Below are 68225 nucleotides of genomic sequence, written 5' to 3'. Positions count from 1 at the left end.
TATTTGGACCGGAATTTTTTGGTTCCAAAATACCCCTATAACCTACGTTTTAGTAGGGATAAATCTTGGTAAAAATGTTTCTTTAACTCCCATGTAAAACACTATCTACAAAATATGACCACTTACTCTTAAGTCTGACCCAAAACATTTCCTATAAAATAGGAATTCAAATTTGCTCTAATCACTCCTATCAAAACAAGGTACTTAGAAATTTTAAAAAGAGAGTTTCTTTCCTTAATCTACTTTTTAAAATTTTTTATTTTATTTTTATTTATAGCTGTCTAAATTCATGTCTTTATTTTTATTATTTTTTTTTTTATAGCCATCAAAATCCATGTCTTAATTTTTTACCTCAATCCCCTTATCCCACTTCCATTTTTTTCCACTGAATTACTTACAATTAGTTTCTTGTCCACGTTTTAATAGACAGTTACCACTCTTTTTTATAACAGTATTTTTTTTTTTAATTTCAATTTTTTTTTTTAAATAACTCCCAAAACATTATCCAACCAAGCTACCATTTTCTACCATAAAAGACGATTTCAGTGTATCAATCAAAATTCAAAACTAAAATTCTTTGCTTATTTGAAGACAGAAAAAGAGGTAAGTTTTCGGTGAATTATCTCTGTGCTAATTTGTTACATATTCTAAGTAATAGAAGTGAGAAAATTAAATTATCCACGTTTAGGTATTTACTTTATGATTTTGATGTGTTTCTTAGCCGGTTTTTATAGATATTTGCACTCCTCTTTCTTTGTGATAAAGTGTAGTTGAATTGCTTCTCTATCAAAAAACTTGATGTGAAAAATTTTCAAAACTGGGTTGTTTCTATCTGATTATTAGCGGGCATTTGTTGGGATTTACTTTTCATTGTTAACATCTTCTCTCTTTGTTACAATTTTTTAGTCCTTATGAAGCTCTAAAAAACAAACATGTTGAATTGAAAGTACTGTACTTTGGGAAAAAAATGGAAGAGCTCTAAAAATCAAATATGTTAACTGCATCTGCAAGTTTTTTTAAGATTTAAAAATTGAGGCTAGATATTAGTTCAAGTTTATTTAAGAATTAAGTAATAAGTTGGGTTTGAAAGATAAGGGTGATATGTTTGATCATTGATGTTCAGTGCACCAATCCTTTAAATGTATTCCCTATTCAAGATACTTATACTATCAAGAGTGGTATCAATCTAGATAAGGGAAGAAGAGCCCAAATCGCAACAAAGAAAGTGGAATACGTTTGGAATGATTTATGGTCAACCCAAGCACAAAAGAGTGTCTAGTAAACCTGCTCACATTGTTATTCTAAATTAGATTCTAAAAACTGAGTAATATAAAAATTCAAATGGCTTATGTCTTTGTAAAAAAAAAAAAAAAACATCAAAAAAATATATTTCTTATTAAATAGACTAATTTGCAGCCCTCTATTTGTGTCTTTGTACTTTACCCGTTGGATCTGTTACCTCTCTAAGAGTCTATCTTTGATATTTAGATTGCACACACTGAGAATTCTTCGGCTTCTGTAACCAGATTCCAGGTTAGAATATAGATATCTGCAGACTTCTGCTTTGTCCATTTCCTATTTTTAATACCATTTTTATTTTGGTAAGTATTCTTAACACCAGTGTTTCTTCTTTATTTTTATTTTTTTCGTTATATGTATAACTTTGGGAACGAAGATGTAACATTTGCTAATGTATATAAGGATTAAAATAAAATATTGGGTCTTATGAATAAGTTCCAAAATTCTTTGACATGTTGAGTTGACGTATGCACAAATTTATTGGATTGCATTGAGAAGGTATTGGAATGGAATATTAGATAAGTTCGGGTGAGATTCAAACCTCACATGAAGTGGTTGTTATCTAAGAAATTGTTGTAAAAAAATTTCTTTTGTAATAGAAACTATATTTATCATTTGTATAATTCTATGTGAAATTCAATTTATATTTTTTTATAATTATTAATTTACTACTCCATTAAAAATGTTACGTATTTGTAAGGGCGCGGTTTAGATCCTAAGCCCAAGAAGTAACGGGATTAGGGCCCAAAGAACCCAACACAATGAATTTTTAGAGTCAACTTGAAAACTAGGCTACAATAGATTGAACAACGTGCATAGTAGATTAAAAATGATAAAAAAGTTAAAAAAAAAAAACAAGCGTTAAGCAAAGAAAGGCCTTCCTCAACAAAGTTCGAGGAGAGTAGTCCTTAATTATATTTCTTTTAAACTTGGATACAATTTCAGTTCTTGTTACTACAGTGTCTTTCTTTTCTATCTATTCTCCGGTCCCCTTCTACTGGAGGATCTCTCACATTTTATAGCCTCTTTCAACCGAGCTTGGCTCTCCATTTGTTGATTATGCATGCCACTACTCGAGTGGTTGTCCCATCAAACGCCCTCCCCAGTCTTCTGTGATTTGCGGCAACCAAGATAGCACTGCTCAGAGGTCTTCTCCACATAAATGCGACTAGAGGGTTTGGTGGGGTGCAATTAATGTGGTGGCAGCTTTCATCCTCTCAGACACGACAGGCCTAGCCCCTTCTCTGAAGTCCTTCCCTACAGTGTGGCCTCCTCTAATGATGTGTAAGTGACGTGGCCATGGCTCGCCTCCCTGGCCTTACTGTCCGAGGGGATGGTCTCTTCGGAATTGCACTGGACTCCTTGGCCGTGTGTATGACACGTGACATTGCTATCTTATTAAATTGCTGTACCTCACAATAGCCCCTCAAAATTCCAGTTTTTCCCCTCTTGTCCAAGGAGAAAAATGGGGTTTTAACCTTGAGTAATTGCTTCCACACGCTTCTTTGAATTTCCCACGTGAGAGTGTCAATTCGCATGCCCTGTAACTGCTCCTGGCGCTTTGGAGTCTGCAACGTCTCATTCAATGCTCCAGGCTACACCTTGTCTCCCACGTCTTACGGTGAGATGGAGATCCTACGGCTAGGATTTCTCCTCAAAATTTGCGGTGGGATAACTCTTGCCCAACTCTGCCTCCTATATAAGGCGCTTGGGGAATTTATTTCTCCCACTTTCCAAATCTTCAAACTTCCAGACTCTCCAAATCTATAGACTTTCAAAAAGCTCCTGAAATGACTTCTGCCCTTATTTTCATAAGTTCCCTTATTCTTAGGTTTCTCTTCTCCTTGACCAGTCTCCTTGGCCCTCTGCCTTCCATTTCTTTTCTCACAAAAGTTTCTTTCCCTGCTCCTTAGTCTATTTAGATGGATAGGTTCACTCATTTAGTAGATACCCCCGCAGGCATGGAGGGGTTTAGGGCCCTATATTGCATTCCTTAGGGGGTTTCCATGCGGTATTGGCCTTTAAGTGATTGGCATACCCTCAGAAAGGAAGGGGAGGTCATCATTCCCATGATTGTCTTCATCGAATGGGGAATGAGGCTTCCCATGGGTAGAGTGGCTAGGGACTACCTGATTGCCCATAGGATATGCCCCCACCAATGCATGCCCAACCTATTCAGGGTCTTGGATAGCGTGGACGCTCTCAACGAGCACATGTGGTTGGGTCTCATCTGGCATGACGTGGCTTGGATGTATGAGTGCCATCTGCTTGCAAATGCAGACTATTACCTTAAGTCTAGATCTTTTGTAGTTAGGCTCGTCTCATGTCTCCCCAAGTCTAACAAGGGCATGAAGGATGACTTTTTAATTGTCTCGGGTGATTGGCATAATGGTCTTCACTACCCAACCTAAAAGGGAGCACTAGGTGGGGTACCCTAGGTTTAGGTCCTTTAGTACGAGAATCGACGTTGTAGTTTGTTTCTTCATTTCATTAGTAATTAGTTTTCTTTCGACTGATGACTTGCCTCTTTAACTGCAGCTTTGTTTCTCTGCTTTTTTGCAAATAAAAGATACATGGCCCCAATATAAACTTTGTTGAGATTCGAGGTGTTTGTAAGTGAGGACAGGCAACTGCGAGTTTTCCACCTCATCCTCGACTTCCAACCTCTGTCTGACAAGTTTCAAGATGCGGGCAACACGATCAGAGTAGGCGATCCTCAACTCGCTCAGATTGACATCTAGGGGCCCAAATTTCTAGCCTGAGAAGGCACCGTCCCAGTTGAACTATCCTCCCATCGCTCTCCCCTTGAAGCAGCTACTCCAAGAGAAGAGACAGCTTCCTCGCGCCTGTCACTCATGGTGGAGATAAACCAGTTCCAACTCGAGGAAAAGTGAGAGTAGCAAGGAGTGTTTCAAGTCTCGAATTCGGAGGACAAGCTTGACAGATCTTCAGGTGTCCGTACCTCCGGATTCGTTGTTGTGTGCGCAGTTATTAGCTCGGAGGAAGAATAAGAGGAAGAAATGTCACTGGATAGGAAGAAGGGTTTGCGTGAGCTTCTCGCAAATAGGGCTAAGAGGTCGGCGCCTAAGGATGCCTTGAGGTCTCAGCCTCCTCTTGCTCTTCCCCCTCCTCCTCCTTCTCCTCCTCCTCTAGTTAACCCATTTGCCCCTGCCAACCTAAAAAAGAGGAAGAAGGAGAAGGAGGTGGTTGAGGAGAGGGAGTTGGTCCCTCAAAAGAAGGGGGTTCCCCTCAAGCAGCAAAAGACAGCCAAGGCAAAGGGGGCCTTCTCGATCGAAAGCAAGGAGGATCAGAACGTGGCCGAGGTGTGCCTTCAGAATCCAGTATAGGGCCCTCGATTGGAGCTGGATGGGGCAGCCATACCATGGAACTCCACCATCAGGGAGTTCCAAGAAGGGCACGCCCACTACCTCGCCGAAACCCTAAAGCAGCCCCTCTTGTTGCCGAAGGATATGGTTGCATTGAGGAATGTGAGGCATCCAGACCTCTTTCTGTTTCTGAAGAAGGATCTGGCATTGGTAAGTTTCTCGGCATGCCTTACTGACATCATGTTAGGTCACCTTTCTCTTATTTAATAACGTATTCCTCTGTCGTTTTTGTACAGGTCATCCAGGAGGTATTTATGGCTAAGGAGTGGGTGAAAGATGCCTAAAATGAGGCCAGGGTCGAGGCCAACCTCCGCGCCGAGACCAGTAAGGCCTTAGGCACCACTGACCAAAAGAACCAAGAGCTCACTACAAAGCTGACCGCTGAGGAGAAGGGCGGAAAAGCGCGGAGACCGGCCTGAAGAACTCCCAGGACCAAGCTGAGGAGCAGCGCAAAAAGCTCCATTATGCTAAGATAGAGCTGGCCATAGTCAAACAACAGGTCCTGGATTTGAAGGCAGAATTTGAGAAGGCCAAGGAGGCTGCTCGGGCAGCTAAGGAAGCTGCGGAGGGCAAAAATCCTACACCCTCGAGGTGCAGTAGACTAAGGTCCATCTAGCGGAGGAGTTGGCCGAGGTTTGCAGGGATTACTGCCAAGAGGTGTGGACAAAGGCACTCAACCTGGCTAGGGTCCCTGCTGCTTTGGAGTAGAGGAAAGCCGAAAATATCTACTACCCCCAAGACATCTGTGAAGCTCCAGCAGCACTAATGGGCCCTAGAGCAAATGCTACCCCTACACCAACCGCCTTTGAGCAGCCCTCTACCACCCATGTCTTTCTTCCTCCTTTTGAGGTCTCCAAAGGGTCTGGCAAGGCTATTGACCAAGGCTAGGGGGTGGAGGTGGCCAAGGGTAAGGGGGCTAGCTAGGGTGGTTCTCGGCCAGAGAATAAGAGCAAAGGTAAGGAGGCTAAGCCCCTGCCAGAGGCCAACAGCCCATAGGCTGCTTCCAAGCCCACAGATGTTGCTCCCTAGGCCAAGGGTGTTGCTCCCAAGGCAAAAGAGGTTGATCCTAAATCCAAGGAAGTTGATCCTAAGGCCACTGACCCTTTTGTCCCTTAGTCAGGCAGCAAAGAAGACCCTCCTGCTCTAGCCAAGGCCTAACATGGGACCATTTTTTTTATTATAAATATCTTATGTACTTTCCTTTTGTCATGGCAGTTTGTCATAGGTTAAGATGTATCCTCACTTTTGATCAATGAAGAGATGTTGACTTTTGTTTTATAGCAAATGAACTTTGGTTTTTGTTTTTTTGGCAATGTTTGTCTCTGACTGGTTGTGGTAAATGTCCTACTTTTTGCTAAGAGATTAAATTAATGAAGCTTCTAAGGGTGAAAACCCATATCTTGACAAAAAGCTAACAGTAATGAACTGATGTTAAATCAAGTAAATTAAGCCCACGTAGATAGTGAGAAAAATAACTAAGTGTTGGTATTGAAATCTGTATAATCAAAAACTTAGTAAAGAAAGGCGTGTTTGAGGTCTCTCATGTTAAGAGTACTTTGTGAATGTACTTTTAGGATCTTTTAACCAAAGCCTAGAATGAGTCCTCATGTTCCCAGGATGATGAGTATGCCGAGGTCCCATCCTTGGTGAAATTGCAAGGTGTTAATTTACCCAAGGCATGGGTCTGAGGGACAAGCATGACTAAGACTCTATTTAACACACTGATACTTGCTCAAGAAATATTAATCTACCTAAGGCATGTGGTTCGAGGAACCATGAACGAACAAGGTTCTGTTCAATATTCAAACAAGTAACTAAGAATATTAATTTACCAAATGTATGTGGTCCGAGGAACCAGGCATGACCAATGTTCTGTTTAATATTCAAACAAGTAACTAAGAATATTAATTTACCCAAGGCATGTAGTTCGAGAAACCATGCATGACCAAGATTCTGTTTAATATTCAAACAAGTAACTAAGAATATTAATTTACCTAAGGCATGTGGTCCGAGAAACCAGGCATGACCAATGTTGTGTTTAATATTCAAACAACTAACTAAGAATATTAATTTACCCAAGGCATGTGGTCCGACGAGCCAGGCATGACCAATTTTCTGTTTAATATTCAAACAAGTAACAAAGAGGACACATAACTTTAACAAAAACATAGTAGATTTGTCTTTCATTAATAATAATACATTCACAAGTTATTTACATTCCAAGGGTATGGTACAACACTTTCATCTAGATCTTCTAGAAAGTATGCACCTATCCCAGCTACGGAGGTGATACGGTATGACCCTTCCCAATTGGGCCCTAATTTTCCCAATGATGGGTACCCACAACCTTTCTCAATACCAAGTCCCCAGGGGCTAACGGTCTTAACTTCACACTTGAGTCATATCCCTGTTTGAGCCTTTGTTGATAATATACTAATTGAACCATGGCATTTTCTCTTCGTTCTTCAATTAGATCTGGGCTCTTTTCCAGTAGGTGGTCGTTGCTGTCTAGAGTGAATAAGCTTGTCCTCAGCGTTGGGAATCCAATCTTAAGAGGAATCACAACTTCAACTCCATAGGTCATTGAAAAGGGTGTCTCCCCTATTGACCTACGAGGGGTAGTTCAATAAGTCCAAAGAACGTGTGATAGCTCTTCCACCCATTTACCCTTTGTATCATCCAGCCTCTTCTCGAGTCTACTTACTATGACCTTATTGACAACCTCGGTCTGTCCATTCCCCTGTGGATTAGCCGGGGTTGAGTACCTATTCTTAATGCCCAAATCACAACAGTACTTCCTGAAGGCTTTGTTATCAAACTGAAGACCATTGTCCAAGATGAGGGTGTGAAGGATCCCAAACTGAGTGATAATATTTTTCCACACAAATCTCTCGGCATCCATATCTCTAATATTTGACAGGAGTTTAGCTTCAACCCACTTGGTGAAGTAATCAGTACCAACTAACAGTCACCTCCTATTTCCTGCTACTTTAGGGAAGGGCCCCACAATGTCCAAGCCCCACTAGGCGAAAGGCTAGGAGCTAGACAAGGGATTGAGAACACCCCCAAGTTGATAAATATTTGGGGCATACCTCTGAAATTGGTCACACTTCTTCACGTGTTCCTATACTTTTCTTTGCATATTTGACCACCAATACCTTTGGATAAGGGCTCTGTGAGACAGTGACCTGCCCCCTATATGACTTTCACAAATCCATTCGTGTAGCTCCTTTAAGAGTGGGTCCACTACCTCAGGATGAATGCATTGCAAATACGGCCTAGAAAAAGAGCACTTGTATAACATTCGATCCTCGAACAACCAAAACCGAGGAGTTTTTCTTCGCACTTTATCAGCCTCCCTCTTCTCCTCGAGCAAAATGTCATTCCTAAGAAATAGAACAATAGGATCCATCCAACTAGGCCCTACCCTGATTTGGTGAATAAGGACCCTTTGCTTTCTCGTCTCATTAGGCTTGCACAGATTTTCAACTAGGATAACCCGAGGTAAACTTTACGTCGAGGAGGTTGCAAGGGTGGCAAGAGAGTCAACGTGCGTGTTTCTACTCCTTGGGATTTTTTGTAAGGAGAAAGATTTAAACCTTGATTGCAAGTGCCTAACTTAACTCAAATAATCCTGCATCCTCATGCCCCTAGCTTCCAGTTCTCCCTTTACTTGGCCTACAACCAACCTCGAATTTGAAAATATCTTCACTGTTCTTCCTCCCATTTTCTGAACCATAGCCATTCCCACCAACAAAGCCTCGTACTCAGCCTTATTATTCGTGGCCGAGAAGCCCAGCTTTAAGGATTTCTCAATGATGATCCTTTCAGGAGATACTACAACTAGTCCCACTCCTGATCCCCTTTAATTTGCTATGCCATCTACATACACCTTCCAAGATAGAGGTTCCTGCAAGGAGATTATCCCAACTAATTTTCCATCCATGTTCGACCTTTCACCATTTTCTTCTATGAGATGCTCGACAAACTCAGCCACCAAATCTACAAGGACCTGACCCTTTATAGAAGTGTGAGGCATATACTTGATATCGAAAGTTCCTAGGATCGTTCCCCATTTTGCAATCCTCCTTGTGTAATCAGCTTTTCGAAGCAGTGATCGAAGAGGGAGTTGGTTTAGAACAACAACAATGTGAGTCTAGAAGTAATGTGGGAGCTTCCGTATAGCATGTACTACTACCAAGATGACCTTTTCCAATTGTAAATAGCAAACCTCTACCTCATGTAGTGATTTACTCACATAATAAACTAGTCTCTGCACCCCATCATCAGCTTGTATTAGCACCAGACTCACCGCGTGTGAGGCCACAGTAATGTAGGCAAATAGAACCTCCTCCTCCTTGGGCTTGGACATAATAGGTGGCGGAGAAATATATTCCTTTAATCGCTGGAAGGTCGAGGAACATTCCTCTATCCATTCAAATCCCTTCCACTTATGCAACAATTGGAAGAAGGGTCTACACTTGTCTGCTGACCGAGAAATGAATCGGTTCAAAGCGGCAGTCATTCCTGTCAACTTTTGGACATCTTTGGGATTTTGAGAAGGCTGTAGGTTGTTAATTGCTTTGATCTGATTATGGTCAACTTTCTATAACCTACACTAAAAGAACACTTAGCGGCATTAAGGCGCAATTTGTGTTTCCTCAGTATCTCGAAGATATTCCCGAGGTCATCTATATGCTCAGACTCTGCTTTACACTTTATCACCATATCATCTATATATATCTCAATATTTTTTCCCAATTGAGGTTCAAACATCCTGATCATCATCTTCTAGGAGGTAGACCTTGTATTTTTCAATCCAAAGGACATCACTTTGTAGTGGTAATTCCCAGTGGGTGTTAGAAAAGTAGTCTTTTCCTGATCGTCCAAAGCCAACAGTATTTGATGATAGCCCTGAAAGGCGTCTAAGAAGCTCATCCGAGGATGGCCTATAGTTGTGTCCACTAATTGATTTATCCGAGGCAGGGGGAAGGGTCCTTTAGGCAAGCTTTATTTAAATCTGTAAAGTCTATACACACTCGCCACTTCCTAGTTTTCTTTTTCACCACCACTGTGTTGGCCAACCATTCGGGGTAAAATACCTCATTTATGGCCCCAGCTTGCTTGAGCTTGAGCACTTCCCCCTTAGCAGCGTCAGAATGTTCCTTAGATGAGCGCTAAGGTGGTTGCTTCTTAGGAATGGCAGATGGATTGACGTTTAAACGATGGCAAATGAAATTTGGATCCACCCCAGGGGCTTCGTAGGCACTCCACGCAAACACATCAATATTTTTTCTAAGAAACAATATCAGCTCTTGTCTCTCCCGCAGAGGCAGCTAAACTCTGACCTGAAAGAACTTCTCTTCATCATTGCCAATAACAACTCTTTCCAACTGCTCACACTTTGCCCCTTCTACCTCTACCTCCGGGGACAACACCGGCACCTTTGATTGTTATAAGTCCCACCCAACAGAGGCCAAGGACTCACCTCCAGTCTGGTGTCTAATCGCGGCCACCACACACTTCCTGGCTATAGATTGGCTTCCCACCAGCTCCTCTACCTGATCCCCAAACGGATACTTTACCTTCAAGTGCGGGGTGGAAGGTATGGCTCCCATGGCGTGAAGTTAAGGCCTTGCCACAATAGTAGTGTAGGGGGAGTAGGCATTTGCCACGATAAAGTTCACCTCCACGACCTCTGTCCCTGTCTAAACGGGTAGTCAGATTTGGCCTTTTTGAAAGACAATCTTCCCGTTAAACCCTATTAGAGGGGAATCATAGCAAGTCAGTTCCTCGGACCTCAGCTTCACCCCCTTAAATAGGTCAGGGTACACGATCTCTACACCGCTTAAATAGGTCAGATCGTCAAACCTTAACAGGATTAGGGCCCAAAAAGCCCAACACAATGAATTTGTAAAGAGTAAGCTTGAAAACTAGGTTTCAATTGATTAAACAACGCGCATAGTGGATTAAAGATGGTAAAAAAGCAAAGAAAAACAAGCTTTAAGCAAAGAATGGCCTTCCTTGGCAAAGTCCGAGGAGAGCAATCTTTAATTATATTTCTCTTAGACTTGGATACAATTTTAGTTCTTGTTGCTACATTGTTTTCTTTTGTATCTATTCTCTGATCCCCTTCTACTGGAGGATCTCTCACATTATATAGTCTCTTTCAACTGAGCTTGGCCCTCTATTTGTTGATTATGCAGGCCATTACTCAAGTGGTTGCCCCATTTAAAACCCTCCCCAGTCTTCTGTGAGTTGCGGTAACCAAGACAGCACAGTTCAGAGGTCTTCTCCACATAAATGCGGCCAGAGGGTTTGGTGGGGTGCAATTAATGTGGTGGCAGCTTCCATCCCTTTAGACGTGACAGGCCTAGCCCCCTCTCTGAAGTCCTTCCCCTACAATGTGGCCTCCTCTGATGATGTGTCAGTGACGTGGCCATGGCTTGCCTCTCTAGCCTCACTGTCCAAGGGGATGGTCTCCTCAGAATTGCACTGGACTCCTCGGCCATGGGTATGACATGTGGCATTGCTATCTTATTAAATTGTTGTACCCGACAGTACCTTTTTTTAGTTTTAAAGGTAGTTGATAAATTTTAAATTTAAGCTCTTTTAAACTTTTATTTTGGATGTGTAGTAAGTGGCTAACTTTTAGGGTAAAAAAACTAAAATTTTGAATTAAACAAAAATTGATAACTGTGAGCCTTTCCTTTAACCAAAAAAAAAAGAAAAAAGAAAAAGAAAAAGGTGGATGCACCATTGATCTAAATTTTAGGATTTAAGCTCTTTTTAAGCATCTTGGAGCCTCTCCTTTAACCAAAAATAAAACAACAAAAATGTGAGCTTTTACCGTAAAAGAAAAAAAAATGGTAGTTACTAAATTTTAAATTTAAGCACTTTTTAGCTTTTTGTTATGGATGTATAGTATATGGCTAAAATTTTGAATTAAACAAAAGTTGATAACTATGAGCCTTTCCTTTAACAAAAAAAATAAAAGAAAAGGAACAACACCTGAAAGAAAAAAATAATAATAATAAAGGTGGATGCAGCATTGATCTAAGTTTTAGGATTTAAGCTCTTTTTAAGCATCCTAGAGCCTTTCCTTTAACCAAAAAACTAAAACAACAAAAATGTGAGCTTTTACCGTAAAAGGAAAAAAATGGTAGTTACTAAATTTTAAATTTAAGCTCTTTTTAACTTTTTGTTATGGATGTGTAGTATATAGCTAAATTTTAGGATTAAAACACTACATTCTAGGATTAAACAAAACTTGATAATTGTCATAAATAATTTTTTTTTTTTAAACATAAACAAAAACAACAACAACAACAACAACAACAACACCCCAATAAAATTTTAAAATTTAAATTGAAGGTCTTCTTAACTTGTGTTATGGATGTGTAGTAAGTGACTAACTTTTAAGATTAAAAACTAAATTTTTGGATTAAACAAAAATTGATAACTGTGAGCCTTTCCTTTAAAAAAATAAAAAAAAAACAAAAAATTGTGAGCTTTTTGCCCTTTTTTTTTATATAAAAAAGTTATTTGAAATTTTTTAAATTTAAGGTGTTATTTACTTCTTTTATGGATGTGTAGTAAGTGGCTAAATTTTAGGATTAAAAAACTACATTTTAGGATTATAAATAAATTTATAAGGATGTGTGAGTGGTGGGAAAGAATAAATTGTTTTAATAGGATTTTTATTTTATTATATAGGAGTAATTGAGTAAGGGACGTGAGGTATTCTTTTTTTTTTTATGGGAATATTTTAAATTTTTTGACAATTTACAATTCCAACCTCATATCTTATATTTTTTTAGCAATAATGATAACATAATTAAATTATGGGTATTTTTTACGGTAAAAAAAACAATAACTGAACACATAAATGGTATTGGATTTGTTCATTTTTTGAAGTTAGCCTCATCACACTCCTAACAGTATTAGTAGTTCTAAATGCACAATATAACCGACAAATGTGTAAACTCAAATTGAGATAAATAAAAAATTATGACATTAAACCCTAAGTATGGGATAAGGCTGCATAGGTTTGGGCGTTTGGCCATGAAGTAAAGCCAGAATTTGGGTAGGATAAAGGAGTCAAATCCTTATCTATACTCATGTCTAATGACTAATGCCATTTGTTTTTAAAGTCTTCTGCACAAATTGGCCAGAGAAGTCTGATCCCCATGCTCTTGGTCAATTACTGTTCCTATATCTTTATTGACTTCTCAAAATGATGAGACTTTGTGCCTAATATTATATTCAAGATTTTGCACAAGGGTAATATTGATGCTTCCACAATTTATTCTTTTTTTTTTTTTTTGCGTGAGGTACATGGGTCCACGCTAAAGACCCTTATTTTCAGCCCAAAAAAAATCATTATTTGCCATTAAAAAAAGTTCATGAGAGGGTTTAATTTGACTGAGGAAGATGGGCCCATCAGTTTTCTCTGAATATCCCATCAAGCCAGGAACAACTTGTCTACTTGTTTGAATGGACTAGAGCTAGTGTGCAAAGACTTCAGTGGTCCTCTTCCATCCTTTTTTGAATTAAAGCTGAATTCGCAAGCTATAGTTTCCAAGTATTAAATGACAACGTGCTATTTAGTTCTGATATGTTCATGGAAGATTCTTCGCTCTTCACCACAAAACCCTACTCTAGATAGCTACCACAAAAGAACAAAGATTTAGAATATCAATGATTCTTCTTAGTCTTCCAATTTGTAACCCATGTGTTAACTGTTCTTTACCGTTAGAATTTAAAGATTTGAGGCCAAAACCCGATTAGAGGGCCCTATGCGGGCCAATAAGGCCCAGGCCTGGCCCAGCTTGCTCTCAAGATTACAATACTCGGGCAATCATTCAAGGGGAAATCTGTGCGCCCAATTTTTGTTACAATCTTGATGTGCAAGTAGTGAAGAGAAAATGGTAGATTTGTATGAAAGTGATAGAAAATTATTTACAATTTATCGCGAGAAAATTCCGGTATAAATTATAGCACAAAAATTATGGTCTTAGAAGAACTTAGAGTTTAGCACCACTGATCACCACATACATCTGCAAAAGAAAGGTTTGTTTTTGTACACCAAGAGAAAAAAAAAAAAAAAAAAAAAGGAAAAGAGAAAGTGAGAAGTTCTATTCAGCACTTTCTTATTCCAATGCCAATAATTTACTTTAATTTGACGTCAATTAGATTGGCAAGAGGTATTCAAAAATTTTGGTTGACGTCAATTGTCATAAAATTTATTTCCTCATTGACCTTTGAATAGTCACGTACCTTTGGCTGGTTCCGTATCCATGATGCTATCTAGACGTCGAAAATCGCACTTTAGGATGTTCACTTTTTTTTTTTTGTGTGTGCTGAATATGGGATGTTCACTTTTAAGTGCCAACTTTTATTTGGTTAATATTTATTATATTTTTTGGAACTGTGGTTAATATTTATGGGGAATTTTTCTAGTTATATTAATCAAACGTGATATAGAAGTTACGTGAGGGCATGATCCGGAAACATCATTCTTCTTAAATAGTATTTTATGAAAAAAATTTAGAAACTCTAGAGAAGAATAACTTTTGAGTCCTACATGAACGAGTATCTTATGCATTGCATCTGTATCTTCTTTCTCACAGTTTGTACGTGAACCAGACGGCATTCAATGATGTGCCAAGTTTAGTTTGGTTAAAATTGATTGAGACTTTGAATTTTATTCTAGTCATCTATATATATATATATAATAATATGTAAAGCTGAGAAAAAATTTAATTAAATTTCAAATTGAAATTTAATTAGAGTCTAATTTTGTGTCACGTGTTCCATCTAATCTAAGTTTTTAAATTTTTGTATCAAGTGAGTTAATTTAATATAAAAATTGGATTTCAATTAAAATTTGATTTTGCGACATGTGTCCCATCTAATCTAAGCTTTTTAATTTTTGAGTCAAATAAGTTAATTTAGTGTAAAAATGAAGAGTCCAATATAAGTAAACAATAAAAAAAACATAATTTTTGAATGATTTTATATTTAAAATAATTTAAATTTTTAAGTCGTCTATATATATATATATATATATGTCCCATCTAATCAAAATTTTTAATTTTTATACTAAATGAGTTAATTTAGTGTAGAAAACGAAAAGTCCAATATAAATAAATCATAAAAAAAACATAATCATATATCTAACACTATATATAAAATTAGAGGAAGAGAGAGTTTGAATGATTTTATATTTATGAGCCTTTTTTTTGTATAACTAAAAATAATTCAAATTTATAAGTCATCTATATATATATATAGAGGTAAAGTTTAGAGAAAATCGAATTAGATTCTACAATTGAAGTTCAATTTTGCGTCATGTGTCCTAAATTATTTATTTTTAGAGAGTGTTTTATTTCTTAATTTTGAAATCAAATATGAGACCATATCATAAATCTTCATTTAAGTAAGTTATTGTGTACAAAAACTAAAGAATCTAGAATTAATGAACATAAAAATATTTAAAAAATAGACAATTTACATTTTCTACCTAATAACATTCTTACAAGATTTTTTAAAGAGATAAAAAAAAAAATTAGAATGACTATCAATAATATTTAAATTATATATGTAAGAATTATACTATGTATTTTAATGTGTATTTTTTAAGTATATCCATGCATATGCATGGGGTTACAAGCTAGTGCATATTAATATATATGCAATCAAGTGTTTGTATTTCATTGAGAAACCTAATGTTAAGCAATTAAGGAACTATATTTAAGTTTTAGTGTTTTACCCTTAATCAAACATGATATGGAAATTTGACATAAGGTCTAATCCCAAATTTTTTTTTTATGAAAAAGAAAAGAAAATCTAGAAGTGCAACTTTGAGTCTTACATGAAAAAAATATCTTATGCATTAGATATATGCATATTCTTTCTCACAATGTGTGGGGTCCACATATTGTGAGAGACACACATAGTGAGAGAAGATGAATATATTATACATAACTCAATTAAGGTTAGGTTTCTTGAGCTTAATCGAGTGAATCCTTGAAGGTTTGAATTCTAGGATTAGGTGTTGAAGACCTCTTGGATTTTGGTTATGACTTAGGATTAGGGTTCTTTGAGATTTTTCATAGTTCTTCATGATTGAGACGCTAGAATTTGGTGTCTAAGCTCTTAGGGTTTGGATATGGGCTTAGGGTTAAGGTGGTTTGGTGTTTGATTTGGGTTCTTTTAAGTGGAAGAGATTAGAGTTTGTGGGAAAAAGGAGATTAGAGTTTCAATTTGGCAATAGACTCTAGCAAGTGCTGAGGTAGTGACTACTTTGAGAGAGTCACCACCTTAAGATTGAGACTACTTTGAGAGAGTTTTTGCCTCCAAATAAAGACGAGAGAAACAACAAGACATTTAACAACAGAAGGATTTTTATTATTATTATTATTAAAAGTGATGGTTACATTCATTTATTTATACAAATCATGCTTTATTTCAATTGACCGCACATGACTCCTTCCTATTGGTTAGCAAATTAAACACGTGCTTTAAAGAATGTTAGCCTCATCACACGCACGTCTTGCGTGCGACTAGGCTGTATTTTATTTTTTTATAAATAATTTATCATTCATTCATTTCTTTTAACAAAATGCAAAATTCATATTGACCATTGCTTGCAAAATAAAACACTGCTTCCACAATTCTACCCAAATTGTAAAGGTTTATATGTTAAGTTCTTGGAAAGGAAAAAAAATGAATACACCAAACCAAGTCAACATATACCGTAAATATAAACACAATCACATTGTGGTAATAATTCCTCTTCTACATTTTATTCTAGAACCGTAAATGTAAAAGAGAAATGTATACTTTCAAATTAAATCAAGTAATAAAATGAAATATAGTTTTATATATATATATATATATATAATTTGTTAATGTGTGCCCTAAAGACACATAATAATTATTTATTTTTGAAAAAAAAATTTTAAAAATTGAAAAAATATTAACAACTTTTTCAATTCTCAAAAAAATTGTATCATAACCGGACCCTATATATATATATATATATATATATATATATATATATATATATATATATAATAAACAAAATAAAAAGAAGATAACAGCCAACCCAAACATACCCCAAACTCTCAAAATCTCATCTTTACTCCTCGTATATCGTGTCGGACTTTAATGGCAATCCCTCTCACAATCTGTTCATAAAACGGAAGGAAAAAAAACTCATAGTTGTTAACACAGTAAACTAAATGCAACAACCACTATTGAAAGTTTGAAACCCAGTGAAATAATTAGCACAAAGAAAAATAAAAGAAAAGAAAAAAAGGACAGAATTTGATTCATTTTGTAGTACTAAACTACTGCCAAAATAAACTATTTATTCTTTCCATCTGTTAATTGTACTAAACTACTAATAATTTAATAAACCATGATCTTTGGTTTGGTTTCACAGTGACAGATCAATTCAACCAAAGAAGTTGGTAGAACACAATTTTGGCATAGAGAGAAATATGGGTGGGACCAAATGGAAAGACAGTATAAAAGTTTATGCAGAAAAACCGATAAAGAGATGTGTTAGATATTTTAAAAATTTAAGGGGCCGTTTAGTAATATTATTTTAATAACGTTGTTTGTATTTTTTTTAAAAACGTGTGAGTGAAAAAATATGTAAAAATACGTGTAATGTTGTTTAAAAACTAAAAACATATGTTTAAATACATGTACCAAACAGACCTTAAACATAGATAGTATGGACTAATTTTTAGAAATATGATGTGTCAAACTAATGTGATATATATATATATATATATATATATATATATATATATATATATATTATAGAAATTGTGTGAAATATATCTAAATTAGAAATTGCTCATGAATTCATTATCATATTTAAACTTGTCTAACCAAAAGTTAGACTTGAGCTTGATTCATTAACTAAATAAATTATTATAAATAATTTTTTTCTCAAGTCAAACCCAAACGATTCATAAAGTTAACCCTATACATAAAGAGATGTGTTAGATATTTTAAAAATTTAAGGGGCCGTTTAGTAATATTATTTTAATAACGTTGTTTGTATTTTTTAAAAATACGTGTGAGTGAAAAAATATGTAAAAATACGTGTAATGTTGTTTAAAAACTAAAAACATATGTTTAAATACATGTACCAAACAGACCTTTAAACATAGATAGTATGGACTAATTTTTAGAAAAATGATGTGTCAAACTAATGTGATATATATATATATATATATATATATATATATATATATATATATATTATAGAAATTGTGTGAAATATATCTAAATTAGAAATTGCTCATGAATTCATTATCATATTTAAACTTGTCAAACCAAAAGTTAGACTTGAGCTTGATTCGTTAACTAAATAAATTATTATAAATAATTGTTTTCTCAAGTCAAACCCAAACGATTCATAAAGTTAACCCTATACATGAGTAGCCATACAATTTGAAAATTTGAATGACTACAAGAAGGACTTTGAGAAGATTTCTTGGGATCAGGCGGCATAGACAATTTGAATGAACACACAAAGGATTTTCCTTCTGAACCTTGAACTCTAATAGGACAATAATGTTGTAGGTGAAAGAAGTTTGACTAGAGAATTTTCAAGAAAATTAGTGAAAAGTTTCTTCTTCTTATAATTAATATCATACAGAAACAGTTATAGACTTAAAGGACAAAGGAGTAAATTATGTTAAATTTGGTGATCATCATGACATAGCTGGATTGATACTTGGTCTTTGTTAATAGGTTTATTTGTTAATACTTTTTTCTTTGTCATACCGTTGTTGAAGGTGAAAAGCATAAAAAAAGTGACATAATTCATCTAAGTTTATATCAGACAAGAAAGATACTCTTTCACATGGAAAGCAAGACCTTGACTTATTTGTATGTTTATGAGTTAGTGACAGCCTGCTCATCCTTTGCTAAACTCTCTACAAGAGCTTTGGAAGCATTTATAGAGCATCTTCTCCGATGACCACATTTTCAACATCTTGACCGATCAAACTAAGATTTCTTTCTCTATTTTAATTTTTTAATGTTGATCTAGCTAATTGATGATGCTGATAAATATTATACTAGTTCAGTCACAATATTTTATAATATATGATCATTGGCGTGCCATTGATTTCTTTGGTTGAATAAAGATTACAAAGATCATCTTCTTTGAAATATGAACACTGCATTAACTGCTTAAGATAGCTGAGATACTGTCAGTTTATAAATGAATAAATTATCTAAGCGTATACGTTATAGAAATATTCCGTCAATGGTTGTGGTTGTAGTTGCAGATATGCTCTATGGTCTATATTATAAAGTTAAAATGTATTAATTTTACTCTCATTTCCTTTTCTTTCTTAAATAATCTGCATAAGTAAACTTCTGGTTATATTTCCAAGTCATTTTTCTTCTATAAATTTCTTTTGGGCATGAAGTTTAAACTTGGATGTCTTTCATCTCTGAAATCTGTTTGAAAGGGCTATCTTCTTTTCTAGTTTGTATAACTCATTCTGCGATAATTTCGGTGCTTCTAATTAGTGATTTGACTTGGTGACTCCAAATTATGGATTTATGATTAAGCGAACTATTGCAAATAGGCATGATATTGCTGACCAGAATTAAGGCTGACAAGACATATTTAAGCTATTTCTTATATATAAAAACACATTGATCTTAGCTCTCTTACAACCAAAAAGAAAAGGTATAAAATTTGATTATAACTCCTGTTGAAAAAAATTAATATGGTTACATATTTTAAATTTTTGACTATTGGATTACATGTTTTTTATTTTCTTAACACGCTTGTCAAATTTCGTACCATAAAATGCTATTTATTATTCAATTCATAAAATTATTTTTTATGCATAATTTTATACTACAAAAATTTAAAAGTTAAACGTTTTATTGATGACATAGTTATTAATTTTTTATCTTATGAAAATTTTGCAAACATAGAGAATATACAATGAAAATGTAATTTAATGGTGGATTTGTTAAATTTTATATTTGATAAAAAGATAACATGTGAGTGGATGACTATAACTAAGTTTGCAGTCAAACCTTGTAAACAAAGGAGGAGGGAGGGAGATCTTAATTAGCAAGTACATTTTCCCAATAATTCAATTGATTTATCTTATATTTGTCAAAATTTCAATAGAGCAAAGGGCACATTTGGATTGTTGATTCAAAGTATGTCACTTTTTAAAGTTGTGAAATTAAGACAAAACGTGCATTCAGGGTCAGGGCTTGATAAAACAAGTGCAGGCGGAAATTTCCTAATCGAACACTGGCTAGGAAACCCTTTTTTTTTTTTTTGATAACAGGCTAGGAAATTTTTTTGATTAGTTTACATTAACATAAATTGGAATTTGTCTCTGTTCATATATTGGGGATGGGAATATCTTATCATTCTTATTATAATAGGAGGGGAAAATCCTGCACAGAGCAGTTTCAACGAGCAAGCCAATAGGAGTAAAATACTAAGAGGCACACTATATTTATGTGTTGAAAGCATTAGTGTCAAGAGTTTTGTATCTCAACCATAGTTATCAGTATCGTATGATACACGATACCTATCGGCGTATCGTAAGAAGTGTTTCTCAACTAGTACTTTTTGGTGTTTCTAACAGAAGTGTCCATGATTCAAAACACTTTACCCTATTATAACTGTAATATGTGTGTGTGTGTGTGTGTGTGTGTGTGTGTGAGAGAGAGAGAGAGAGAGAGAGAGAGAGAGAGAGATTGATATTTTGGTACCTAATTGTTCATAGGATTGGATATAATTAAAATAAACATAAAAAAGTATTGCATCACATTACATTTCTTCTTTTTTTGGTCAAAAGGGAAAGGCATTAGATTAACTAGCCATAAAAGGGGAAGTAGTAGCTATAAGCCTTAGAGAGTACAAACCGTGAGCATCAGAGTTCACAATTACATTAAGATCAGGGGTAGGGGGTACATCTAAAATAACAAAATCAGTAGTTAAGGAACAAACTCCTTTGGCAAGGCTGTTTGCTCCTCTGTTCGCCTCCCTAAACACGTGTCTGATCTCGATCTGCTGAACTGATTGGGGAGATACTTGCAGTCATTCAAGAGTGAAGTATGTGAGCCGTTGGGGGTCTTTTTAGGTAGGACAAGGTCTACAATCACCTTGGCATCCAACTCCATTGCCAAGTGTGTAATCCCCAGTTGGAAGGCAAGAATGAGACCGTCTCTAAGAGCCCAGAATTCAGTAATGATGCTTGTAGCAACACCAATGTATCTCATATATCCCTTTACCCACCTGCCATGGGAGTCACGAATAAGCCCCCACTACTCTCCTTGGAAATGGATCCTCTTCAAATTGTCATGTCATTCAAAATTTTAAATAATTAACATGATAGTCTATACTCTATTAGATTCTAAAAATAAAATCTTAATCATGAAATGTCAAAATATAGGGGAACCTATTTTGTAGTGCTAGTGTCTACTCTCTTATGACTTAGGGAGGTTCTATATTCTATGACCAACCAACCACAACTGAGGTTAATGGAGAGAGTTTAGACCCGACAAAACATCTACAAGCATCGCCCATATAACTTACCAGATGTTAGGCTGACTTGAAGCCACCATCTCAAAAGAAGTGTCATTCCGTGACAAGTGACTCACCTCAACATTTATTGTGCCCCAAAAATTTCATATCACATTTAGTCATTTAGTGCGATGCAACTTGTCAATCCCTTTTTTGAGTCACCAATAGTGCTCCCTAACCAATTGGCCTAAATGACAGGCATCATATCCTCTGAAAAACCTAAATGTATGGTATGTTTTAGGCTTGAAAAGGAAAAATCCCTAACTATATAAGGGGGTCTCACACCTAACAAAGGTATGGGAGAAAATTTTAAAAAATTTATACTGATTTCTTTTAATCTAAATCAAAACACCAACTTAACCATTTGAGTGATCTATGTCTTTCTTCTAAGATTGAAGTTGTAATCACCATTAATATGAGAGAGAGAGAGAGAGAGAGAGAGAGAGAGAGAGAGAGAGAGAGAGAGAGAGAGAGAGAGAGAGAGAGAGTGTGTGTGTGTGTGTGTGTGTGTGTGTGTGTGTGTTCAATGTGGGATTGTCCTTAAACATGCATATTGTCATGACTTGAGAAAAATGCTAGTCACATCTACGCTTATGCTCCAAAATGGATTAGTCAAGTTGTAATTAAAGCTCCTTGTAATCGCTGATATAGTTTCATTCAACCTAGTAAACGTATACATGAGTAAGTTAAATCTTATTCATTCATATTGAAATGAGTAAATTGAATTTGTTACGTCATCAATGTTTAAACAAATATTGATTATTACTACTATTTTTGTATGAGCAAGACTTAGGTACAGTACTTAAGTACTGTTTCTTAGGTTCTCCTTTTAAGATTTTGTCATATGAATTTTTTCTCATGAAAAACAAGTGTATTTTTTAATTAAGTAGCTACATGATTAAATCTTAAAAGGGGAACCTAAAGAACAGCACTTAAGATACTGTACCGCACACATTTTTTGAACTGAATAATTGTGAGTTGGAGATACAATTTCAATTTTAAAAAATAGGTGTGTAACAAACACCGCCCTTTATAATATGACAAAATCTAATTCTCTAATTTCAAAATTGATAGATAGGATTTAAACATAGTAAATAGGATTTAGCTTCTGCCATGTCAGTATTTCATTAATAATATTCTTAAAATAATAAAATAATATTGTAAACAAAACAATTAAGATGATTGTTAATGAAATACTGACATGGCAGAATCTAGACCATTAAATCATTAAAGAATGGTTAAGATTTAATGAACTCTACTTGGCAAAGTACCCTAGGAACTCTAGAGGATCTGAATCCTAGTAAATAATATGGAGTAATTCAATTTATTAGTTCTTGCTTCTTCACCTAAAAGACAATTCTTTCAGATTCAAAACCCACCCCTCAACTTCGCTGATATCAGCCCGCGTACCATCATTTTTTTCCACACGACCAAAGCGGTTCAAGTCTTCTCCAACAGATTAGTAAAGAAAGAGGGTTTCTAGTAGCTATCCCAAACATCTATTATTTTATTCTATATTTTATGTATTGCTTTTGTAATAAAAGTCATGGAAGTCTTTTTTTTAATAGAAGAGAAGACTCACAAGAAAACAAGTGAATTGAACGCGGTATATACTTGTATATGCCCTCTTTTATTGTGAATATTATTCTTCAAAAAAAATTTAGAGAGTTTTTGATCTGAAAAACTCCAGGGAATATGATATCATCTCGAGCTGGTGAAGCTAATGAGCCTGTAGAGAATTCCATGGATGCAAAACCTGTAGTGATCAAAGAGTTTGACTTCTTTTCTGCTAATGATAACTGCGAGCTGCTAATTCGAAAAGGGTCACCAGAATTACCACGCCAAGATGACAAGGATGCATCACCACCATTACTGACTCCAAAGGAGCCCTCCAATATTAATGTAAGCGTGTGTTTTTTCAATTTCATCTGCCTTTTCTTATACACATGTATGGTGTACATGTTATGTAAACTGCTAGAGTATGTTACTTTTTAATTAGCTTGCTTTCTGATGCACAACATACATGTTTTTTTTTATTTTATTATTATGTTTATGAGTTTCTGTATGTTCTTAACCTGAGTATTCTTAGTATTTTTATTCATTTATTATTATTTTAAGTATTTTCTAGGTATATATATATTAAAAAAAACAAGTGTTAATATCGAGTTTCATATATATATATATATATATATATATGATATGCAGTTGAGTATGCTACGGGTCAAGCTTGAGCAAGTAAGGGATGAGAATCGAAATCTGAGAAGCTTGTTGGATCGGGCCACCAAGAATTACACAGCTCTTCAGAGTCACCTCCTTTCAGTGATGCAACAACCAGCCCTCGTTAATCATTCTCTGCCGGTAATTTTGGTTTCTCATCCTCTTATAAATCATCCAAACTATATTTAGCCGGTTAATTGGTGTAGCAATTATTCATAGTTGCAAACATTGAACAAGACCACTTTTTGTTTTTGTTTTTATATATGTATACATAATCATACCTTCAATATCAATCTGTCTGTGAAGACTAGAGAGTAGCGTTGACCAACATTTAATCTATTTTGTATTATTCAGAATAATTTGCTATATTTAGCAGGAGTTTGTAGTTCAATTAGACTAATGTAAAAACTAAAAACAAAACCATCTCCATTTGAGATGACCCATTTTACACGTCAAATTATATATTAAATTTACAAATTTAAAAAGTTTTTAGTGAATTAGATTCCAAAAATAAAATATTGACTCACTAATAATGAAATACATCATTGTATAATCAGGGGGGTGAGAGACAAGAAGTGGGTGGTTCGACCCTACCAGTTGGACAATCCAAAGACCCGGTGACATCTACTTCAATATTGGATATAAATAAGGCTTTGCATTCAGAAGACAAGACAGAAGATAGATTGGCTTCTCCAGAAAACAATAATATGGAAATAATGTCGAAGGAAATGGACCACAACATGACTGATCAGATTGGCAGGAAACATGGGTCCTCAAACAATGATGACGATGTTGATCATACAACACAGCGTTGGGGTGCATTAGGACAAAACTTAGAGGTGGAGAATAGACCTGATCAACAGGTATTTTGCAAGAAGGCAAGGGTGTCCATAAGAGCAAGATCAGATGCCCCTTTGGTATGGTCATTAACTATATATAATTTGATATTCATTTCTGAGTGTTCATTTGAGAGAGCTTATTTTCATTGGTTTTTAGTGTAGTTGTACCAACTACCAAGGAAAAATAAAATTTTGAAAATTTGTATATAAATCAAATAAGCTGGAAAAAATTGCGACAAACTTATTAACGGAAGCAATAACATGACTCCATGAAGTAAATTAATGAAGAATTTTTGGTGTTTTAGATGAGCGATGGATGTCAATGGAGGAAATATGGTCAAAAAATGGCAAAGGGTAACCCCTGTCCTCGTGCTTACTATCGTTGCACCATGGCCACTGGATGTCCAGTTCGTAAGCAGGTGAGACTACTTTTTCATATAATTTTGAATGAATTAAATTTTTAATCAAGCAAAAAAAATGTATTAGAATACAAGCTGGTTATAGCCTAATCTATAAACAAAAATGCCAAGCTTGTAACTCGAGCATGGCTATAAAAGAGATGGGACAATGATTAATTAGCAGGATCAGCAATTGCATGCCTGGCTCGCCCTCTCCAAATAGTATCAGAAAAGAAACAAAAACACATAGCTATTATAATTAGCTAGGTCAAAGTGTTCAATCAGGGCTATCAATGGCAAAATACATAGTTTAATTGAAGTTTTTTTTTTTTTTCAGACGCTCTTGATCTGATCCAATCCACATAATTTGGGGTATCATAATTACCTTCAAATTCTTGACATCCTCAATAGAACCCATGTTGTGCCACAATACCCTTAAGCTACATGGTTTTACTAACCTAACTTTGATATCATATGATATAACCTTGTTAAGCCTCCACAAATTAATTTTTGTAATGTAATTTCATTAAAATAAATAAATGAACAAATAAATTACAAATAAAATCTATATAATTTTTTAAAAATAATAATAAAATCTATATACTAACATGCCAAGTTACCAACTCAAGAAAAATCAACACAAAAAGAAAAAAAGAAAAAAAAAGAAAGACAAAAGAAGCACAAAAATTAGAACCCGGCACGTACTGTAGTGCTTTACATCACAGACTCAAAGCTCAAAGCGGAAAGTCCAAACATCATGCTACAACTTAGCTGTCCATTAACTTTTAATGAAATCTCTTTCTTGGAGACAAACATTAAAAATAACAAATGTCTCTTGATCCAATCAGCCAACTCACCCAACTTCTTCTTCCTATGAATATACCCTAACCATTCACTGCTCCATTCATTTCACACTCTCACGTTCCAAGTCCCTCACCTTGACACCTCTCCAATGGCAACTCTTTCTCCAACCAACTCTCCTTCTTATGTAAGAAGCATCTTACATAACCCAAGTGTATACACAAAATTTCTGGTTTGAAAATCAAACAATTGAAATATTTCACAAATGCAAAATTTGTATTGATGAATGAATGGGTATAGTTCTCTATATTTATATTCTATTACAAAAAACTAATCCTATGATTTAATGTCCTTGAAAAAAAATTCAACTCGAGAATTGTGCCAACATAGTCTTGATTTGAATACAAAAGATCCTCCACACTGATTGAAAAATGGATTGAAGTTTTTTTACGAATTGTGATGAATTTCTAGTTATGCACCTCTTAAAGACTCTTTGTTTTTTTATGAGTGGAACTTCATCGGGGATTTAGAGCTTGAATCGAGTATTTTCAAGGGATTAGAATTTTTGAAGTGTCTGGTGGTTTTGATGCTTAATTCTAGTAGAACTCTAATACTTGTAAGAATGATATGAATATATGTTCTTAGAATATTCTTCGCATTCGAAGGTTTTGATGTAGAAATTATTTGGGGCTTTAATGCTTGAATCCTATGAATCTTTGATAAATTAAAGTTCTTGAAGTTTTTTGGAGGCTTTAAAGCTTAATTCCATTCATATTCAGAGATTAAGATGAATGATTAAGACAAATATTCTTTGTATTAGAAAGTTTTGGATGTAGAAGTTCTTCATAGTTTTGGAGTTTGAATACGAAGTTTCAAAGGTTGACAATTTTGGAGGCTTTGAAGCTTGATTTTAGTAAAATTTTGAAACTTCTAGGTAAGTTTCTCCCCTAAAATTAATGAATGGCTTTATTTATAGGAGTCTTGGAAGGTTTAATAATATCATTTTAATTTTGATTGACAACAAGTGTCATAATTTAAATGTCTTAATTTTATGTAACCAGGACAATATTAAATTAAACTTCTTGTGTCACTTTAAATTAAAATTTTGGCACATGTCAACAAGAGATTGACTCTTTGATATTCTTTGTAATTTCCATTAAGTGAAATTTGAAAAATTTCCATTAATTTTTTTAATAACAATACTGAAACCCACAAAATAGCACGTGACATCTTGTAATTGGCCGTTTTGATCCTACCATATGAACTTGGTGATATGATGTGTGGAAATTTTTTGATTGTTTGAAAATTTTTCTCTTTACACCAACAAAAGCAACAATCAGATCTGTGTTCATACTCCAAAAGAGTTTGTTAAGTTCCAATTAGGGCTTCTCGGTCATACTTGCTTATATATTTTATTTCAAACTAATAAACACCTAAGGTGAGACTCAGCACACATCTACATAATACAAACGTATCCAATATGCATGATCTACAAAATTTGAGATATTACAAACTCTTCACATAAATTCCTAACATTTTTGCTAGGGTTTAGATAGGATTGTAGTCCCCTCAAACCACATGGTGGTACTAAGTTTGATACCATTTGACACAATTAGAAGAAAACTCTATTCAAATTTGCATTTATATCCTAAAAGAACCTAATAAAATATATGATGTTAGATTTAACCCAAGTCTGCACAACACACACTTATCCATTCCATTTCACATAATAATCGGGTATCAGAATCAACTTTTATTTTTTGGATTTGAATGCTAAAATGCTCCCAATCTTTGTTTTAACTGATAATTGTAATCCTATCTAAACATTTGACATTTAGGCATCATTAATGTATCTTTGTGATTCAATTGATTTGGATTTAAAGCATTCATTCTTATATATAGTATAGATAAATCGGCTCTGGGCATTTTTTTAAAGATTTTTTTTACTGTTTTTAGGATTTAGTGGTTTTTAATTATCTTTTGTTATAAGTGAAAAATAATGTTCTAGGATCATAACTTAGCCCTTGGGCATAGAAGATTTTTTTTTTCTTTTAATTTGAATACTCCTCCTAAAGGTTACAAAAGTGTGTTAGCTAAAGCTACAAAAGTGCTTGTAAGGGCTAATAACAAAATAAGGTATCTTGTGAAATATAGAATATATGCATCTTTCTCCTCACATCATGTAGGTTTTACAAAGATGTAAAGCCAACACAATATAATAAGAAATATTATATATATATATATATATATATATATATATATATATATATATATATGATACATGAGATATTAAAAAAAGAAAAATAGTTTAGTAACATTCTTTTTGTTCTTTTATTCAATAATAACATTTTTTTTAAAATTTAAATGAAGTGTTGAATTCTCCTATTTTTGTGTTTTTTAGTAGCAAGTGTTATTATTAAGTCATGTTTTCAGTGTATTTTTGTAGTGTATGTAATAGGTTTTTCCCTATTATTAATGCTAGATATACGTGTTTGCAACAGGTGCAAAGGTGTGCTGAGGACATGTCCATCCTCATAACAACGTATGAAGGAAACCATAACCACCCTCTCTCACCAGCAGCCACAGCCATGGCTAGCTCAACATCAGCAGCAGTGAACATGCTCCTTTCTGGCTCAACAACAACAACTAGTAGTAATGGTAGTCACAACTTTAACCCATCAAATCCAAGCCTCTTCCCATCTATGCTACCAAATCATGCTATCTCTCCCACCATGGCCACCCTCTCTACCTCTTCACCATATCCCACAATCACACTCGACTTAACCCACACCACTCACCACCCCATGCAACGCCCACCCAATTTCTCACTTCCCTCCCCACCATCTTTCTTCCCTCTGCCCTTGCATAATGGAGTTCCACAACAACAACAACTCACAGGGCATCATCATCATCCCTTGCATATGTCTTCTAATAAGCTACCCACCACATTGGTGGATAAAGTCACTGCAGCTATTGCCACAGACCGAAACTTCACAACTGCACTAATGGCAGCTGTTTCATCCATCATGGATGCAACTCAGAACAACAATAATACTAGTAATATAAGTGGACAGGACACTTGTTCTGAAGAAATGGCTGTAGTGCCTGTTTCCCCACAACTTCCTGATCAATCCTGCACCACTTTTGCCACAAATTAGTCCTAGCTTGTTTCTAAATGAAGAAATAAAACAAACTAGTGCTGCAAGCGCTGGATTAGTTTTAAACGTGAATATTAATTTGTTTGCCTAGCATAAGCTGGTATGTACAGAAATGTTTTTCAGTTTTGGTGGCTTGTATCAATGGGTCGGGAAGCATAAATTCCCATCCATTCTTGTTGTTGGACAAGGGAAAAAAACTATGTTAATTATATATAGCTGCCTTTTATAAAGAACAATTTTTTTGTCCTACCCCTCTTGAAAAGAAAATTTGAACAATTTTCATCCTAAAAAAGGCTGCATATTTTTGAATTTGTGGAAAACCCTATTTTCTATGTAATAGATTCCTCTACATTTAAAAATAAATAAAAGCTTCTACACTAAGAGTTTTGTCAGTTTGACCTCTTGATAATTTCCATTGATATTTTCAACAAAGATATCAAGGATCAAATTACTCATTCTTATTGTTGTAATTATTAAATAATCTCGACTAAAAAAAATACTTATTAAATTATTTAAAAAAATATCTATTTTTAAAATTAATCTATTTTATAGTTCAAATTAAATATTATAAATATAATGTGTATCTTGTGCCATATTATTAAAAATATTAATTGATACAACACTATAAACATTGTTATAGGTTTTAGTTAATTTAATTCATAAAGTTCTTATCGTTATATACGAGATTTAGAGTTTAAATTCTGCTTATGTCAAAAACTAATTAGTGCAATTATTATGAGGTTGATATAATAGAAAAAAATCTATTAATACAAGCCGGATCAAATGCAACAAGTGGACCAAATTCTCTTCTTTTTTGTTTTCTTTTGAATTGGAGAAAAAAAACAATAGATTAGCAGTATTTAATTCTCTGTAAAGAAAGTTGTCAACAGCACCAGTGGTCTAGTGGTAGAATAGTACCCTGCCACGGTACAGACCCGGGTTCGATTCCCGGCTGGTGCAACTTCTTTTATTTATTTTTGTTTTTCTTACATTTCTTTTAGCTATCATCTAATGCTAAACCGAATGATGTCACATTTATTTATAAACACACCAATTACCTTTACACAGCGCTCTAAAGCATTGGAATTTGGAAGTCAAAAGGGCATGTTACATATCGTAAGGGTGTACCCCTATCATTGCTTTACAATAGCCTGGCTTAGCTTTAACGCTAAACAAACGATCTCCTATGCAGCTTTGGCAAATCCCACCCTGAGATTACCAAAATCAAACACTGTGTGGTATGCTCCCAAGAACATATCTCCAAGAACCCTGCATTCAGACATTTCTGTAATACACTATAGATTCATTTATATATCTTAACCTTCAAACTTGATGATGCATTAAGAAATGTAGAGGTTTCATGCATAATTAAATGCATAGGCATCTGAATGCAAGTTCAGACTGGCTGAATATGTATGAAGTCAGAAGCCATTATATATATATATATATATATAGAGAGAGAGAGAGAGAGAGAGCATAATCAAAGCCGTACCAGAGGGGTCCTTGAGGAGGAGGAACATCCAAAGCACCAAACCCGCTAACGCAGACAGTGCCATAATTTTCTTCAACTCTGAGCGTGTACTGAGTTGAAGGTCCAAAAGGAGTAAGAGATTTTCAAAAACAATAAGCATATTTATACTAGGATTGGAACACAAACTAGAAGAGATTCATTATAGTATTTTTCTTTCAATCTCATAATTTTAGGGTTTTTATTTATTATGTTTTTATTTATTTATAGATAAGCTACTTGTGTTACAAAGTAATACATAAAGGTGATAGAAAAAATTTTTGAGCAAGCTAGCACTGAGTAAAAGCTTGAGCCCATCTAACCTTACAGTTTTTGTTTTGAAATGAAAAATTGCGATAATGAAAATCAAATTATACAGAACATTTAGTCGTATGAATTGTTATATTCTAAGGTCTACCCCATTTGATATTATGGCATTAATTATTATTTTCAATGGTGTATCATGTTTGCTCGTCCAAACAAAATGCAAAGAAGTTAACTAATGCATAAACAGATACACACCTGCTCTGGAGAGAGGGGGAAGGATCTGTTCCCAATTGTGAATGAAATATATGGCATGCCAGCTATATTATCGCAGTCAATAAATGACTTTCCTATTGGATTCGGGAGCCTCTCACACAGCTTTAACGGATGGAAATTAAAAAAAAAAAATAAAAATTGTTGTTAGTCCTAGTCTATACATACAAAAGTGATGTGACAATTAGAAAAAAAAAAAAATGTTCTATTCTTTGGAGAGAAATTACCTCATTTACATATGTAAATACTTTTTCCTTTGTTCTCCTTTCCTTAAGCTGTACTTGAATCCAGTAGACAATCATCCCACAAAAAGTACAGAAAGCACTCTCATGATCATCAACTGATGACCCGGCCTGAGTTTCATTATGAACCATTGATGCAATCCCAGTGCTGCAAAGTTTGGTTTTTCTTGATAACTGAGAATGAAGACATACAAAATCTTCCCCACAATCATCCCATAAAACAACAAAAAAGGAAGCAAGTTGATTACCTTAAATGATGAGTACCATTGCAGAGTCCAACACCTACGCATACTGTCTGAGGTCTTACCTGCAGACACGGGAAGTGAATTCTTAAAATTCTAGGAAGGAGCTGTAGATAAACATTGAGAGAGTTAATAGAAAAATTAAAGGGCTAAGAAAAACGAACCCCTTCTATTAGGTATTCCCATATCATATTGCCATACTTATACATGACAGTTTTACATTCTATACTCACAATCCCTGCTGCTCCAATGGCATGATTTATTTGAGCCACAATAGTCTGAAAACAAGGTAGTACAAAAATTGTCACAGAAGAAAATACTGCATAAGTGAGAAATTTAAGCTAGCTTAAAGTATAGTATTGATACAGTTGGACCAGCAAGTAAGGATGTCCCTGAGTCCACAATGGCAGCACAGCCAAACTCGCATAATCCTGGAAATTTTAAAAGTTGTCATCATTTATTATGCATGTATGAACTGAATAAAAAGGAAATGAACTAAGCCGTACTTCTTAGGCCTTAAATATCAAAATAATAACTAAAGAGATTATCTTTCTTTTTTATTCATGTAGAGAAAATAATAAATTACCCTCACAGTAAAAACACCTAGTGATCACTAATCTAGTGGACATATCAATTGGAAATTCACCAACAATTTGTTAGTCCTTGATTATTCTTTTCACATTTTCAAGATTGTTTTAGATTCGATTTTGGCTTAACTGGATCAGAAAAGGCATAGACCTCATTTACTCTGTGTCCTTCAATAGAACTAGTGCATACTTCAGCAAATTTTATTTCTTCACATATAATTCGTTCATTCTCTAACTAAATCAAGACAGCTAAACACAGAAGGGAATGGAAATGTAACGGAACCTGTTGGTCTGTTTGCAATAAGAATGTCTCCCACCTCAATCTGGATAGATGAATTTAGTTTTAGTCAAATGTCACACAAATTGATGATAAGAAGATACTAAAGGGGAGTAACAAATTCTTAATTTTATAGACCTGCCAATAATCCTGGTGAGTCAATGGGACATAAGTGTGGTCACCCCTAAAGTGCCTCCAATCGATACCTCCAAAGACAATCTCACCTCCCACCCTTGATGTTGGATCTCGATTTAGCCAGAAAGAGAATATTTGCTGGCTTATATGATGTTGTAAAAACATATCATACCTGCCCTCAGAAAAGTCGTGTGTCCAAGGCATCAAAAGTTAAGAAATAAAAAAATGGAGAATAGCCCTTTAATTTTCTTCATTAATGAAGTAAAAAAGAATACAGTCAAATAGACATCAAATTTAACACTAAATCATGTGAAACTATACCACACTGGCGTGACATGCCCCACGGATATATCCTGAAACCCAAGCCCAAGCACTCCATCATACTCTGTAGTTAAGAATGGAAAAAATCCTTCCCGAGTAACCTCTACAAATTCCTGAAGGATAAGAGATGACATAACATGAGTGCAATGAAAACATAACATATTTTAAAGCATGAATGAAACTTTGGGCAATTAAAATAAAAAAACTCAACTTGATCTTTAATGAGAAAGTCCCCAACTTTGACATGATCTTGGCTGAAGAAACCAAAAACAGATCCAGAACCATAAGGGATTTTGCAATGTTTTCCTAAATAAGATTGAAAAACAACTTTGAGAATGATCACTGTATAGTAACAAAAAAAAAATACAAGATATGTTATAAATATTCAGAATTTTTTTTTACCGATTTTGGTATAGGTACGGGATAGCCTGGCCCTGTACTTAGAATGGATATAGCAAGCAATCTGCATACATAGAGTCATGTTTTACAAAGGACTTCAATAGAAAGAAAGAGCATAAAACACAAGAACTCATATTAGTAAAAAAAAAAAAAACTTACAGAAAGGAAGCATTTTGAAGAGGGAACCCAAAGATTGGAGCTGCCAGTATCAAAGACAACAGTAAATATTTGGTGGGGAGTACCAATACCAATCTCTCCATAATACTGGGCATCATAATAATTCTTTAGATATATTATATCTGTTTTCAGAACATTTGAATTACTATTAGTAGCCCCAGGACCTCTAGCATGAGAAGCATCTCTGTTAGTGATTATTCTTGCAGCATTTATACTTTTAAGGTCTAACGAGCGCTTCTTTAGAGCAATTCTAACTAGCCCATCATCATCAGAGGGAGTTGTGGAAGCCAAGGAGTCTGACAAAGCCCATATACAGATTGCAACCAGAAGACAGTACTTAGTCCCCATGCTCATGCAGTCTGGTTTAACATAATAAAAAGAATTTCAGAAAGCGTATGTAACAATTGCATATTTGAATGAAGGCGCAAAATACATAAACCAGAATGAAATTAAAGAGTGATGATACTTATAATATTCATATTTACAAACATTTGTCCTACAATCATATATATAACAGAGAATTACTTGTTCAAGGTTCCCAAAAAGTGGTTGTGAATGCCTTATTTGCATACTACTTGATCACTTAAACTTTAAAGCCCCTCTATCAAGAAATTAAGTTTAATAAAACTATCAATGCATGTTCATGCACGTATGAAAGAGCTGGAAAGTGCATAAAGGCCTATTAACCGCGAGTCGAAACAATAAACACACACGCATAACAAAAGAAAAATCAGACATGGTTACTACTTATGATGATGATGAATATTATAGTAGAACAATAGGTAGGAAACTTCGCAGAGTTGATATACCTGATTTAGGACACAAGGTGGTCGAGGCAGATAATTGAGAAGTTATATGGATATACGTTTATGTAGTGAGTTGCCAATGCGCGAAAGAGGAGCAAGTACGTGTAAGATATTTTTGACTAAAGTGGTTGGTAACATAAGGTTTTGTCGTCCAGTACTATTCCACGAGAATTATTTCCTTGCTAGCTAGTGTGTGTATGTGTGATGTCCTTAGTTTCATGGAAGTTATTCTCAGTCAGTCTCAAACTAATATACTGCGATTACTTGTTCGATTAGGGAAGAGGAAACCACCACGTAACTTCGTGGAGATGTAGGATGATATACATATATGCATGCTCTTTTGTTTTTGAGTACGGATTGACGAAACAACGTTGTCACTTACTTGACCACGCCACATAAGATAATGAGTGATGATCTAACATGCCAAACGACACAAGATTCTGTATGCTTTTTAGCAGAAGACTCGTCGTTTAAAGCAATGGTCAGTCGTGTATAACAACCAATCTACTCTATCACCCCTTTTTTTTCTTTGGTGAAAAGCTAGGGAATTTAGGGGTGTTTGGAAGAGTAGTTTAAGTTATGTTATTTGAGTGTTTTTTATATAAGTGTGTGTGAAAATGTGTGTGAAAATGTGTGTAATTTGTTTAAAATATGTAGAAATGTGTTAAAACTATTGTGCCAAACACCCTTTTAATATGTGTAAAAATGTGTATAATTTGAGTGTTTTTTATAGCTAAAAATATAATTAGTGCGACAATACATGACATTGAAGAGAAACGATTAAGCAACACGTGGAGAGCATAACTAAACATAACCAATAAAATCTCAAGTATAGATAGTGATGATGCGAAGAAAATCAGTAGGCTGGATGTTTCGGACTTGAAAAGACTACTTGCTCTTTCGATGGCCTGGAAAAGAAAGAAAAGCGATCAAGGGTGACCGGGGTTGCCGGCCAAGAACTCTCCGATGGCAAAGTTAGTTTTTCTCTCTATATTTTCGGAGTTCCAACTTTTTGAGAAATATAAAGCGTACCTTCTTTTGGTCTGAAAGGGCATTTATATAATGTCCTAAAAACAGTTATCAAACTTGTAACCTCCCCTGGATTTGAGGAGGTATGAGGGTTCAGGAATCACTCATTTAACTGTTTAGGATTTACATTTTTCCTCACAAAACGGTCACTAGAAGTTATGCATGTGATTCGAAATTGTTATATTTACTTTGAAAATTTTCTTAAGTGTCAAGGGCTCGTCCAGGGAACCTCGTCCAGGGAACCTACGGTCAGGTGCATCTTGCTCCCAACATAAGGCCGTTCCTTTCTGGACGATCTTTCAGGACGAGGCTGATGGTTCACTTGGATGACATGGCATGGAGTTATAGAATCGTCCACGCAAAGCCCGTCTACGCACTTTACTGCATGGACGGGCTTATTCAAGACGAGGTTCTTGCAACCTTTGTCTACTTGGTTTTTCCACGGATGACCTATATGAACGAAGCTGGAGTTGTATTTTTATACCCCATCAGATAGAGGCTCATTTTACAAAAAGAGACACCACAAACACATTATAACTATAAAACAATAAATTCTACTTTTTATTTTTATTTTTATTTTTCAAAATTATGATTACAAAAAGTTTAGAACCCAAGGATAACACAAATTCATTGGAAACCAAGTCTCCTAAGTCATTAGTTTAAATAATGTTATTAATTCTGCTTTTATTTGTCTATTGAAATGGAATATTTTAATACTGGCTTTTTAGGATGTTTTGGAATTTCTAAAAAAGACACACACACACATATAACATAACATAAAAGTATCAATTAAAGAAGTATTACTATTATATCAAATAATGGATTTAATTTAATTTGTCTAAAAAAATGAAATAAAGTGGGATTAAAAAAACATTAATTATAATTTTTCTACAAATAAAATTCACATTTTGGATAATTGTAAAAAATGCAATAAATGTGAGAGTTGAAGCACTTATTGCATGGAAAAAAGTCATTAATATTTTTATTAATATATAGATCCTAAATAAAATTCACAAATGTTATGTTGACAATATTTTCATAATACTTTAACAACAAATCCTAAGTGATAGGTTCTTACAGGTTGATATAGGTGGGAAAAAAATTAATTTTAGTAGTAAGTTCAAATTAAAACCAATAACAACTTTCAACCTATAATTTGATATGAAAGTATTGTGAAAATATTGTAAACATAACATTTTAACTAATAATACTACCTTTTTTTAGTATAAAATTATAAATAAACATTACTATATATTAATAATATTATATACCATACCTAGACAACACCTAGTCTGAAACTTGATTTTTTTTAAACTTTTCTTTGTCATTTGATTTCCAAAGCTAATCACATTTAATAACGTGTGGATCAGTAAAAGTTGAAACTTAAAAGAGTACTAGACTTTAGAAGACACTAGAAACTAGAAACTAGAAAATTAAAAGATTAAAAGAAGAAGAAGAAGAAGAAGACGGAGAAACAGAGAAGAGAGGAAGAAGGAGGAGATGAAGAAATGGAGAAAAGAAGAACAAGAATGGCAACCAGCGAAATGGTGGAGACCTCAAATTGATGGGTTTGTAGTTTTTCTTTTTTTTCTTTTTTAAAGACAAAATACGGAACCGGCCGAAATGTACATTTTAGCTGAAATTGGTCGAAACTTGACAGAATGGGCAAAACTTCTCGAAGCTGGCTGAAATTTGACCCAAGGTAGAACAAGTGGTATTACCATACCGAATTGCATGCTAGTACGAGATATTCCAGCCATTACAAGCAGAATGGAACTAAATTAATAATAATGGTCATTTCCAAAGCTAAAACACAGCTAATAACGTGTGACTCAATAAAAGTTGAAACTTAAAAGAGTACTAGGCTTTAGAAGATAGTAGAAACTAGATACTAGAAAATTAAAACAGTAAAACATCAAGAAGAAGAAGAGAGAAAAGAGAGGAAGAAGAATGAGATGAAGAAACGAAGAAGAAGAGCAGCAGCTAGCGACATGGTGGGGACCTCAGATTGATGGGTTTATAATTTTTTTTTCCTTTTTTCAAGTCAAAATCTGATACTGGCTGAAATGTACATTTTAGCCGAAATTGGCTGAAACTTGACAGAATGGCCAGAACTTCCCAAAATTGGCTGGAATTTGACCTTAGGTGGAACAGATGGTATTACCATACCAGATTGCATGCCAGTTCAAGATATTCTAGCCATTCCAGGTGGAACAAGTCGAAATTAATAACATTGGTCATTTCCAAAGCTAACCACATCTAATAACGTGTGGCTCAATAAAAGTTGAAACTTAAAAGAGTACAAGACTCTTGAAGACAATAGAAACTAGAAATTATAAAATTAAAAGAGTAAAGAAGAAGAAGAAGAGGGAGAAGAAGAAACAGAGAGGAAAGGAAGAAGAAGGAGATGAAGAAATGGAGAGAAGAAGAAGAGTGGCAATTAGCAACATCATGGGGATCTCAGATTGAAGGGTTTATAGTTTTTCTTTTTTCTTTTTTAAAGTCAAAATCTGATACTAGCCGAAATTGGCTGGAACTTGACGGAATGGCCAGAACTTCCCAAAACTAGAAAGAATTTAACCCAAGGAGGAATGGATGGTTTGACCATATCGGATTGCATGGTGGTACGAGATATTCCGACTATTCCGAGCGAAACAGAACGAAATTAATAACATTGGTCATTTTCAAAGCTGACCATGGCTAATAACGTGTGGCTCAATAAAAGTTGAAACTTAAAAGAGTACTAGACTCTAGAAGGCAATAGAAAGTATAAACTAAAAAATTAAAAGAGTAAAAGAAGAAGAAGAATAGGGAGAAAAAGAAACAAAGAAGAGAGGAAGAAGAAGGAAATGATGAAATGGAGAAAAGAATAAGAAGAACAACAACCAGCGACATAATGGTGACCTCAAATTGATGAGTTTGTAGTTTTTTTTTATAATCAAAATATGATATTGGACAAAATCTACATTTCAGCCGAAATTGGCCGAAACTTGATGTAATGGCTGGAACTTCCCAAAACTGGCAAGAATTTGACCCAAGGTGGAACGGGTGATATTACCGTACCAGATTGAATGCCGGTACGAGATATTCCAGCTAGAATGGAACGAAATTAATAATATTGGCCATTTTCAAAACTAACCATAGCTAATTATGCGTGGCTTAGTAAAAGTTGAAATGTAAAAGAGTACTAGACTTTAGAATACACTAGAAACTAGAGAACTAAAAGAGTAAAAGAAGAAGAACAAGAGAGAAGAAGAGAGGAAGAAGAAGGAGATGAAGAAACAGAGAAGAGTATAAGAAGAATGACAACTAGCAACATGGTGGGACCTTAGATTAATGGGTTTATAAATTTTTCCCCCCCTTTTTTAAAGTCAAAATCTGATACCGGCCAAAGTGTACATTTTAGCTGAAATTGGTTGGAACTTGACAAATCGATCGGAACTTCTCGAAATTGGCCGAAATTTGACTTGAGGTGGAATGGGTTGTATTACCATACCGGATTGCATACCGGTACAAGATATTTCAGCCATTTTGGCCAGCACAGAACGAAATTAATAACATTGGTTATTTCCAAAGCTAATCATAGCTAATAATGTGTGGTTCAATAAAAGTTGAGATTTAAAAGAGTACTAGACTCTAGAAGACAGATAAAAGTAGAAAGTAGAAAATTAAAAGAGTAAAAGAAGAAGAAGATAAGGGAGAAGAAGAAACAGAGAAGAGAGAAAGAATAAGGAGATGAAGAAATGGCGAAGAGAATAAGAAAAATGGCAACCACCGACATAGTGGGGACCTCAAATTGATGAGTTTGTATTTTTTTTTGTTAAAAAAAAATCAAAATATGATACTGGCCGAAATGTACATTTCAGCTGAAATTGGCTGGAACTTGACCGAATGGCCAGAACTTCTCGAAACTGGCTAGAATTTGACCCAAAATAGAACAGGTGACATTACCGTATTAGATTGCATACCAGTACGAGATATTCCAGTCATTCCAGTCAGAACAAAATGAAATTAATAATATTAGTTATTTCCAAAGCTAACCACAGCTAATAATGTGTAGCTTAGTAAAAGTTGAAACTTAAAAGAGTACTATACTTTAGAAGACAATAGAAACTAGAAACTAGAAAATTAAAAGGGTAAAAGAAGAAGAATAGGAGGGAGAAGAAGAAACGGAGAAGAGAGAAAGAAGAAGGAGATGAACAAATGGAGAAGAGAAGAAGAAGAATGGTAACCAGGGACATGGTAAGGACCTTAGATTGATGGGTTTGTAGGTTTTTTTTGTTTTTTCTTAAGTCCCAAAATTTGATACTAATCAAAATGTACATTTTAGTCAAAATTGGCTGGAACTTCTTGAAATTGGCCAGAATTTGACCCAAGGTGGAACAAGTGGTATAACAGTACCAGATTTCATGCCATTACGAGATATTCTGGCCATTCCAGTTGGAACGGAACGAAATTAATAACATTGATCATTTCCAAAGCTAACACAGCTAATAATGTGTGATTCAGTAAAAGTTGAAACTTAAAAGAGTATTAGACTCTAAAAGATAGTAGAAAGTGGAAACTAGAAAATTAGAAGAGTAAAAGAAGAAGAAGAAGAAGAAGAGGGAGAGGAAGAAACGGAGAAGAGAGGAAGAAGAAGGAGATTAAGAAAAGGAGAAGAGAAGAAGAAGAATAGCAACCAGCGACATGGTGGGGACCTTAGATTGATGGGTTTGAAGTTTTTTTTGGTGGCAATTAGATATAACCCACTTGTGGTTTGGACGAAAATAACTTTGCCTACCCATAGTTTGAAAAGTGTCACTTAACCCACTTAAGGTATGTTCCGTTTATTTCAATAACCCACCTTTATTAAAATCTGGGGTAAATAGGTATTTTTGCTCAAATTTTATGTCTCTCTCCTCCCAAAACAAAAAATAGAACAAAAATACAAGAGAAACAAGATCAAAAAGTGGCATTTGTCTCTCTCTCCATTTACACAAATTTTGAACATGAAAAAAATACCCAAAAAACCACAGAACATGAAGAACCCACCAAAGCCATCACCACCACTACCACTGAAACACCACAAAATCGAGAAAAAAAAAAAAAAAACCAAAACACCGGCCACCACCACCGAACCACAACAACCCACAAATCACCAGCCACAACCACTAAGATCCACACCCATTGCCACTGCTAAACCTATTGCCAAATCACTAGCCACCACTGCCAATCAAACACCACGACCCAAGACAAATCTTTAAAACCCAGAAACATTGATCAAACCCAAGACCCACAACCCACACGATATAACCATCGATCAAACCAAGAAACCATAGAAACATTGATCTAAACCCAAGACCCACGTGATATAAACCCAGAAACGACCAATCTTCAAGCCATCGCTGTTAGTCTTTTGGCTTCTACAGTCGCCTTTGTCGTTGCTATTGCCATTGAGATAGACTTGGCTGAGATGGGAGAGTCGATTACGACGATGTTTGGCAAAAGCCAGATCCAACCCAACGTCATGCTCCTCCTCACAACGCCGACCCAATCCAAAATTGTGCTCCTTCTCAAAACCCATACCAAACCAACACAGCCAACTCGTGCTCCTTCACAGTCATCAACCAAGCCACCACAACCCAAAGCTACTGACGATCTGAACTGGAGTGTGAGAGATGAGAGAGACATGGATAGAACAGAGAGAGAGAGAGGGGCAGAAAGAGCGTGAGGAGTAAATTAATGTATAGAGAAGAAAATAAGATAATGGGTTAAGTAAATTTTTCCTTTTGTGTTATTTTCTTTTGAGTGTGTTACAAAAATATAGTTTGTGATTTATTGGAGTTCTTGGGACAAGTTTCTAAATTCTTACAAATAGCATCTTTTGATCTTATTTTCTCTTGTTTTAGTGTCTTTTTTTTTTTTTTTTTTTTTTTGTGTGGAGGAGAGAGACATAAAGGGGTGTAGAAATACATATATAGCCATGATTTTAACAGAGGTGGGTTACAGAAAACAAATGAAACATACCTTAAGTGGGTTAAGTGACACTTTTCAAACCACGGATAGGTAAAGTGATTTTCACCTAAACCATAGGTAGGTTATGTCTAATTACCTTATTTTTTTTAATAAATCAAAATTTGATACCGGCCGAAATGTATATTTCAGCCAAAATTGGCCGGAACTTGACGGAATGGCCGAAACTTCCCGAAACTGGTCGGAATTTGATTCGAGGCGGAATAGGTGCTATTACTGTACCCGATTGCGTGCCGGTTGGAGATATTCGACCATTTTGGTCGGAACAGAACGAAATTAATAACATTGGTTTAAATCTCTCATCCTTTACTCTTGGAGCTGGAACTCAAAAAAAAAAAAAAAAACCAACAAACAAATGAATAGACAATTGAAATACGACCTACATAGCTCTACTTCTACTTTTGTTTTATGATAAAATTATTGCATCCATGAAAATTTTTTGACATTAACAACCCAATTTTAATAAATGACTAATATAATTTTTAAAAAAAATGTAAATTGACATGACAAGAAGAAGTGAATTTTATAATAAATTACTAATACATAGACCATATTTACTCTTCTTTTTTTCATTTAACATTTGAGTGATGACCTAGAACTTGAATCAATGGCCTAATAATTATAGTTTGGTTCATTTATAATAATCATAATCTATATTTTTTAATAGGCATTGTACACAATGATTTGCTCAATTAATCTAAAAGCTATTATATATATTTAAAAATAAAAATAAAAATAAAAATACATTAATTCTTAAAGTTTGCCTAATAACGTTCCATTTGTTTCGATGAAAAATCTTGTGTAAAGATAGTTTTCTATATTTTCCAGTGTGTGGTAGTATAAAAAAAGATAAGTCAAAGGAAAACTATCTTTGATCAACATAAAAAATATGACTTATTTTTAGAAATTGTTTTCCATTAATTTTTTTTGGAAAACAACTATATCTCATAGTAAGCTAAATAAAGGAAGTTACGAGGTTATTTTTCAACTCATTTAAAGTTGCTATCAAACATTATAAAATGAGATAGTTTTATAGAAAATACTTCATAGAAAATGACTCATTTTCTAGAAAATATTATTACTGAAACAATCAGAGCGTAAGTTATACAGCGAGACGATCTATTTCAACATAAATCTGCCCATCCCAAGTCACAATTTAAAACAAATGTTCTGTTTCATTTGTCTGAAGCAATAAATTTTGTGATCAAATGGTGAAAAATATGGGAAGAAGGGAGAAAGTTTTGAAGAAAATAGTGTATTAAAAATACTTAATATTTTAAAAAGAAAGGGTGAAAAATAGTACGATTAGGGGAAAATGAAAAAACCCAACGGAAGCATATTTCTGACCAAAAACAAAGGCCCAAACCTCTACGAGATTGGGAAAGGCCAGAGCGATATTCACAGAATATATTTGGGCTTCAGCCCAACCGTGTCCAGAAAAGATGAAGAAAAAGAAGCCGAAAAAGAGAAAGTTGCAGAATGAATAATATTGCAAGAAATGAAAATGTTTCAAATTTAACTTCGAACCGAAGGAATGAGAGAGTGAGTAGTGAGTAGTGAGTTCATTTTTGAAAATCAAAACGAAAAGAGAGAGAGAGAGAGAGCAATGAGTTTGGATGATGAAGAGTGGGAGTGGGACTTGAGTGCGGAAGAACTCGATAATCTTGAAAGAGACGCTCTCTTGAAATTCGCCACTAAACCCCCACCACCACCAACACCGCCGTCACAACAACAACAACAGCAACCGCACTCTTCACATTTCAACAGCAATAGTCACTACTCTGATCGCTTCCCCTCCAACCCCATTCCTTCTTCTTATTCTTCTTCTAACAAGGTCTTTACTCTCACTTTTTTTCTTTTTTATACTCTTACTGTATATATTATATTACTAAAGTTTTTTACTCCGCTCTTCTCTTTTCTTTTAATTTCTAGGGTTCTTTATTTTTTTTTGTTTAAATTAATTTTGAAGTTCATTATATCTTTAACCTATTTGAGTCTGCTTGGGTTTTATAAATTTCAATTTAAATATATATATATTTTTTGAATTGTGATGGTTTATATTTGTAAATATGTTTTTACAGGTTGAACAAGCTTTGCCTTTATCTCCTGGGCCCAGAGTATTACCCTCATCAGTCACATCCAAACCAAACTTTGGTTTGTTTTTCTAACTTATTTTACCAGTTCCTTTCTTTTCTGTTTTTCATTTTTTTTTTATTATTAAAAAAACCAATTATGTGCCTTGCATTTTTTTATTTTTTTCTCCTAAATTATATGCTTTTTTTTATGTGAGGATCCTATAAATTTTACTACATAATCCTTACAAACAAACATATCACCAATCACAAATAAGTAAATTCAAACACTCATTTGTTATGTTGTTTAAGTGGGCACCAATCATACTCTTGCCACATTAGTTTGTAAGATTTTTTTTTGTAGTAAAATTTGTTTCAACTTTAGCATTTTCTCCTTTTTATTTTATTTCCTTAAGCCCAAAGGTATGAAAAAGTATCTGATGCATCATCTAGGAAGCACGGCAACGTGTCGTGTTATAATTTTTCAAGAATTGCTCATGTCTGTGCTTCCTAGTGCATCACATATGTGGGAAAGCCCTTGACGGCTACCTCTTTGTTATTTGAAGTTTTTGTATTACTATGAACCCAATGTTGGGTTTATATAGTATTAGAGAACCCTAGACTAACCTAGATTAGTGTGCTTGCTCTACAAGTACATGGACCTACGAATAGGTTTAGGCCTCTTGGGCCATAATATCTCTAACAATATAGACACACATATAATAGAAGGGATTCATTTCTCTGTCTCTTAACTGTCCCTACTGAGTAAATCAACTTATCTAATTGCCCTTCTTGTTACGTCATTTTGGTTGTAATTTATGATTACAATTTCATGTCAGCTAGTGTCTGACTATATTTGGCTTTCTGTGATCAAAGATGAACCTTTGTCAAAGGAACTACCTAAGGCATCTGTCAAATTTTTTCTTCATGCCACTGGAAACATTGCTGCTAAATTTTTATATGACCAGGTATTACCTTCTATCTGCTTGCAGTGTGTTCATTCTTTATCATTGAGTGTGACTCTTATCTTGCTTATGCATTATGTTTTATTTTGTATCAGGTACTAGTAGCTGCTTTCCGCAAAATCCCCAAAGCTTCTTGGAATGCAAAAGAAAGGTCTGTGTGTGTGTGCGTTTATTTTTTATGGTTATATCTTGTATGATTTCGGAGTTGTGATTGCTTGTTCTGTGTATTTTCTGGAGTTATTATGAGGGTGCTGCCTCAGTTTGATGTAGAAGTGTATAACTATTAGACTTGTAGGTTGTGGATATTCCCGATATCTTCTTTATCGTCAGCAGAAAAAGTTCTTAGTGAGATACCTGGTTACAATGTTGAGGTGATACTTTTGCCCTTTCCATCTCTTTATAGTTGGGCGCCTCCAATGGTGGTTTATTTTGAACTCATACGAATCAAGTTCCATTTTTTCTAAGGTGTTTTTATGATACTTTTTCCCAGGTGGAGGACATGGATCCTTTGGTGCATCGTGCTATTGCTGCTGCCTCTGCTGTTCCAGATCTTCGAGGTAAGCAATGTGTATGTATAATCAAATAGACTTCTAGAATACATTGTCTCTGCTTTGACAATTTTTTAGATATTATTTTGGATTTTATATCTTTATTTATGTCTTTTTGTTCTAAAGTAGTATTTTATATACTTTTTTGGATTCCTTTTTCATTTTATACACACTTTCTGAAGAGGCTTTTCTTTTGTACTGCCTTATTTCAAGACCGATATGACAGGATGCCTAGCTATATTGAATCTAAGCTTTTGCCTTTTCAGCGAGATGGTGTTAGGTACTTTTCCTCATTAGACTACTGTCATTGGACAGACATTGATTAATATTATCCAGTAACATGTTGAAGATCTCTCTTCCTTAATTATCATTGAACTATGGTAATATTTGAAAATAACATGCATATTTATTTGCTTTTTTTAGGTTTGTGTTGCAGCATGGAGGGCGTGTTCTCCTAGCAGATGAAATGGGATTGGGAAAGACTTTGCAGGCATTTTCTCATTTGAACCATGAATAAAATTTCTTGAGGTTTAAGCATGTATATTGACTTCATGTGGGTTTTGTAGGCTATTGCTGTAAGTGCATGCATCCGTGATTCATGGCCTGTTCTTATTCTTGCCCCATCTTCCTTACGACTGCATTGGGCTTCTGTAAGTGTTCCTTTGAGCTCATATATCAGACTTAGAAGGTGGCTTTTGCCCACATTGAATTTACTTTCTCCTTTCTTGCAGACAATTCAGCAATGGCTGAATATTCCTCCATCAGATATACTTGTATGTTGTCTAAACTAAAACTTTTCTGGTTGCCTTTACTTTTCATTGCTGAAGCTGGAATTTTGAGCACTTTTGTTTTTCTTCTCTTGTCTATGTTTTCTATTTCTGTGAAATTTGAATATAGTTTTTGTTGTATTGGTCAAATTTTGTAATGTATTTTTTTTTCCTTGCAAACGAGTTAATGTCTAGGTTGTTCTGTCTCAATGTGGTGGTTCAAACAGAGCCGGATATACAATAGTGTCATCAAGTACCAAGGGCTGCATTCGTCTTGATGGCCTATTCAACATCATCTCCTATGATGTAGTCCCTAAGCTACAGAATCTACTTATGGCATCTGAGTTTAAGGTAAGTATTGCTCATTCTACATTTTTTTTTCACCGAGCTCTCCTTTAAGTCAAAATTCAATTGTTTAGTCCTTGTCATCTTGGATCTTTGCAATTAGGTGACTCTAAAGAGGACATTGCCTGTGGAAGTGCAGAATTAGTAGTGGGAGTTACTTTTGTACCATCATATTGTCATGACAGATATGATAGTAAATAAGACAGTTTGATGCTGAATCTTCTTTTTTTAAAAAAAAAAGTAATCATGATGCTGAATCTTTGAAAACATGTGAATGAAAAAAAGATTGCAGCTGAATTGAGGTTCAGATGCACGAGAGGCTTCTCTTTCTCTCTCTCTCTCTCTCTCTCTCACACACACACACACACACACACACACTTTGTATTTTTGTTTTCTGAAGAACTTAAAAACTATTGGATAATTGTATCATATATATTTTGTTTTTATATACTTCTTTCAAGTAGAATTTTTTAAATAAAATATATTGTAGTACATATCTCAAATTACAGTGTAAAATTGATAAAATCCTTCCCTCTTAAACATGGAAATTTAAGTAACAAAGATGATGTTATGAAGCTTATTATCTTTTAGTCTTTAAAAAGAAAAAGCATTAAACAATATGATGCAATGGATTTTGGTCATTATTCCATGTTATAATTTTTCCTCTATATGAAGTCTTAAACTGTATAACACTTTCTTCTAGAAATTGGACTTGGATAATTATCAAACTCAGAATTTTTTGGGCAAGACAGAGAGAGAGATTGTACATCACACATATTCATGTAGCTTATAATTTCTTATTGATAATATATATTTGCCCTTAGAAATGATTCATAAATTCTTGTTATTCAGGTTGTGATTGCAGATGAATCACACTTTCTCAAAAATGCTCAAGCAAAGAGGACAACTGCTTCCCTTCCAGTCATAAAGGTCTGTCTTTCTTGATAAAAGATGACTCTTTGATTGCATCTGCTAATTTTATTCATTTATTATGTTTATTCACAAATATTAATCATAGATCCTGCTCTTTTGAAGTACACGGTTATGCTTGAGCCTCTCTATAACTGATACTCCATGTTGAATGCTTAGCAAGGTTTTAAAAACTGGACCGGACCAGCCGGTCCGGAAAAAATGCCTAAAACCGGTGAAAATCAGGAAAAACCGGGAACCGGAGGCAAATTTGGTTTCTTCCCCAGTCTGGTTTTTAAAACCATGATGCTTAGGTTTCTCAAATGTTGTCCCCCTTCTGGTATTTGAAGGAGTGTTAATTTTATTTGTGAGCAAGTTCAGTTAAGAACGATTTTTAATGGCTTTTTAAGAAATCTTATTAGTTGGTTTGAGGAATTTTAATTTTCTTTTAAGGAAGCAATCGGATTTAAATATTCTGTTTGGGCATTTATTATCTATTGTATATTTGTCTATCCAAGGCTCAAGTCCTGAATAGGCCTATAACTGTAGGGATAGGTCTTTTATACTTTCTAGTGTATTACTTTATCACTTATCTCCAAGCATTCGAATTGGAAACCTTATGATGATCTTCAATCACATCACATTATAAACTCTGGTGGCTACGTAATCTGTCACTGGATTTGCTTGTGGTGGACAACATTGACTTCGTACAAACCTTGATGACAACTTTGAACAAATTAATCTGACACCTTGATGTAGAACAAACTCTGATTTCAAAACTGACGTGTGACAAAATTTGATACAACATAAAAATTAAGAACAGAAACAATAAAAATAGCTTAGAGTTGGCGTCTAGGGTTGTATGGGGTGGCTGGTATACCAGACCAGTTTCTGGTCCATATGGTGTTGGTTTGTGGAAAAATATTAGTAGGGGATGGCCTTCTTTTTCACGTTATATTTTGTATGATATTGGTGATGGGTTGAGGGTGAAGTTTTGGCAAGACCATTGGTGTGGAGAGACACCTCTTGCTGTCAGCTATCCTGATTTGTTTAGATTTTGATGAGATAAGGAGGTAAGTGTGGCTGAGGTTATGAAGTTTTTCTAATGGGGTCCTTTTTTGGGATGTAAGTTTCTTTAGGGGTGTTCATGCTCGGGAATTGGAGGTTGTGTCGAGCTTCATGGATACCATATATGGCTCTATAATAAGGGGGTTTGGTGAGGATAAGATGAGTTGGAAATCAGATAGAAATAAGGGGTTCATGGCAAGGGAGTTAATACTGTACTGGAGGCCGTTTCGGTTTGGTTATCGGAATGAAATATTTTGGTACCGGTTGGTATCGGTGTACCGTTTCGGGGTTACCACTATTTTATATAATACTAATTCTCTTAGAGCCTATACCTTCTATGTTCTTTAGGACTTAAAAGAATTTGTTAATACATTTAAAGAATAGCTAAATTTCTATTTATGACCCATGTAATCAGTTAAATAGAGTAAATTAAACTCCATGCCACTAGAAGTTGACACTTGCCCGTCCAAGCAATTGACTAAATAAAAAATATAAGGTAATTGAAAGAGCAAAATAAGCAAGAGATAAGAACCAATGAGAGTCACGGGGCTTTGGGAAAAAAAAATAAAATAAGAGGCTTTTATGCTTTTGGCGGAGAAACCAAGAGAAACTGAGTTGAATGTAGCAACGTAGGAACAGCAGTATAGCTTATACTAGTCCAACATTAATGTAAAATTTAAAACATTCAAGCAGAGAAAGCTTCTCAAAAAAGTAGAGAAAGAATTTAAACAAGCAGAGCAAACGAAGCAAGGAGAGAGCAAACGAAGAAGGGAGCGATTACAATGGCTAAAAAGATCTAAGTGGCTAAAACGAAGAAGAAGATGATGTTGTTGATGATCTAGCAAGTTGATGCTTCAATGATGGTCACTAGTTGCTGTAAGTATTAAGTTTTTTCAATAAAACCCAGTTATATTTGTACCGTTCCGAAACGAAAATACCACTGAAAGGCTCTGAATTCGCCGGAATAGCCGAAACAGCTGGTACACCCCGGTATTTTGGGCGTTACGGTTTAGGCTTCAGCTCTGTTTCCGTACCGGTTCTAGTGCCGGAATGGAATATTTTGGCGGTACCGGCCGGTACGGTACGAAATCGTCTTCCTTGGTTCATGGTTAATGATTATTAGTCTTCTAGTGGACTCTAATGATTTTTGTTTTCCCTGGAAAAGTATTTGGAAGCAGAAGATTGCTTCTTGAGTGGCTTTCTTTAAGCATAAGATTCCTTCTCGAGGGGCTTTCCTTGTCTGGACTACTGCTTTAAGGAAATGCTTGACGATTGACAATTTACAAAAAAGGAAGGTAAGGTTTGAATATTGGATTGGTGTTATATGTGCAAGTGTAATGGTGAATCGATTGACCATCTCTTCCTTCACTGTTCAGTTGCTATGGATTTGTGGTCTATGGTTTTGGGTTTTATTTGGAGTAAGCTGGGTTATGCCACAGTCAGCTGAGTTATGCCACAATCAGCTGTAGGGCTCCTAGCTTGCTGGCAAGGCAGGCTTGGTCGTCATTAAAATGATCATATATTGTTAATTGTTCACCATTGTTTAATGTGGTTTCTTTGGAGGGAAAGAAACAGTAGGTGTTTTGAAGATAAAGAGAGATCCATACCTGACCTCAAGTTATTTTTCTTTAGAATTTTATTGGATTGGTTGTCTGCTTTACAAAACTAATCATTTTCTTCTTTTCTTGATTTTCTCTATTCTTGTAATTTTTGTATTGATTTCTTGACCCTTGTACACTTCTTGTGTACTAGGGTGTCCCTTTTTTGATATAAATATAAAATATTACTTATAAAAATAAAAGAAAACTGAGGAATCAGCACCTAGGTTGGTTGGAGTACCAGACCTTAGAAAAATATCAAGAAAATTTTTATATATCCTTAACTTGTCTCTATAGGAGTACAATAGACTACTTGGTCTAAACCCTAATTCTAGTCTACTTAGGCCATATTATTATACGTATATGTGTATATATGAAGAAGAGGTGAAGGCAGTGGTGGTGAGTGAAGGGTGATTATGAATTAAAAACCATGCAAAACCACTCAATAGAATTCTGGTTTGTACATCATTGGGTGGAAAGACATACTGTGAATTACAAAATATCTTTGAATGGATTGGTTGGCTGCAGTTTGGAACCAATCATTTTTATCTTTTCTTGATTTCCTAGATTCTTGTAATTTTTGTTTTTGATTGTTTGACCCCTTTTACACTCTGTGTGTACTAGGGTGTTCCCCTTTTTGATATCAATAAACTTATTGCTTATAAAAAAAAAACTGCTAATAACCTAACTATTAATAAGACCTAAAGTAAAATCTACTTATCAAAAAAAAAAAGACCTAAAGTAAAATCCAACTGACCAATAAAAATACAATTGACTTCCAAAATTAAATAAAACTAAGTTAAGATAAAATTTTATTCATACTTATAAAAAAAAAAAAAAAAAAAAGATAAAAAGACTAAAATTTTCTTCATGCTCCCCGCAACACACCCCTTGCACACAACAAGCTTAAACAGTTACATTTTTTCCTTTGGTCTTGCTAAGCCCAATAAAATGTGCTGATCTGTTAGTATGAGAAGCACCTTTTATCTTGCCATGCAATTTTTTTCTCCAACTATCTCAAATGAACAAGTTCAATAGATATAGCAGATTAGGATACTAAAAATACCTAATACATCAGTACTTTTTCATGATTGAATGTAAACCTTTTTGTGCAAGTCAGCGCTAAAACTGCAAGCAATCATTTTACTACATATTTTAGCTCATTCTCTTTGATTTTTTTATTTTGGTCTGCAATAGTGTAGAATATAGTTCATGTGAGGTTACATATCAAAAAAAAAAAAAAAAATAGTTCGTGTAAAGTGGGCCAGCTGCATGTTGATCTACCTGTGTCTCTTATTTCTCTTGTTCTTTGTCCGTACAAAACTGACATTATTAATGATTTCAGAAAGCTAAATATGCACTATTACTTAGTGGAACTCCGGCTTTATCCCGACCAATTGAGCTATTCAAGCAGGTACTTTTGCTTGCTAGTTTAATAGTAAAGTGTTACCATCAAATGAACAAAATTTATAATCATTCTGTACAAAATTGTGGTTCACTTTGCAGCTGGAAGCATTATATCCTGATGTATATAAGAATGTTCACGAATATGGTAATCGGTATTGCAAGGGTGTAAGTGACAAGTCCCTTTGAATTTAAAACCTGTATAGTTTATTCATTTTACTGTTATATAGCTCTTTAAAAATGCCACATCTGTTGTTTATCTTGCAGGGAATCTTTGGAATTTATCAAGGTGCAAGTAACCATGAAGAATTGCACAATTTGATCAAGGCAACTGTGATGATCCGCAGACTTAAAAAGGATGTTCTTACTGAGCTTCCTGTGAAGCGTAGACAACAGGTAGTTTTCCTTCCTTGTCTTTAATCTGCAGCTGAATCTGTAGTTGGCCTTTTCTTTTGTTTTTTTCATTTGATAAATGTTAACTCTAATAATGTCTTGTTGGATTGTAGCAAATGATTGCTCTTTGCCTTTGTAATTACCGAGTGGTTTATTTTGCTCCAATTAAAAAAAAAAAAAGGCTGGTCTGTAGCATCAATGGGTTTGTGGGATGCAGGCATTTAGTGTTGCAATCCAAATTGGGAAAAGCCTTGCAGTTTGGTTTTTGGAGACTTTTGTTCCAGAATTATGTTGCAACTGTTTTGACCTTTAAAAATCCATAGTGTGGATGAAATCTGATGTGCTGGGAATAAAAATTGATTGAAAAATGATAAAGTCAGTGTAAAGATGGTGATGTCAGCACACCTTGGTGGCTTGGTCATATGATGTTGACCACCAGATTGTTCTAATGTGTTCTGGGTTGGATTGATATGCTCTGATACTTAGGTGAGTTGTAAAATATGAGAGAGATATTTGGGAAAATGTGTAGTGCTTTGTTTATCAATCCCTCACCTTAGCACGTCTTTATTAGGGTTTATGATATGATTACGAGAATAACCTTATGCTATTGTAAAATAACATGATATTATAATAAAAAAAAGAAAAAGAAATACCTTTAATAGTTTTTTTGGAACTCTCTCTCATCCAGACAAGAAATAAACATTAATTTGAAATTGACTTGGCATAGCCAAAATGCTTAGTAATTCTTGTCCATAGTACCTCTCTCTCGCTCTCTCTGCTTGTGTATGTGGTTCATGTTTGTATATTTTTGGGGAAATGTGTTTGCACAAGTGCATATATATGCAAACAGAAGCATTACTGTCTATGTGCATTTGCAAGCCCTTGTGCCCAAGATTGTATATGTATTGGTAGGAAGTTAGAAAATATGTTTATCTTTATGGTTCCTGTGTAACATTTTATAATTATTCTTAATTGATTCTTAGGTCTTCCTAGAATTGGCAGAAAAGGACATGAAACAAATCAACGCTTTATTCCGTGAGGTAATTTGACTTGTTGATTTTTTTTTTTTTTTTAGCTAACATTCATTATGAATATTTTGGAAAGCAAAAGTTGGTCACTCATGAGTTGCAACTGTAGCTAGCTGGTTATGGAAGTTTAGTTTGGATGATGCCTAAGGGAAATTCTATGTAATACTTACGGTTTCATGGTTGCATGGTATGTGATTCTACGTGTGCATTTGATATTGCCTTTTTCCTTTGGCTTATTTTTGCTGTAAAAAAAATAAAAAAAAATAAAACTGGGTAAAAAAGTATAGCTATACCTAGAAAAAGTGGGGCTTTAAAATCCTGTACTTTGGCCAGCTCAAACTATATTGAACAGATGCTAAAGATGTCAAACAAGTGGAACCAGTTTCAGTGATTCTTGGGTAAATCTTCTAGGGTCAATTTGACTTATCTTTGGCTGCTGGTTGAGAAAATATTTTGATTTTAAACTACGTATTACTTATTTGATGGATATTATAATGTTGAACTGCATTGGACTAATACATCCCAAAAGTGACTGAGCAAGTGGAGCATTTTTCTCCTCCCAATTTTTGTTAGCACAATTCTTTGTCCTTTCCTTCACGGCTTGGTTTTTCCTTGCTTACTCTTTCTTCCAAGAGGCTCCCATATTTCTTTTCCACATATGTTTTACAGTTGTATTCTCTACTTTTCCTATGCATGTTAGTCTTATTATCTTCTACAAAGTATGTGTGTTATTCATTCTTTGTAAATGATTTCTGAAAGTTCTTAAAGCTGCAGGGTTTTTTTTTTTTTTTTTCTCTCTTTTTTTTTTCTTGAAGAAAATAAGGACAAAAGAATGCAGCTCATATTGATATCTGTTTTGTAGTTGGAGGTAGTAAAAGGCAAAATTAAGGCCTGCCAATCAAAAGAAGAGGTTGATTCACTCAAATTTAATCAGAAGAATCTTATTAACAAGGTATTAATCTGCATTCTGAGCGTATCTAAGAATTTATAGGGCATAATTTATTCAAAAGGTCAGTACAATTGCTTACACAACTTTGATTAATTATGTGAAATAGGTTCATATTTAACCCCTTTTTTATATAGACTGTTCTAAGTGTAGTGGTATTTCTTTATATTTTTATTACTAAACTAAATTCTCTTACTTGCTAACTCTTTTATTTGATTCCAGATATATACTAATTCTGCTGAAGCCAAGATTCCTGCAGTTCTAGATTACCTAGGAACTGTCATCGAGGTACTTCTACCTTGACCCCTGCTTCAATTATGTTCTTCCTTATTTATTTAGGCTTCGTTTGTTTTGAAGTAAAATACTTTCAAATGTAAAATATTTTACATGAAAATAATTTCAATGAAGACATTTTCAAGTGTTTGGCATGACTAAGCTCTTAAATCCCACTTAAGTGGTGACCTTTGGTTCAGTTGTCTAGATTGCTTGTGTTACTGAATTAACTATCTCACCAAATGTGAGGTTATGGTTCTCTGACTTTGGATAAGGTAGAATGGGAGAAAAGAATACATATGACCAACCTTGATTAGTCTATTGAGGATCCATGGCCAATCCCAAATTTTGGGACTAAGGCTTGGTTATTGTTATTATTGTTATGATTCTGATCTATGACAAAGTATTCTTGGACCATTTAAGCTTGAATACTCTTTTTAAGCCTGTTAACATTGTTATTTGATTATTGCAGGCAGGATGTAAGTTCCTTATATTTGCACACCACCAGCCAATGATTGACTCAATTTATCAATTTCTTCTTGTAAGATCACTTTTAACATAATTGAACTTTCTCATGATTGATCAATTCTCATAAGAACTACCAAAATTACAGAAGAAGAAAGTGGGTTGCATTCGTATTGATGGTGGTACTCCTGCAGCTTCAAGGCAAGCTTTGGTTACAGATTTTCAGGAGAAAGATGCTACTAGGGCAGCAGTAGTATGTCAATTTGCTTCATTTGTTTCCATAGATTGTTACATGTTTTGTCTCATCAATATTCTGTTTACTTGGAATTCTGGTGTTAAACCTACAATCCGAATCTGAATTTTGCATTTATAATTGTCATTGTGCAGCTATCTATCAAAGCTGGAGGTGTTGGGTTAACTTTAACGGCTGCATCCACCGTTATTTTTGCAGAGTTGTCTTGGACTCCAGGTGATCTGATTCAAGCTGAAGATCGTGCTCATAGGATTGGTCAGGTAAACTACAGGAAAATAGCTTCTGGAGTTGAGAGACATTGTCCGCATTAATTCAGAGTTACCAATTGTATTTACATTTGTTTGGCAAGATTGTAGTTTGGCATGTGTACTTTGCAAGCTATTACAGAGAGCAGCTGGGGCTAGGCTCCTGGTGGAGCGGAGGAGACATTTAGGATAATGGAATTAAAACACGAAGCCTGAGTGGCTGGCAAGCAAGCCTCTATCCATCATGTCCTTATCTAGATTTACTTTTTGATTATCCCAGTGTTGACTTCTGATGTGATTCCATCACATCAGTGATCACATGTGCAAAGACATGATATTACTCAATTAATTTGGAATTTTCTGTGCTTATTTTGAGTTCGCTTTAAAATTCTACTAGCTATCCTCCTCAATGTGTGTTTGTTTGTTCTCTGACATGTTTGTTTTATGTTGCTAGGTGTCTGCTGTCAATATCTACTACCTGCTAGCAAATGACACAGTTGATGACATCATTTGGTACGTTCATATGCTATTTGCTTTACCTAAATGATATAAATTTTTTCTTTATTGGAGTTTGAACGGTTGAATGGGGCTGTGGCTAATGATTATGATGATGATGACAGTGAGTTGGTAAGTAACTTTGATATATTATTTCTCCACAGGGATGTTGTTCAGAGCAAGTTGGAAAATTTAGGACAGGTAATATTGCTTTTGTGTGTGTGTTCATGTGGATTTGTCTTTATTTTTCTAGGGAGCTCTGAGGTTGTTTCTATATCAAAATATAGCATTTGCAGTCACAGCACTGTGCTCTGAGATAGAGCTCCTACATTCCTCTCCAGTAGGTTTGAAGTCCTTACAAATTGAAGTTTTCTTCCAACTTTACCTCTAGGAAAAAGAAACATGGGGAACAAAACATTTCTTATATGCTGTGATTGGCAATTGGGGGTTAATGCTAGTACTGGTTGATTTTGTCCTTTAGTCTATAATCTGACTTTCATTTACTGAACAATCAGATGCTTGATGGCCATGAGAAAACCTTGGAAGTTTCATCTAGCCAGACAAGCAGCAGCCCTGCAAAGCAGAAAACACTCGATTCTTATATGAAGCGCTGTAGCAACATGGATGACTTGGAACATCAGCCCAAGCTCAAACATCCTCGGCACTGAGCTGTACACCCTGTAATAATGTTAATATTTTATATTCTTACACAAGCATAGCTACAAATGTACAGGCACATGGAAATTGCCTTTATGAAATGGTCAGAAGCTCAGAGGTATGCAGTAGCATTATCATCATATTGTGTGTCCTCTTCACCCTCCATTTTACTGTTGGGTGGTGCAGTTTTATTGTTCTTAATGCTTTGGTGGGGTTTGGAAGTTGAAGGTTTTCCCCATCACTAAGGGAAGAGGAACCCTGAACTTAGATTTAGGATCAGTAACTAACCCCCATTGACCTGAGGCACGTAGATTTATGTAGAGGATCCTGATCCAATCTTGGGCTTCTCTTTCTTTCGTTTTTGTAACATAAGCATTCAATCTGAATACACCATTATAGCTGATGTGAACATTGTTATATGGTGGTAGTACCGGTAGTCTGTAAAGAAGCGTATGATTATTGCAGTGGAAGTTACTCTCTCTCTCTCTCTCTCTCTCACACACACACACACACGAACTGTAAATTTTAAAATTCTGTCACGTCACTTGAAGACGAAGTGTAACATATGCCATATGCTTCGCATAATTTTCCCCCCCTTCTTTCCGCGTGGAAGAGTAATTACTGCATATTTATTATCACCCAACCACAAGTTCACAACGTGGCACCTCAGCAACCGTGGAAAATAAGTTAAAAATTTTGTGCAGGCATTTCAGAGAAGTACTTAGAGGAGGATGTTGGTAGCTTACGTAATGGTCTCTCCTCTATCAGTCACCACAAAATTGTTGCGGGTGAAGAAAGATAGGATTTCTCCTGCTACAAAATTAGGCGCCTTTTTCCCTTCACCCTCGCCTATAAACGTCTTCTGCACAATCTGAGATAGTAGTACCCCATTTGGATTATTAGCTCGTTCATAAAATCAAATAACATAACCATTGAAAAAACCAACTTTGACAAAGGCAGTAAATGTTAAAAGAAAATCATTAAGTTAGAAAGAACCTTGGACTTGACAGAGCGCTTGATGAGGGACCATACATTGTCACACATTTACCAGTGGGTTTTCAACCTCAGACCCACTTAACCCTATTTGTGAAAATAGTAAAAATAAAAGATTACTCTTAAATGCAGGAAAACATTTAGCTTTAAACCGGATTTGAAGTTATCTTCCTCCAATTTACTATGTGATAATTAAAGAAATTATCTTTATAGTTTTATTCATGACTTTTTTCCTTTAATGAATTAGCGACTTAATTAAATAATATAGAAAAAATATTATATATCACCACGTATTGGTATTGGTGTGGTAATGGATTGAAGGAGTTAGCTCCAATTTGGAATTAAACTTCGTATTGCTAATGGAATGAAGGAGCTAGCTCTAATTTGGAACTAAACTTTGTTCAACCACATTGGTCATACAAATTTTCAATTGAGAAACCCTAATTGTATCTAAGTATGCATAAGTTAACCATCAATCCAAATGGTTTTGGAGTAGACGTGTCAAAATGAACTTTTTGTTGTAATACAAGTTTCAGATTAGAAACCTCGTTTTCTTTTGTATTTTTCTGTGCGTTCATGTGTGCACAGGGGGGATGAGTTAGTAACGCACATTTGCAGTGATGTCATAAACCCTGATCACACCCTTCCAAGTAACGAAATAATTGCCAAATACAATTTATTACAATTCAATATGTGTTTGCATTTACATTTTACACAAGTGAAATGAGGATCTCCAAGGATGCCAATAATAATGCAAACTTGATTATCGCAAGTGAGCCGATTGCACCAAATATCACTCACAAAGAGCAAACAGCTCTTCTAAACTGCTGCTGCCAAACCCAAGTCTTTCTGCTCATCCCCTAAGAAATTAGCCACAATAACACCCACATCGTCCAATCCCACACCAATGAACAAGGGATCTGTCGGAGTCCTAACAGAAACATCTACTCCCTCAGCATGACTGCCATCAACACTGTTCAAAACCCTCACATTAGGACCATCTTTGCACTTGCCCAAGCATTTACACCCAGCAACAGCACCCTCAACTCCGACTACCCGTTCAAATTCTTCCAACAATGCAGGACCTCCTGATTTTCCACACTTTTTACCCATGCAAACCTCAATCCTCTTTGCTGATGATGGTACTGTTACTGAGCTACTACTTTCATTATGGCTAACAGCACTACTACTGCTGAAACTAGTACTAGTGCAGCATTCTACTCCATTAATATCTAATCTGTGATCTCCCAAACCATTTGCCTCAGTTGTGTTCCCTTCTTGGGTCAGCGTGCTAGGAAGGGTCAATGTAGTTGCTGTTTTTTGAGAAAGTGGATGCACATCTACTACTGGTTCTGCTGTTTGTGCAAGGGGTTCTCTTCTCAGGCTGCTCATGTCAATCACATCTTCGCATTCACTGTCACTCGATTCAGAAGATTCAGATGAAGATGATTCACAATCAACCATCCTATTCATTTGTGTGGCTTTATGCTTGGCCTTCCCTTCTTTCCTTTTCCTCTTCAATTCCTCCTCCTCCGCTCTAAGATGTTGCAGTTGTTTCATCAATACGTCTGCTGCATCCTACATAGGGTAAAATAGAAATGTAAGGAAAAAAAAAAAATACAGCAATTCGGTCTATAATTTCCTCATTCTATGCAAGAAAAACTAGACCATCTACAAATTGTTTGTGCGACTTTTCAAAACGTACACAACAATATCAAAAAACTAAAAGGAAAAAAAGAAGAAGAAGAAGGCTTTTTGGTCTGAATAAACAATCAAATAGTTTCGATCTATTTCAATATAGATAAAGAAGCTGATACATCCTACAGAATTTCATGTTAGCTAATCTAAAAAGGAAATTGCTAAAATTACTGTCAGTTTTGCTAAAAAAAATTACTAAGTAATTGATGCAACAATGAATGTTCAACTATCTAATAAATATCTGAATTGTTATTTGTGATTAGAAACCTGTGAATTTGTAAGATTTAAGAAGTAAAATTTATAATATCCTAGCATCACTCAATCTAATAATCTCCGACACAATTTAAACTTCAAACTATTTACTTTCCTTTTTAAAAAGTCCAGCCAATTTACACAACCAAAAACGGTGCAGGCAACAAAGACCCACAACCAACTTCGACCAAAATTAAATTCCACAAGGTCAACTTAAATCAAGGTTAAAAAGACTTGAAAAGAAAAAACAAAACATACCGAGAGCACCTTCCCTTGAACTTGATGGAGCAAATCGTTGTCAGAATCTAAGCCAAACCCAATATCAGAAAACTTGGACAAGTCCCTTGTGAGAGACTCTAGCAATTTCAACTTCTTCTTTGGTGTAAGTTCATCCGAACCATTCTTCTCCTTCTTCTTCTTCTTCTCCTTCTTCTTCTCAAGTCCAACACACCTGAGACCTGTACCCTCATAATAGTACTGTGTATTCCGGTTATCACAAAACCCAGAATTCATAACCATAGAAAACTTTCTGGGTCTCACTCTCATAGTAGCTCTACATGGCATGGAATTTTCAAAGTGGGTCTCGCTCACAGCGCCGGAAAGACAAGGAACCCGCCGGAAAGTCACGCCGGAAACTTCCATTCTGACGTTGAAACTTGAAAACCCAACACACACGCTAAAATGTTGGAACCAAACTGTAGTAGCTGGGCAACGAGGTTTCTTTATAGAGTTAGAGTATAGGCAAAACTGTGTTTTTACGTGGTAGGTTCGAATTTAACTGTTTGCATACGTGGCTGTCTCCGGTTCGTTAATGATGACGTGGCTCCAAACCTTTGAGTCTCGTGACCGTTTTCTCTTTCCCACGCATTTTCCTCGTGCCGACACACGGAGCCACTTCCTCGTCGTCGTTGGATTATATCGTACGGTCGTGATTTATCCATGTGGTGCCACGTATTTGACACGTAGGATAATTTGATTTACAGGTAGGTTTAGCTGTCGCTGTCGCTGTAGCTTAATTAAAGACTCTATCAACCGTTCAAATGTTTGAACTATTGTTCGGATCTACACACAGCTCCTATAGTTTTTTATTTTTAGATAGAAATTAGAAAGTAATTATTGGTCGAATAATATATAGGTGGTAATGTTGGTGACTGACTCATTGACAGAGTGGAAGCAACAAAAGGACTTGTAGACAAAAGCATATTCTCCGAAGTCCAAAAACTTCGCATTCCTTTCATTTTAATAGTTTTATTTAACATTTAATAAGAAATAAATAAATAAATCTGTATATTAAATATTAAAGATTCCAGGATTTAAGTTCATACCATCGGAGTTCAAATGATAGCTTATTGGTAATGTCACCATATATGATGTCGAAGCGACAATAAGCATTAGAATATTCCCCAAATCTTGTCCTGATGATTTTTTTTAACTTCTTAAGTGCAATGGTTTATGCAACTTAATCTACATATAATCTTAGAAGTCGTTTTTAAGAGTATGCATTTTAGTTTCTTTATATTGTGGGATGATTTTCTTTGGCTTTGCTACAAGTCATAACATGATATTGACGGATGGAATTAGGTTTAACAATGGAGTAAAGCCTAAAACTCTACTAAATAGGCTTACATTTTGCTGCTTATAGCATACCTTAGGTCCAATATAAGCAACTAATCTCATTTTTCAAGATTAATAAATGAGGGGGGAGTTTTCGGGTTAAGTGATGAAAATTTTTGCTATCCAAGTATTCTTTGCTTTGCATTTAATTAAACCAAATGTTCCACCGCTTGTGTGGGTCCCTTGTTGATTTGAGAATTGAATAATTTTTTATTGGGTTAATTCAAAAAAAAAAAAAAAAGATTACAATAACTCATATTAAGAATTTATCAGGTTAGTAACTCTTTGTTTACAATACAAAAAATCTTTTATAATGAATTATACAATGATTGGAGTTATGCCAATGAAGAAAAAAGGAACAACATAAGCAAAAAATTGATACATACATAGAATTTGCATCGTTCTATATTGAGAAATTAGTCTATTTTGGTTTATGAAATTTCTCTATTCAATTTTAGAGAAATTTTGTATCCTATTGCAATGACCTACAATAGATGAGATCAACAAGACCCAACATATGTAAGCTTAAATAGGAGAGGATGTGAACAATAGACGCATGAAAAAGATTATGAGACACTAGGAATGTTACTTGAATGATGAGATGGATCCTATGGGACAAAAGGAATATGCTAAGTTTCTTTTTGATTTGCTTGATTTGGTTGGAAATTTTCATGGTCCAATTATTAAGGAATCAGCATCCCGTTTTTGCATAAGGCAGATGGTGTGCACCTTTTTCAAGGGTTGGTTGCACCCCTTAGAAATAAGAGTTGGGTGGGCAATATAAGATTCATCACTAACATTGAATGGTGAGTTTTCTTCAAGCATTTTGCATGTGCCATTTAGTAAGTTTTCATGTTGGTATGTTATATGTTTGCATGTCTTTTAGGATGACTAGAAAATAAGACATGGACAATAGGTTAAGCTAGTAGGCGGTTGTGTTTCACACTTTAAATTGTGAGCAAAACAAAGCAACGTGAACATGGAATTCAAGATGAATCGATGTTACTTTTATTGACTTTTCCTTTGCATCATTTTCAACTATAGGTGAGTGATTTAGGAACTTGACTCCTTTTGGGTTGTATATAACTATTCTCACCGGTTGTAGAGCATCCAACACATAAAATAGCAAGAAATCAACTGAGTGTAAGGAAAACTAAAGCAAGAGTAATTTGTAGCAAGTGTATATAATGTTTTAAGTATCAATAAAAATTTTATTTTATTGAAAACTCTTAAGTATAGTCTACTTTTTTTTTTTTTTTTTGAGAAGCAAGTATAGTCTACTTGAGTGTGGTGGAAATATTACAAAATATTTTATACTTTCTTCTTGAGTGTTGAATTTATTATTCTAACAAAAATTCACAATGACAAGTCTTAATAGACAATTTTTGTTTGGTCCACAAGGGAAAGGGATTAGGCTTGTTGCTGAATTAGTTAGCTCCATTATTAAGTGGGCAAATTAAGGTAGCTTTCCTTGGAATTTTGCAAGGTAGTTACATAAAATTTGAGTTATTATTAGTTATTGATTTAAAGTCCATACAGTTAAGTGCACTGCAGTCCAAGTTTTAATTCATTGCATAGGTAAACTATTAAATAGTTTCAATTGCTAGAATATTCTGGTGACACATCTCACTCATTCTTATCCAATGACTCATCTCACCCATTCTTATTCATGGTCCAAAAAAAAACCACCTCAAATAAAAACTTTTTTCTTTTTAGAGAGTTTCAATTTATGGTTTTCACTTTTGATGATAATTCTTTATCATCAGACTAAGACAAAAAACCCTTACTATCTTCCTTCCCAAAAAAGGAGAGAACAACAATCGACCCCCTTGGAAGGCACAACCCCAAAAAATTCCCATTGCTTTGGCTGAAAAGGTGGGAGAAAATTTAGCTACAAGATACAAAAGTTGATGTCATCTTACCATTTTCTTAAGAGTTTCCAGAGTACAAACTTAACACTTAGCTGAAAGTGGAATGACACATTGGTAAAGAAACTCCTCACATCTTTTAAGCATCTAGACCTTATATTCTTTGGGAATGAGTTTGACTTTCTCTGGGCCAAATTCAATAAAACTCTTATGCCTTGTCACTTAAAAAAAAAAAAATTTATTATAAATTAAGCTTTGTAATTGCTCAACCAATATGCTTGTGTTGTTTTAGGTTGTAGTGGGCCAACAGCCATCCTGTTCTAACTGTCCATTCTTTGGCCCAAATAAGCCTCATTATGTCCACCCATTGGGGCCTAAAATGGAGTTCTGTTTAGCTGAGCCTTAAAGCCCAAAGAAGTTAGACTCCAAAATCAGCCTTTCACATTGATAAATACCAATAAGCTAAATTGTCCAACATGCCTTTTTTTTTTTTTCCAGCTCATTGACTATCTTAATGATAACTCGATCTGAATCTGATGATGGAACCAAAACTTCTCCAGCCAAAAAATAGGACACAAGTTTGCCAACCAGCCTAACGAACCAGATGGCAGTACTAATGAACAAGCCACGCACTTATAGAAGTCATTACAACTAGCATGCATACAGATAGAAGCTTCACAAAATACATTCTTTAATATAATGGTTCAACAGTAACATTTTGTTGAAATGTCAAAAAATAATGGTATTGGTAACATGCTAAATTGAGGATGGGCTTTATATAATTCAAACTACACCTTGCTTATACAAACTAAGTAGCTAGGCCCTAATTCCTCCCAAAATTCTTGTGGGTTTGGACTTTGAATACTGCTTTAGCCAGCACAAACTTCACTGTCACTGGCATCTAGTACAGCAGTACATCCCTCCAAAATGAGTTGGCCATAGTATTACAATAATATAGAATTACTCCAGTCAGTCAATCTAATGGAACTTTGACAGTTGAAGAGCCCATGTGATATCCAGTTTGGCATCGCATCATCTTACCAAAGTATGGAATATTTCTCAAGGACATTTCATTCACTCCCCGCAGGAACGTGTATATTTTATCTTTTTATCTATTATCAGCTGAGTATCCATGATTTAGTTGTTGTAATTTTCACATGGCTCGTTATGATGGTATGGCAGCCAACAATTCTCGAGACCCGTCTAAGTATTGTGGAACTTGCTGCCTTATCTCTTCAAAAGCGCACAATGTTTCGGAATCGAGACCTCCAGCAAACTGCAGACATGCATACCACAATACTGAATGAAGAAGAATTTTCACAATTTTCATCCAAGAAAAACAAATTCCATATCACAAGCTAAGCTCACAATAGCATGCTTTATGAATTTAAACAATTACTAAAGTTTGCAAAGAATTTGAAGTTTGAAAAAACTAAAATCAGTGCCAAACTGCACCATCACGATTACTTTTATCTCTTTTGTTGCTGGTTTTCAACTGTATTCATTAAATATTACAGTTTTAATTTACAATTTTAGCTTCAGATATTTCAAACTTTTGTCCCTGTAGTATATCAGACCCTGCAAAAGTGGATGCTTAATGCACTGGGTACAGCCTTTTTAGTATATCCGAAAGTCATGTGCATGTTAAAAAAGAGTAGGGAAAAGAAACAATAGTAAAATAATAAAGAAAAGAAACCAATCTAATTCTGCCAACCTGGCAGTTTTACTCCCATAGAAGGAGATTTGGACTGGAGGAAACTGAGTTCCTATTCGGTAGACTTCATAGACAGCCTAACAACTAAAATGTAGTGAGGTCTAATCACCACAGTCCTTACTCTTCACATGCTTCCAATGGGATTGCTATGTTTACCTTTTCAACTTGAGAATTTTCCAGTTTATATTTCAAAATTATTGAGATCACACAAACTGCTGACGTAAGGATTACCTGGTGAGCTCTATATGCAAACTGCACACCCTGAAGCACAAGAGATTCTTGACCACATTCTCTATCCGAATTTCGAATGGACTCAAGCTCCAATGTCACTCTTTTCATGTACATCTTAGCCAGATTCATAGAAGCCTGCTTTATCTGTACAAATTTGCGGATAAAAAAAAAAAAAATCAATACAACGTATTAGAATTTAAAGAATGTGCAATAATAGTGACATAGCTTCCAACTTTCCCACTTGGTAATTTGGAAGAGCATACCTTGCTCACAATTCCTGAATCAAGCATCCACTCAGTAGGAATTTTGTACTCCTTATAAGACTGCATAACTGAATTTCGCAGCTTGATCAGCCTTTGTATTCTCTGCTCCGCCCTTGCACAATCAGACAAGAGGGGAAAATCAATACTCTGACCAGATAAAAGGCTATGAATATGATTATGAATTGATAAAAGAATTAGAACATATTTCACTTAGTTCCTACTTGTCTAGTAAGCTGGCCATCTTCTTTAAGGCAGCCCCGCAGGGAATGTTAGTGTCATCTTGATAGGAAGAGATCTCACTTTCCAACAGTTTAAGGTCACGATATTCAATTGCTGCTTCTCGCATGGCATCAGCTTTCCTCTCTGGCCACTTGAAATGCTTTAACACAGCCCGCTCATCAGCCTGTAAAGACAGGATATAAGTCAAATGTGAGAGGAAAAAAATAAGAAGAAGAAGAAGAAAAATAAAGAAAGGTAAGAGTCAATGTTATTGCCAATGTGCAATTCTCCTACAGAACCAGAACACCACAGTAGATGTCCTCCATAAAGCATGCCTTTATTTATTTATAAAAGAAAAAATGTCCTCATCTTCAGAAGTGCTATCTTAGCACTATGCACAGGAAAAGCACATCTTTGGAGGAAACAAATGATCATCACAGAATGCTGTTAAACATTGCCATCACACATATTATAGTAATTACTAGATTCTAGCATTATGTACACAAGGTCCAAAATAGTAAAACGATTCAAAGCTGGTCACATACATTATGCATCAAACTCAGACTGCATGTGATGCAAATCCAATCATCACAAGACATATAATTGCCGTAAGTATGCCTTTAACCAAGACTATAACATGAAAAAGGTGATGCACCTATTCATGAATCTGAATTTCTCTAATAGTTAAGCATCCCTTAGGTTAAATAATGCCTTAGGTGTAAATTTCCAAATCTCCAGGAAATGATAGATTAACATATATAACTACCACAATGGACAAAAATGTTACAAGAGAGAGAATGTGTGGCGTTCAAATAGGGTATGTCTACCAAACTCAATGATATTGGACACTGGCCCAATTCTATCCTCATTGTTTGATAGACGTTGACTAGCTATCATCTACATACCTGTAGGGGCAACGGCTTCCAAGGTACCTTGAGACTTACAATATAAAGTTTCCAAGTAACTGAAAGAGTAGATGTTTATGTAAACATATATCGGATCTTATTTGATTAAGCAGAATCATAATTAAATCAAAAGGCTTTATAAATTACCAATGATGAGAGTTCTGTGTCAAGCCAATCTACGAATTTTAGGACATCTTCAATATTTGTATAAGCTGCTGCTAGCACCTTCTGGATAAGGCCATTGATCAAATCTCCTTTAGTTTCAATATCTGCTTTAATCTGGAAATCATAATCAGTTGTTAATTAATGGTTCAAACTTCAAACTGAATCAGTATAAGTAGAAATAAATCAAGCAGTTAATCGGTAGGGAATTGAAATGCTTACAGCTAACAGATGTGCTGAACGGTTTTGAATTTCTCCAACTATGCTACTATGTGCGCTAGTAGCTGCTGGTTTATGATGATTCCCTGATCCTGGAGAGTCTCTCTTCTTCCCCTCTTGCCTTTTTAATGAGTGGTAAAATTCTACAAGTGCTGGAGCCTTTTGAGTAGTAGCCACACCAGCTGAGGGCTGAGGTGGGGGTGGTGGTGGTGGTGGTGGAGGTGGTGGCAAGGATGTACAAGGCCGAGCCTTTCTTTCTAAATCGGTGACTTTGGGAATTGGACGTATTGCTAGTGGTGGTGGAGGTGGTGGTTTTTGAATGGTACTCACCTCATTGATTGGCTCCTTTTTCACAATTGAGTGTTCCAATTTGCTGGCAATTAGTTTCTGAATGTCTCTAAATTTAGGGCTCTGGTACTCCCCAAGTGACTCCCTCTTCATCCAAAAAAAAAAACTCAAAATTGTTATACTACTTGAAAATTTTAAGACCCTCATATTTACTCTATACGAAACTGGTACAAGACTGTTTTTTTATTGCATGTTTTTAGTGAAAGTTAGCAACATTTAAGAACATTTGACAAAATAATTGAAGTGATGATTGATTTATGTGTATATAAATATAATTCCTGTTAAATATTGAATCAAAAATTTGCATTTAGCATCTAGAGCAGTAACAAAATTAAAAATTGATAAATTTATAAGAAAGTCTCACCTGATCACGACAGCTAAGAGCTGCTATCTTTGCATGAGCAGCAGCAAGATCCTCAGTGAGCTTCTTGTTCTGTGAAAGCAAGTCCAAGTTCAAACTCTGAGCCTTATCCAACTCTGCCTTCAAGGCCAATACCTCAGACTGCAAATTCTCAATCAAGTCCTTGTTTTTCCCATCTGGGTCATCTTCGTTTCTGGGATTTGAAGACCGTAGCTGACGCGGCCGAGCGAATTGCTCAACAACATGGCGGTTTCCAGTGCTGGTGCGAGTCATAGCTTTGTTAAAGTCCACAACTTGGGTACCCTTTTGAGAAGAGTGATCAATGGATTTAGGCTTGGTCAGAAGAAGAGGCCTCCTGGCTGATGATGGTGGTGTAGGCTTTGGAATTGGAGAGTCCTTGGGTTTAGCTTTAGGAGAAGCTCTTAAGCGAGATGGGATTGTGGACTGTGACATGTTGCATTCATTTCTTTTTCTTGTTGTTGTAGTGGATGCTGGTGGTGGTGTACCTTGCTTCATGGCTTACAATGTAAGTCAACAATGGTCTGCAAATGCAAGTGAAGCAAAAAGACTAAATATTTCTGAGAAGACAAAAAGAGAAGATGGGATTTCCTTTTCTCTTCTAAAATTTTAAGATATGAATAATTGCTGCATGAAAACTTGAGGCTTGTGTTGTGCCCTTTTTATCATTTCATTAGAAGGAAGAATGAGAGTCAATGGACCTTATTTTGAGTTATTGTCTCTATGCAATAACTATTGACCCACAAGAACCCACAAATAATAGGGGGTTTAATTGTTCTTCCTGCTCTTCAATTGAATTTGACCCTAAACATATTAAGACAAAACCTCAGCTACTAATCTTTGTTGGGTCCTTGACCTTCTTTAAGGAATCAAACCCTTCATCTTCATTCTCCAAGGACACACTGCACTGGACACACAGCCTCCTATTTTTTAATTCAATTCAATTGTAACAGGAGCATAGGTAGGACCCCTGATAACACAGTAAATGTTTCCATAATATATATATATACACACACATGTATGTTTTTAATTTTATTTTTAATTATAATTTTCCTATAATGTTTAATTTCATCTCTCGAAATTATAATTAGTTTCTTTTTTGGAATAGAAAATTTTCAATAGTTTCAATTTAAAACAAGTCAATAGCACTCTTACTAGTTACTATATATATCCGATTATCATTATGCCAATGATAATTGCAAGTTTTCTTGGATGTTTCCTAATTCAACCTCTTTATGAATTTTTTTAAATAATGCAAAAAATGTTGGCCTAACAAATTTTCTTGGATGTTTCCATCCTTTACTGAATTCAATAAGTACCACCCTAAAAGTTTATTCGACATTAAAATTTTGAAAACTGGAGGGATCATTTTCAATATTTTATTAGCTCATTAATTTTGAAAATTCAGAGAATAATAAAATTAATGAAATTTCTTAAACATTACCCCTTCATTAAAATTTCAAGAAAACAATATGTTACCTAACATATCTCATTATTTCTTGCATTGAATTCATTCTTTTTCTTGAATTAATACTTAACAGTATTCCTTTTTTTGTTGCCGAACGTGTTTTCTGTTTCCTATAATATTCTATCTTTGTCAATGTCCTTATCATAAAGATCAATTTCGTGGTCGGACTGCTGCCATTAGTATCTTATAATAAAGATGGTTTAATTATATAGAAAAAAAAATATAGCACCAAATTTAGAGAGAGAATAAATATATAATATAATAATTGAATAAAAATGAGGACCAACTTTAGGTAGTGGATTCTATAAAAAATTGACTACAATCCAAAGCTGTCATCTTAAAGCTTACACAGGCATAATTATTAATTATTACTCAATTCTATTGTATTAAAAGCATAATTTTATTCTATAAAATTAAAAGTTGTCTTCTAAGGTGAAACTCTTCTTCAACCTCCAAATGGTTGTCTCAAACACACGTTAATGGGTCTTT

General features: G+C 34.9%; 5 protein-coding genes and 1 non-coding gene across 10 annotated transcripts in view; 3 read left to right on the top strand and 3 right to left on the bottom strand.

Annotated features, from left to right (window-relative positions):
- The first annotated feature begins 22930 nt into the window (after nucleotides 1-22930).
- On the top strand, nucleotides 22931-28925 carry LOC142626045 (putative WRKY transcription factor 47). Of its 2 annotated transcripts, XM_075799815.1 has the most exons (5): nucleotides 22931-23187; nucleotides 23491-23643; nucleotides 24060-24419; nucleotides 24647-24760; nucleotides 28042-28925. In XM_075799815.1, exons 1-5 carry the CDS (start codon nucleotides 22981-22983, stop codon nucleotides 28696-28698), a joined length of 1491 nt encoding a protein of 496 aa, XP_075655930.1. In that variant the 5' UTR covers nucleotides 22931-22980; the 3' UTR covers nucleotides 28699-28925. The 2 variants fall into 2 exon arrangements, with proteins under 2 accessions (XP_075655930.1, XP_075655931.1); XM_075799816.1 differs by lacking the exon at nucleotides 23491-23643.
- Nucleotides 28926-29587: 662 nt separating this feature from the next.
- TRNAG-GCC (transfer RNA glycine (anticodon GCC)) lies at nucleotides 29588-29658 on the top strand. The gene has a single exon. It is a non-coding gene; the product is annotated as a tRNA-Gly (tRNA).
- Nucleotides 29659-29713: 55 nt separating this feature from the next.
- On the bottom strand, nucleotides 29714-34128 carry LOC142623809 (aspartic proteinase-like). Of its 2 annotated transcripts, none has more exons than XM_075797263.1 (14): nucleotides 33932-34128; nucleotides 33105-33481; nucleotides 32949-33009; nucleotides 32758-32852; nucleotides 32547-32659; nucleotides 32229-32397; nucleotides 32097-32136; nucleotides 31593-31657; nucleotides 31391-31504; nucleotides 31233-31291; nucleotides 30970-31132; nucleotides 30728-30847; nucleotides 30191-30279; nucleotides 29714-29967 (listed from the first exon to the last, which is right to left on the bottom strand). In XM_075797263.1, the coding sequence occupies exons 2-14, from the start codon at nucleotides 33474-33476 to the stop codon at nucleotides 29883-29885; spliced, it is 1545 nt and encodes a 514-aa protein (XP_075653378.1). In that variant the 5' UTR covers nucleotides 33477-33481; nucleotides 33932-34128; the 3' UTR covers nucleotides 29714-29882. The 2 variants fall into 2 exon arrangements, with proteins under 2 accessions (XP_075653378.1, XP_075653379.1); XM_075797264.1 differs by lacking the exon at nucleotides 33932-34128 and adding an exon at nucleotides 33648-33823.
- Nucleotides 34129-42453: 8325 nt separating this feature from the next.
- On the top strand, nucleotides 42454-55884 carry LOC142626404 (uncharacterized). Of its 2 annotated transcripts, none has more exons than XM_075800225.1 (24): nucleotides 42454-42806; nucleotides 43054-43126; nucleotides 43921-44012; nucleotides 44105-44160; nucleotides 44305-44380; nucleotides 44500-44566; nucleotides 44771-44837; nucleotides 44981-45047; nucleotides 45124-45207; nucleotides 45289-45330; nucleotides 45520-45675; nucleotides 46522-46599; nucleotides 50590-50658; nucleotides 50751-50816; nucleotides 50916-51044; nucleotides 52025-52081; nucleotides 52932-53021; nucleotides 53238-53303; nucleotides 53761-53829; nucleotides 53902-54006; nucleotides 54141-54266; nucleotides 54706-54764; nucleotides 54911-54947; nucleotides 55262-55884. In XM_075800225.1, the coding sequence occupies exons 1-24, from the start codon at nucleotides 42579-42581 to the stop codon at nucleotides 55412-55414; spliced, it is 2112 nt and encodes a 703-aa protein (XP_075656340.1). In that variant the 5' UTR covers nucleotides 42454-42578; the 3' UTR covers nucleotides 55415-55884. The 2 variants fall into 2 exon arrangements, with proteins under 2 accessions (XP_075656340.1, XP_075656341.1); XM_075800226.1 differs by having other exon boundaries at nucleotides 44297-44380; nucleotides 44824-44837.
- Nucleotides 55885-57047: 1163 nt separating this feature from the next.
- On the bottom strand, nucleotides 57048-59086 carry LOC142624111 (diacylglycerol O-acyltransferase 3-1). Its single transcript, XM_075797622.1, has 2 exons — nucleotides 58605-59086; nucleotides 57048-57974 (listed from the first exon to the last, which is right to left on the bottom strand). Exons 1-2 carry the CDS (start codon nucleotides 58986-58988, stop codon nucleotides 57216-57218), a joined length of 1143 nt encoding a protein of 380 aa, XP_075653737.1. The 5' UTR covers nucleotides 58989-59086; the 3' UTR covers nucleotides 57048-57215.
- A 3416-nt stretch (nucleotides 59087-62502) lies between these two features.
- LOC142623388 (INCREASED PETAL GROWTH ANISOTROPY 1-like protein 2) overlaps nucleotides 62503-68225 on the bottom strand; it is an 8265-nt gene continuing 2542 nt past the window's right edge. Inside the window, exons 2-8 of one of the 2 annotated variants that reach the window (XM_075796793.1) lie at nucleotides 66254-66792; nucleotides 65545-65976; nucleotides 65308-65439; nucleotides 64258-64439; nucleotides 64037-64148; nucleotides 63774-63917; nucleotides 62503-63104 (exon numbers count right to left, since the gene is read on the bottom strand). In XM_075796793.1, the coding sequence (XP_075652908.1) occupies nucleotides 62994-63104; nucleotides 63774-63917; nucleotides 64037-64148; nucleotides 64258-64439; nucleotides 65308-65439; nucleotides 65545-65976; nucleotides 66254-66766 (1626 nt within the window). In that variant the 5' untranslated portion in view covers nucleotides 66767-66792 and the 3' untranslated portion in view covers nucleotides 62503-62993. Of the gene's footprint in view, nucleotides 63105-63773; nucleotides 63918-64036; nucleotides 64149-64257; nucleotides 64440-65307; nucleotides 65440-65544; nucleotides 65977-66253; nucleotides 67191-68225 lie in introns of those variants that run through there. The other variant, XM_075796792.1, reaches the window with a different exon arrangement.

This window comes from Castanea sativa, chromosome 2 (assembly GCF_040712315.1).
Source record: "Castanea sativa cultivar Marrone di Chiusa Pesio chromosome 2, ASM4071231v1".
NCBI classification, from domain to species: Eukaryota; Viridiplantae; Streptophyta; class Magnoliopsida; order Fagales; family Fagaceae; genus Castanea; species Castanea sativa.
Note: the sequence above shows the minus strand (reverse complement) of the source record. Positions and strands in the feature narration are given on the sequence as shown.

Bases quoted from the DNA above. Each gene is read 5' to 3' on its own strand.
- LOC142626045 (XM_075799815.1), top strand. From the start codon at position 22,981: ATGATATCATCTCGAGCTGGTGAAGCTAATGAGCCTGTAGAGAATTCC. The intron at 24,420-24,646 runs GTATGGTCATTA...TTGGTGTTTTAG, and splicing joins CAAGATCAGATGCCCCTTTG to ATGAGCGATGGATGTCAATG. The intron at 24,761-28,041 runs GTGAGACTACTT...TGTTTGCAACAG, and splicing joins GATGTCCAGTTCGTAAGCAG to GTGCAAAGGTGTGCTGAGGA.
- LOC142623809 (XM_075797263.1), bottom strand. From the start codon at position 33,476: ATGAGCATGGGGACTAAGTACTGTCTTCTGGTTGCAATCTGTATATGG. The intron at 32,853-32,948 runs GTAAAAAAAAAT...AATCTTATTTAG, and splicing joins CCGTACCTATACCAAAATCG to GAAAACATTGCAAAATCCCT. The intron at 30,848-30,969 runs GTAATTTCTCTC...CATCCGTTAAAG, and splicing joins TATTTACATATGTAAATGAG to CTGTGTGAGAGGCTCCCGAA.
- LOC142626404 (XM_075800225.1), top strand. From the start codon at position 42,579: ATGAGTTTGGATGATGAAGAGTGGGAGTGGGACTTGAGTGCGGAAGAA. The intron at 45,331-45,519 runs GTATGTTGTCTA...GTTAATGTCTAG, and splicing joins TTCCTCCATCAGATATACTT to GTTGTTCTGTCTCAATGTGG. The intron at 54,267-54,705 runs GTAAACTACAGG...TTATGTTGCTAG, and splicing joins GTGCTCATAGGATTGGTCAG to GTGTCTGCTGTCAATATCTA.
- LOC142624111 (XM_075797622.1), bottom strand. From the start codon at position 58,988: ATGGAAGTTTCCGGCGTGACTTTCCGGCGGGTTCCTTGTCTTTCCGGC. The intron at 57,975-58,604 runs GTATGTTTTGTT...TACCCTATGTAG, and splicing joins TTCAAGGGAAGGTGCTCTCG to GATGCAGCAGACGTATTGAT.